The sequence below is a fragment of the Grus americana genome, chromosome 2, assembly GCF_028858705.1.
Source record: "Grus americana isolate bGruAme1 chromosome 2, bGruAme1.mat, whole genome shotgun sequence".
In the NCBI taxonomy this organism is placed as follows: Eukaryota; Metazoa; Chordata; class Aves; order Gruiformes; family Gruidae; genus Grus; species Grus americana.
This window is the reverse complement of record NC_072853.1, coordinates 116368300-116435033: the sequence shown is the minus strand read 5'-3', so window position 1 is coordinate 116435033 and position 66734 is coordinate 116368300. Positions and strand designations below refer to the sequence as shown.

Genomic DNA, 66734 nt, shown 5'->3' with positions numbered 1-66734 from the left:
ATCACCCTTTGCAATTTTTAGACCAAAAGCCAAGGCAAAATACCACTCCTAAGTTATTTTATTGTATCTTGCTATTGTAAATGAGACATTACTATAAATTCTCAGAACACAGTGTAAAGCTCCACGCATATGAGCAACAAGCATTTGAGACTTTAAACTGACTCCAGACTCTCCTATGATAGTCAAGAACCTGTAAAAACTTTTGTTATTAAGAGTGTGATATTTAATGGCCAGAGATAAATATCATGCTATTATAAAATCTTATAGCTATAAGAATAGCAGTTCAGGCTAAGGTTGTATTTTCCAGACTACAGATGTCAGGATGACACCTAAAAGACAAACAAGTATAAAGAAGTATTTGGAAACAAAATATTTGGAAGCAAAACCTAAGCCAGTGTGTTTCCAGTCAAAAATAAATGAGAGTGTCATCACAACAGACATGAGACAACAGCTCAGACAGAACAAATTATAAATATACAAAATACATGGATTTCCAGAACAATTGGATCTTGTTTCTGTAAATACTTACACACATGAGTTGAATGCATTGAGTTTCCTGGGATTGTTCATGTGTAAAGCTATTAGTTAGAGTCTGTAAGTCTCCAGTCATGTGCAGTGACATTTGCAAACCTGTAGGTCTGGAACTTCAAAAACGATAAATTCTTCTGAAGAGCGATAGTTTCTTTTCTACGAACTGACTAACACTTAGCAAGCATTTGGTCATTTCTGTTATAAATAAAAATAAGCCTTATATGTAAAGCTATAAAGCAGAGGCTGAGAAAAGATTAGACATTTCATAATCATTAGATTGGCTGTTCTTAAAGTTTTTCCTCTTATCCGTCACAAAGGCACGCTCTTGGCCTTGCATGCTCTCCCAACAACTGGTGAATTATTTCTGTGGCTATTTTCAACCTGTGTAACATTGACACACAGGGCATACGGTGGTGGGGGAAGAGAGAAATGCTGAGGGCAGCACTGGGTGGGGGGGTATTGCCAGGAGGCAATGGCTACACCAGAGTTGCAAGCAGGTGCTAATTCCAAGCATTTTCATCACTGCGCTCCCCCTACCCTATTCCCACCTGGACACTTCTGCCATAACCCCACTCCTAACTCCATCCCTTGTGCCTCAGATGCTACTGGAAGAAGGCAGTGGTGCTGGGCCATGCCGTGCCCAGAGAGTGGTGAAGAAGGCTTGGAAGTGCTGCTCTGCTCTGCTCTTGCCATTTCCCCACACCATGTCCCAGGAGCTGGGGAGGCACTTGGAGACAAGGAGCACTCTAGTGGTTAGTGGAAGAGCTATCCTTCCCGTAATAAAAAGCTGGGTATTCACTTACATTTCTTAATTCTTTCCACGCGTGTCCTTTCTTGCCCTCACCCCCTAAATTTTGTTCAGAGAAACAGGAATTTGGCCTCATGTCTGTGATTTCTGGATAGCTAGCAACCTGACTGGATGTGCAATTGTGCAGATCAAATGGTGGCTGTCCCGATAACTGGCCAGTGGACATACACAGATTAACAGCACTTCAAGCGAATATAAATCTGAGGTATCTGGACCATGTCATGCTTACTGCACAGGTGCGAGTTATCTGACTATGTGCCAGGAGATGCCTGTATCCGCATTTCTGCCTGCGTTGTCCTGAGCTGAAATCAGAGATGCTGGCACAAACTTTATGCAAGATAAGATAAAACACTTTAAAAATATCTGACAGAGCCCTTGTAATGTAAATCAGCAACCTATCAGGTTTCAGAAAAACTTTTCCTTTGAGCATGACAAATTCTGGCTACCATCAAGTTGCTTGTCTTCTTTCCTATGTTTTTAATCCTGAACACAGTCAGAGAAAAAAATAGACCATAGGAAGGAGACATTTTTCCAATGACAGTGAATTTTACATTGTTATTGATCCAGATGAGTCCATCACTGCTTCCTGGAGGTGGAAGGGATGATACCCTTATAGGCAATGCCAGAACTTAGCTTGTATATTACAGAGAATGAAACACTCATCTTTTCAGACAGCGCTTGGGTAGTTCTTAGATGGGAGAGAAGTTATTCCATTCCGCATGTAAGCTGTGCCCTTCCCTAACCAAATCCTTCCTGACACTGCTCCCAACACTGGGGCTTGGCAGTATCTTGGGATAGTAAGTTCCATGGACTAATTACACGCTATTGTTTTATCTTTGTTTCCCCTTAGTTTAATGAAATATCCCTTTGTTCTCAAATTATGAGAGATCCTTTAAGACTTATTATTGCTACAGTCATGGGACCCAGAACTCTGGGGCAGCATGGACTGTGCCAGGACGTAATGCACAAATAAGCCCCAATTCTGCAGACAGTTATGTACCTACCTCATTTCATACATGTCTGTAAAGCACAGCAGGCTAGTTGCTCAGTCTACAGCTAGGCACTGTGGAGAATGGTCTGTGCCCCAAAGGGCTTAAAACCTCAGAAGAAAGTCAAGCAAGTAACAGAAAACAAGGGAACATTTAGAATGAGCAATAATTTTTCAGGTCTCAGTGTCACTTTATCATATATTACCCTATCAGTGCCTGCGTAGGAATTGACTGCAATTTCTTTCATGTGGGCAGACTGCTAGGTCCCTTAATGTTAATGGGGCGTCACATAAATAAAGAATGCTGTGGATGAAAGCAGAAGCTGGATCACAGCATTGATCTCCTCAGTAGCCTCTTGTGGGCAATAAGGTCAAAGGCTTTTTTAAAGTTAAAAATCAATTGCATTAGTAGATTTCCTTTTATTCGCCGCTCTGCAAAAAAATCTTCCTTTGTAGCAATGCTGATTCGTCTCCAATTTTTCCTGGTAGAGACTTAGAATTATATGAAATTTAAAAAGACAAAGAATTTGCTAAACAGAATTAGTATTTTTTACAAAGACAAATGCTCATCTAAAAAAATCATGATGGTACCTGGTTCTGCTAGATTTCCCATGGCCATTTTAGCAATTTAACTTAAATATTTGAAACTGTGTTTCTTTAGCATTCCACAACCAAACAATTAATAGACATGCATTGGGTTTGTGTGGCAAGGTTTTGGTAGCGGAGGGGGCTACAGGGGTGGCTTCTGCGAGAAGCTGCTAGAAGCTTCCCGTGTCTGATAGAGCCAATGCCAGCCGGCTCCAAGACGGACCTGCCGCTGGCCAAGACTGAGGCCCTCAGTGACAGTGGTAGCACCTCTGTGATAACATATTTAAGAAGGGAAAAACAACTTACAGGGAGCTTTTGCAGCCAGAGGAGTGAGAAGATGTGAGAAACTTTGCAGACACCAGGGTCAGTGAAGAACGAGGGGGAGGAGGCGCTCGAGGTGCTGGAGCAGAGATCCCCCTGCAGCCCGTGGTGAAGACCATGGTGGGGCAGGCTGTCCCCCTGCAGCCCATGGAGGAAGGATGAGGGGGTGTAGAGATTCCACCTGTAGCCTGTGGAGGACCCCACGCTGGAGCACATGGAGACACCTGAAGGAGGCTGTGGCCCCGTGGGAAGCCCGTGCTGGAGCAAGCTCCTGGCAGGACCTGTGGAGAGAGAAGCCCACGCCAGAGCAGGTTTGCTGGCAGGACTTGTGACCCCGTGGGGGACCCACACTGGAGCAGTTTGCTCCTGAAGGTCTGCACCCTGTGGGAAAGACCCACGCTGGAGTAGTTCGTGAAGAACTGTAGCCCATGGGCTGGACTCACGTTGGAGAAGTTGGTGGAGGACTGTCTCCCGTGGGAGGGACCCTACGCTGGAGCAGAGGAAGAATGAGAGGAGTCCTCCCCCCGAGGAGGAAGGAGCGGCAGAGACAACGTGTGATGAACTGACCACAACCCCTATTCCCTGTCCCCCTGCGCCGCTGTGGGGGTGTAGGTAGAAATTGGGAGTGAAGTTGAGCCCAGGAAGAAGGGAGGGGTGGGGGGAGGTGTTTTAAGATTTGATTTTATTTCTCATTGCTCTACTCTGTTCTGCTTGATAATAAATTAGATTAATTTTTCTCTAAGTTCAGTCTGTTTTGTCTGTGACAGTAACTGGCGAGTGATCTCTCCCTGTCCTTATCTCGACCCACAAGCCTTTCGTTATACCTCTTCTCCCCTGTCTAGTGAAGGAGGGGAGTGATAGAGCGGCTCTGGTGGGCACCTGGCCTCTAGCCAAGGTCAACCCACCACAAGACATTTTAACAATGGTTTTGATAATTCTTATAATGCTTAAAATGGATGAGAAATTATTGAAAAAATAGGTCTAATGTGAACCCATGCTTAGGAAGAATTAATAGCACACAAAGAAAATCCAAGTAAAACTCCATGCTAAATCTGTGAGCAAAAAGCCATTCTATACAACCACAGTCTACTTCTGAGATCAAATCAGAGATCTGATCTGAGACCATATAACACAGCTGTCTAGCTCTTTCATACTGCAGTTTTAAAGGATAAAAAAAGGTCCATTTAAGTTCTGTCCCAGAATGCTACTGCTCACCTAAAACTTTTCTATCCCTGCAGCTGTTTAACCAGCATATTTTCTGTTTGATTCTCCTTGAAGCAATAAGATACCGTGACATTCTCTTACCTGTAAGTCTCTTTTGAAGCATCTCACATGTAAGAGGAAAATTTATGGATAACTGCTATTCCTCTTCAGTCTTGAAGCTATCATCAGGGAAAAATTATTTGTGGATGAATCACATTTTCACTTAACCATTTCATGAAGTTATTCCTTACACATTTGTTGCCAACTGGACTACCACTGCTAGTTACATTGCACCCAGGAATACATGTTTTCAGGATTAGTCAATAAAACCATCTTCACGCCCCTGTTAGAAACCAGATTATTTGGCCTTGCAGGATTTTATTCCAGAAGTTAAATGTTGAAACTGCATAGCCCAGCTGAAGTCGTTGGAAGTCCAATTCCATGTTGCAGTCCATCTGCCAGCCACCTACTGCAGACTAGCGGGGCCTTAAAGTGTCACATTTTTTACAGGCCATTTGCAAGTGAAAGCACATAGTTCTGAATTTCCCTCTCAGCCTGCTCCATTTGAATTCTCTGGTGGCCAGAAAGGAAAAAGCATATTAGCTTTCTTATCAGTAGATATGCTTGTAAGGTCTCTCTTAATAGCCCCTTAGTTCTTGAAACCATCAGTATTGTAATACCTGAGACTGCAACCCCTTGTGAAGCTTGATGGAAACTCGCCACTAAGCTCAAAGGTTAGGGGAGGTTCAACTCGTACATATAGAAAACAACAGTGTGTAAGTCCTGAGAAACAACTGAGAAGCCCATTATTATATTTAAATATATATGCATTTCAGCTTGTTTGCTTACAGAAGTATCAGGACTGACAAATTGTATACCTCTTGTTGAAAGACATGTAGTCAAACCTGTCTGTCAGTGTTGCTAGTATGGCAATGAAAAGACTTCCAGAGCCGTTTTTGCTCATGGAAATCCATTATGGAAATTCCTATTAGTACTGCTGGGAATTAGCAAGATTTCTAGTACAGAAGAGATGATATACACTTCCAGAGTGAGAAAACCCAAGTGAACATGACCTTTCCCTTAGTTTTCCTCAGGAATAAACCTCTTTGGCTTCATGTATACAACTGACAGGAGCACAAACCCACTCTTTCCTCCTTGTACATCAAGTTTTCCAGATCATTAAATGAAATGTAAATTCTGTGATTTAGAACAGAAAATCCTGGCAGGGGCTGAAATACCGATTTTCTCAAAGCCATTTGTTCTGAAGAAGGAATGTGGGAATCCTTGTCATCTTTTCATGGTAAGGCAGAGTTTTTAAAAAGTCTTGGTAAAAACTGATGTTTCTGAGCATACAGATTCTCAAGTTGTTTCTGGTGCCGTCCCACATACCCGAGGTTAGTAATTTCCCATGACCCCAACTATTAGTATAAATAGCAGAAGAGGCTGAATTCGTTAGTTACAACCCAGCTTGTAACTGCTATGACTTTACTTAGAGCGCCTAAGCTGAGCCGTGCTGGTTTGTGCAGAGGAATGAAAGAAAAAGGTGATCCAAAATTTTTAGACCACACACAGACTATCCTATCAGAAAACAAACAAACAAACACCAAGAAAGAGAAGATATTTTACCAGCAATAACTTGAGATTTTGATCTAGTCCAACTTGATAAATAGACATCAGCATAGATCAATCATACAATATGTCTTCTGTGCCTAACTTAGTTAAGAACCTAGAGATACAGGATCTTATATGCTCTGAATTTTCCCTTGGATAGTCTAATGGCTGTATAAGAAACCTAAACTCTCAAATCAGGTACCTGTTTTAGCTACCTCAAGAGTCAGAAGATGATGCCTCAGTCTTTCCTAACTGTCGTGGTTTTACCCCAGCCGGCAGCTAAGCACCACGCAGCCGCTCACTCGCTCCCCCCCCCATCGGGATGGGGGAGAGAATTGGAAAAGTTAAAGTGAGAAAACTCGTGGGTTGAGATAAAGACATTTTAATAGGTAAAGCAAAAGCCGCGCGCACAAGCAAAGCAAAGCAAGGAATTCATTCACCACTTCCCATGGGCAGGCAGGTGTTCAGCCGTCTCCAGGGAAGCAGGGCCCTGTCACGCGTAACGGTTACTTGGGAAGACAAACGCCATCACTCCGAACGCCGCCGCCCCCCCCTTCTCTTCCCCCCAAGCTCCTTATAAACTGAGCATGACGTCATATGGTATGGAATATCCCTTTGGTCAGTTTGGGTCACCTGTCCTGTCTGTCTCCTCCCAACTTCTTGTGCACTCCCAGCCATCCCGCTGGCAGGGCAGTGCAAGAAGCAGAAAAGGCCTTGGCCCTGTGTAAACACTGCTCAACAATAAGTCCATAGAACAAAAACATCTCTATATTATCAACACTGTCTCCAGCACAAATCCAAAACATATCCTCACACTAGCTACTATGAAGAAAATCAACCCTCTCAGCTAAAACCAGGACACTAACATTTTAATGCATGAATTCCTTTATTTAGAAAAATTAATAAAGTTTTGGAATTCTTAAAGATGATTTGCTGTATTTTTTACTCTGAACTACAGTGCAAGTATGCAAAAAGATTACTGTGGCTTTGTCAAGATATGCCAAGTCAGACAAGTATTAAGAATAATGACATCATTTCTTGCATGTTAAACTACCAAATGGCCTCTTGGTGTGATACTTTAAATAAATACTTCACAATGTATATTCATAAAATGTTTTCTGGAATGTAAATTAATGTCAAACTATTTTTACCAGGTTTTTAGTCCTGAAATGAGATCACCCCAAGTGTAATTCTGATCCCTGAGGGCCTGTGCACAGTACAGGGATCTGTTCATAGAGCTGGCACAACACGCAGCTCCTCAAATGACATGACAGAGGAGACCTTATTGTTCTCAGGTTGTGACTCCGCAGACTTCTTGGTCATCCCAAGTCTGGAGTTTTTTAAAGTAGCTAATGGGTGTGTTATAGAAATATTATGTGTATGTAAATGGTCAAATTGTCAAACAATAAAATTGCAACCATCCTAAATGCAAAGTTTAAAACTTACCATTTGCCTTGTGTTTTGTTTATTAATCCTTGCAAGTTCTCGTCTAGCTGATCCATTTTGGTGCATCACTCTATGTACAAATATTTGACTAGTGCTTGGAAATTCTCTTCTATTCTTGGAAATTCTTGGGAAATCCAAGTTACATGCCCTGGTAAAGGCAGCATATTCAGAATTTCAAGTGCAAATAATTGTTCTTATATAACAAGGGAGCGAGCTGGGAAACCAATACCAGTATGTCAAATACTACATTTGAAGGTGTTGTCAAGTACCAGTTGTCCACATTTATGATTTGATAAGCCATCTCAAGCTCAACAGGTGCTACAGAAACACAGAGGTCCCATGCTTCATCTCGAACACAAGGTATGCGAAAGAATGGTTGTAGAGGAAAATAATTAGAAGTCAATAAACATAAAAATTATTTTCTCTGCTTTTGCAAAGTCTCACGTTAGCTGTTGTCTGTATCCAGGTGGAAGAATTAGGTCCTGGTTGCTAATGATATTCCTCTAGGCTCTTCTTCCTATCTTTCCCTTCAGACTCTGGAGTTCCCTAGGGTCCTCTCTTTATTAGCAAACTTTTCTGTGCCTCATTCCTTGTTCATACTGCAGAGCTTAATGAAAGGTATGATTCTTTGGTATTGAAGGACACTGTCTACTTGAAAAATCAAACCTGTTTGAAACTCTCGTGCCACCTGAAGTTACATACGGCATTTGAAGACTGAAGGAAATAGAAGGAAAGCATTGTTTCTTGGCTCTTTTCAAGAGGCAATTTAAAGTATTTTTTATAAGCAGTTTATTATTGAGTTAATGAGGCCAACGTTTACTGCAGAGATCTTTAGCAGAAGCATCATGAACTTTTCCCTTATTCATTGTCATTTTATCCATCAAACTGGAAGGTTATCCTTTAAAGGATTTTCTTTTCAGCAACTGAAAATTGTGTAAGATTATCAGAAGTTTACAATGCTGACCTGGGACTTCAGAAACTTGTTTTATGATTTTAGACAAGTGTCTTCTGTGAAATACAGCAAATCTCTTCTTATGCCTCCATTCTGGTTACGAAATAGTACTTCCTGACCTCACAAGGATATTGGGGATAAATACACCAAAGTGTTCCCACACAAGGGTGATGAGCAAGACACACAACAAGTAATTTTTCAGTCTTGAGACCATCTTGTGAACCAACATGTTGACACAAGAAGTTGGCAGACACCCCACATCCTGCACCACAGGCCTCCGTCTACAGCCACAAACCCGGAGCCTGGCGAGTATGAAGCCAGCCCGTTTCTCGCTTTTCCCCACACACCCCGGTGCAAAGTATCATTTCAAAACGCTCCAGTTCAGCACAGCCCTGCCCTTCCCTGCCCTGCCAACACAGTTTTTTCCCGTCCCGTTCTTTACCACGCCCTCAGCGAAACGCCGGAAGAGCGCTGCGCCTCCCTGAGGGAGAGCCGCCTCGCCAAGCCGCTCGCCTCACACACCGAACGCCACCATTACGTCACGCTCCCCCCCACCCTCCCCGCCCGCCCGGAGGCGGAGCGCAGCGCTCATGCGCCGTGACCGCCCCGCCTGCCCGGCCCGTGGGCGCCCCCCAGCGGCACGTGCGGGGAGCCGCGGAGGGAGGAGGGACGCCGCCGCGCTTCCGGTCTCCATTTTACGCAAACGACAGCGGGTCTGGAGGTTGAGGTGGTGCCGCGGGCGGAGGGGCCCAGCCCGGGCGGGCGCGTTTTGGGTACCGGCCTGTTCTGTCTCCTTTCCGTCTCCGTGGGTGCGGGCTCAGCGGGAGGGTGGCCGGCCGGCGGGGCGGGAGGGGTGTGTGTGTGTATAGCCGTTGGCTCCGCGCGAGCCCCCGTCGCTGTGGTTACCGGGGGTGGGGGGAGGGGGTGCCTGTGTGTGTGAGCCTCTGTGTGTGGCGTGCTAAGCCGCCCCTCTCTCTGCTTGCTCCTCCCCCGCTTGGCGGGCAGACCTCGGCCGGTGCCGCCGCCGCCCTGCCCGCGGTGTGAGCGCCAGCACGGGGATGGGCTCCCTCAGCTTCCTCAGGAAGTTCGCCCCCGGCCGCTGAGCGCCCAGAGGTTCGAACGGCTTCGTCTCCCCGGGGAGAGAGAAGGGCAGGGCCGGCCGCCCTTGCGAGCAGCATGGACCAGAGCGTCGTGAATCACCCCGTGACCCTCATCATCAAGGCCCCCAACCAGAAGTACACCGACCAGACCATTAACTGCTTTCTGGACTGGACCGTGGGCAAGCTAAAATCTCACCTCTCTAAAGTCTACCCCAGTAAGCCGGTGAGTTGTTGGCCAGCCCTTTTTCTTCATCTTGTGGGTAAGACTGGCATTGCAGTAACTTCTGGGCAGTCGATCAAGACTTTGCTTAGGTAGTCTTCAAAATAAACAAGGAAGAGCCCTACTGCAAAGAGCTATCTGTAGAAAGGCAACGGCTAGGTCTCTGCTTCAGGGAAGTTGGCAGTATGCATAGCTGCTCTTTTGTATGGTTCAAGAAGATCACACTTACTAATGCTCCATTTAACTTTTCTTAGGAACTGGAATTTAGGTATCTCAACTCGATTTAAGACTAATTTCTATAAATCTGAGAGTTCTGTCTAATTACAGTACTTAAGCTAAAGTTACTATGACCTAGTGAATACACTGGGGTGTGAAGCAGATAGATGTTTATGATTTGAAACATGCAGTTGAACAACCTCCAGAATTATTTCCTTTTTTCCCTCTTTGAAAAGCCATTTTTTCGAGGTTGTGCTTAAAACTCTGCTCTCAGATGTTATGCAAACTTGTATGACAGTTGTGACTGTACTTCGAAGCAATATAAAAGCTTATCTTTTTTTCACTGAGGAAGTTATGATTTATTTCTAAATTATTTTAAGTTCTAAATTTGGCAATTAAATAGAGACTATGAAAAAACATACAGATAATAATAGATAATACTGTACCTGATTAGAATGGCAGTCATACAGAACAGTATATATGAAAAGTTGTTCCAGAAAACTGTATAAAAGAAGTGACTGCTTCCACATTCCAGCAGCATGTGGGGCCTAGACCTTGGTGTAGAAAACATCAGACAAAGGTTGTGTTTATGTTGTAAATGATTAGTACTCTCCTAGTCCAATAGAAGAATTATTGGCATTGTTGATTTCTTTTTTGGGGGGCAAAAAAAGGCAAAATAGTGGCTTTGTGTCTCGAAGGGGGGTTCTGCCTTTTGGAGAAAGCAAAAGAAAAGCAGCTAACAACTTGGGCAGTGTCACTGGTACATTGATATCTGTTAAGCAGTATTTGAGAGTTTGTGGATTTAGTTACTGCTGTGAGTACCTCTTTGCTGAGAGAGCCTATCTGCTGTGAAAGGAACAAATACATGACTTCAGCTGATTGCTGCTTTTTCCTCCTCACTAGAATCTCCTTCTGTGACGTATTTGTGTTTAAACACTAGTTTTCTGACTCATCTTATGGTCTTGCTAAGTTGGGCTTCTTGGAAGAGTCCTTAATGAACAAGAGATTTTTATGTTGTGCTGTAGGTTTTAACCAGTAGTATAATATTAAATTTCAGTTTCCTGGAACATCTTTCTACTGTGGAAAACTGATTCCTCAATGTGGCTCTCATTATTAAATGACTACTTCAGAATCCCCAAAATTGGTCTGAGTTAAAGAATGGGAAGTTTCTTTAGTGAAAATTATCTCAGTAATTCCAATTTAATTTGGATTTATTGTACTTGCAATTAAACTAGTAACTGAACATAATATTTTTATTTCACAGAACCTTTCAAATTAAAGCAATAATGTGGAAGGCGAGAAAGGTATCTCCTATGTATAGTTGTATAGTAAAATCAAAAAGTGTATTTTGGCTTGATACATTTTTGACGTCACGTGTTACTGCTTTTTTCAAATTTGTTTTAAATCTTTGTTCTTTTAGGAGCTTCTTTCCCCTTTTTTTTTTCTCTTTTTAAATCAGATCAGCATCAAAAGCTTGTCAATCAAATTTCTACATTCCTTGAACATGATAGGTCCTGGAAATAACTTCTATTACAATGCTATCTTAAGAGTGCAAGAGTACATAAGAACACAGATGTTTTATACAGATACTGAAATGTTCTTGAAATGAAGGGTGTAAAATCAGTTGCTATCATTGCTATACAAGTTTTTGCAAGTGACTTGTATCTCATTCTCTTATATGTATCTGTAAATGAGTTGGTAGACTGATGAGTAACTGTAAATGTCCTTAAATTTACAATTTGTTAAGAGTCAATCTTCAAAAAATGAGATGGTTAAAATAGGCAAATGAGAAGTTAGGCCTTGAGGCAATGGTGTTTGTGATTTTATTTTTTTTTTCCAGATTAATTTGTGGAAATGACTTAGCTAAAAATGTACAAATTCCAAGTATAGGCAGTTTTAAATTGGTTTAGTCGTTATTAAAGTTGGTGTACTTACTTTAGTAAGTCACTGAATAAGCTAAATGGGTTTAAATCAGCGTTAAATTAGTTTGTGGGTCTATAGTGAGGTTCACATTCATCAATATTTTTTTTTTTCCCCCCTGACTGGAACAGTTTTTCATAGCTCAAGTACTGCAGCTATAGTGTCCCTAAATGAAATCTTTATTTAAGAAAACTTGGAAAATCAACCTGTATGTCTCAGTCTGGCAGATCCTACATTCAGTGCACTAACTGCTGCATTGATTACACCCATAAACATTAATCTAAAACTGCTGTTTCTCATTTCCTTTAGTGCCAGTCATCTAGCATATACTTTGCCCGCAGTTCTAATCAGATGTGGTGGTTTGGATTTTTATTTCCTACGGAAGAATGGGAGAGAGGCTGAGTTACCAAAATAAAGAATGTCCTGTAGCTGAAACAGGATAGCTCAGAGATTGTGTTTCTAAAGAAAGTTGCTGCTTTAGCTTAGGTTTGGTGGTTTTGGTAATGTGCTGGGCATAGTGAACTTGGACTAAGCATTGCAGAAGGAGTCTTGCTTGAAAAATGGGAAAAAAAACCCAAACAAAAACCAAAACCAACAAATCACTAGCTGATAAATTCTTGGTTTTAAATACATACCTTTTGGATTATGATCTGAGAACTGTCTTCCACTTCACTTCTACACTTTAGGTTCTCAAATCATTTTATCTGATGCTATGTGTTTGCTTCTGAAAATGGGGCCACTCTGATGCAAAAAAGACTTCAAAATAAAATAAAATTACAGTTCAGTGTTTGGGCTAGCAGTGAGTATGCTGTTCCTTGAAGCAGGAGGTGTGGTAACGAACCTCCTCTGGCAGAGGATGAGTTGAATGACTTTTCCATTTACTTTGGCATGTATGTGAATTAATGTGTTTTAACATTTATCCCCTCTTCTTCCATCTGCATTTAAAAACCCCTCACATTTCAGAATTCCAGGATGGCTTTCACCTTGAGAATCACAAGTGGTAATCCTTATGTACAGTTAGGTATTTTCAGATACATAGGAAGGAGTTTAAGACCTCATCTTCCCCCATTAACGTCTCTAGCTTAATAGGACTACCAGTACTTCAGCATATGTATAACACTTTCTTTTGTGGTTTTGTAGGGAGCTGAAACACGTTATTGAAGGCTATGTAGTAGTCAGCTTTGAGGGGTCATTTTAATCTAACAGTTGTTTCTCTCTAAAGTATTCATATTAAAAAATAATTTGTATTACTTGTATTGTGTTTGAGAAGGTGCTTAATTAGATGGGGCTGAGAGGAGGTTCGTATAAGGTACTGAAAAGTCTGAATTTTACCATGTAGAAAGCTGTATTATGAGGAGGAGTGGCAAAACAGCACTCCATTGCCATGTTGGATGATGGTACAAAGATTTGGAGTTGGGGTGTTTTTTGTTCTTGTTGTGTTTTGCTTGTTTTGTTTTAACTGCTGATCTGTTCTAATAGATTGTCCGGAGATTAATCTCAGGATGCAGAAACAAGGTTTCTGAGACTTTTCTTCTGGATCCACTGGTTGTTTCAAAGCAACAAGTTTCTAATTTACAGGAAATCAAAATCTTCTGTAATCTCAACGCATGCTGCAAATTCTAGTTTTTCTAAGGCAGCCTTTCCTAAATACAGAATGCAAGTAAGCTTATATTCTGTTAGCAGACTGTTCCTGCTTGAAAGCAGCAGCCAAAATGGAGCAGCTCAAAAGAAATTCATCTGAGAGGGTCAGGCGTTTTTTGTTGTTGTTGTTTTAAACATAAATAGAAGTAGTACAGCATGATGTTGAATTTGTTGCAGCATTTTATCCATCGGAGCTGCAAATAAATAGTTCCCTGTGTTGTGAGACTAAGTGACATAATACACTATTTTTTAAAATACAGAAAAATGCAGAAGAATATAGAGATGATTCTTCAGTAGAAATTATGAACAGTTCTTTACTATATGTAGCAGATTATACACTTTTTAAAGCCATGTATTTAATGATGAACAGCTAGTATGAATTTTGGGGGAAAAAAGTTAAAGCAAAAGCTTCTCAGACTTAATGTGTGCTTTTTATAATTATTTGCTTAGACTGTATATAATGTTTTTTTCTAGTGATAGAACCAGACTTTTTCAGGGATAAAACATAGAAGAGTTCAAGAACTTGTTTTTTCTGAGTTATAGGGAATCTGTAAAAGGCAATTTCAAGAAGAAAAAGAAAAGTCAAAACTTTTGTGAAAGATTTTTCTAATTGCAGAGATTTGGATCTCAGGTATTTGTGTCTTAGTGTTAGCATGAATAAGACTGCAGAGTGGGAAACAAGGCTGGGAGACAAAGAGGAGAGATGTTGTAAGACTAGCTGTTTGCGTGATAGGGAAATTCTTCAAATATTTCATGCTGATAGTGCATGTCTGTTCCACTGATGTTAGCCTTGATTTCTTCATTTACCATTTGCTTATGTTAGTGTTCTCTTTCAAGTGATGAATGCTATTGTATTAATTCAGGATGCAAACAGTAGTTGAATGTATCAGTTGGATTCTCTTAAATATTCATCCATATTAAAAGAATTTTAAGGAACTTTTTAAAAAAAAAGCTGTTTATTCACATAGTTACAGCATGTTAGTGACCCGCTAGTATTAAGACTATTTAAAACCCTTTCTGACAGCATAAACTGAATTGAATGGGGTTGGGGTTTTTGCGTGTTTTCTTTAACCAAGTAAACTGCCTATTGCTTTACTGTATTGGACATCTTACTGTAGATACGTACCCCAGATAGTTTCCTTTTAAAAAGAATTTCGTTGTTATCTCTCCCGTGTAGAATAGTTAAAAGTTATTACCTTATGAATAGTGTATCATTTGTTTAAAAAAAAGTCTTTGTTTGCGTTACTAAGGTGTATTAAACTGTGGAAGTATAAGAACAGGCAAAAAAGCTTACCAAAGTTTGAAGGCTACCTTAAAAAAAATCATTTTGCTACTGCCTGCTTTTTAATGCTTTTCTCCTTGTTTCCTCTTGTGATTTTATTTTTTTGGGGGGGGGGGGCAGGGGCATGATGGGGGCAGGAACTAATAACAGAAATTTACTGTCAAAAAATATTGAAATTTGTGCCCTGTATCTGCATAGTTCAGTTATTCCATTGTTCTTCTATTTTTGTTTTGTTTTTTTTTTCTTTGCCCCAGCCACTTTTCCATCTACTTTTTCAGCTAATGCCTGGGAATGGGAGCAGGGTAAAGAGCAAATGTTTAAAAGAAAGGCATTTTTGAATGTACTTGATAGTTTTCTTGAGCAGCATTTGCCAGTGAAGTGTTCTTAATTGTTATGGCACTCTTGCTGAGTGCGTAATAGCAGAATTCTTTCAGAATTAATTTGCAAGTTGGACTTGTGAAGCCTCTAAAATGGTTTTTAAGGCTATCTGTTGGTGGTTTGAATTATAAGGGATTTTCTCATCTGCAAATGTTATTTCCAGCTGTATATCTGTACAGCAGGAAAAAGCTAAATTCCTTTCTTTGTCCCATCTCCTAGTCTACAAAGGATCAGAGACTGGTGTATTCTGGCAGACTGCTTCCTGATCATCTGCAGCTGAAAGATGTTCTCAGAAAAGTAAGCTTTATGTCAACGCCATATGATATTTGATCAAATTCCCTTTTTGGGAAATAGGAATTTAGATTTGTGTTGTTTAGCTTCAAATTTTCATTGTTGTATTGCGAGATGTAACTATATAATGTTGGTATGTTCAGGAAAATGTATTTTCAAGTATCCATTGTGTGTAGGATTGTGATACTTGTGGATTGAGGCATGTTTCCAATTGGTGGGAGAGCAAGTAGGCTAAGTCCCAAGCAAGTGATACATAGTCTAGAGTGACTTCTTTGGACAGTTCCCACTGTGACCTAAATGGAATCATTTAACAGATTTGTGTTGGTTTGGGACATCTGTTCATTTTTTGCACGTACTTAAATCAAAACTTATATTAAAAATGGCACTTATGTAAGCAAATTAAGGTAATATATTTATATGCAAAACCAAAATTCTAAATCCCTGAATGGTTTTGCTGGGAAAGCTCTTTGTTGTCCTGGTTATATTCATTAGCTATTAACCATTCCTGGTGATGTTTGAAAGTTTGTTGGTTCTTGTGTGGGTTTTTTTTTTTAATTCTGCTAGTTTTTCTTGGAAAAAATAATTTTACTAATCTTAATCTTGGGTTCTTAAGTCAACATTAAAATTAAATCAAACTCCTGAATACACAGGACATCATACAAGGACTTAGTTAAGTTATTAAAGGTCTTTAAAATGTGTAGAGTAAGGTGATATTTAGAGCAGATTATAAAGAACTTTGCAATTTCAATGGTAACAGAAAACATACAGCATTATATCGAGTAGTCTTAAAACTCTTCATAAACAGTTCAGGATGCATCAATAGCTATATTTGGAAAATACTTTAGGTCATTAAACAATTTACCTATTTCATCAGATTGAAAAATGTATAACTCTGTAATACAGTACCTTGCTTTTGGTAATGATAGTTTTTTGTAATCTATTAAGGTAAAAATCAATGTACAGACTGCAAGAGCATGTTACACTTTTTAGTATGGAGGAAAGTCTCCAAAGGAGAATAAAGCTTTAGTGAAAGTGGACAATTGAACTTCCATATCAAGTAGGGAGAAACCAATGCAGAGGAATCTTAAGTACTGCTTGAGCAGACTAACACTGTTGTTACTTTATAATCTTCATTCTGAAAGAGATTTTATTAAATTGGATTTAACTGCTTACCAAAAAATGATTGAAATTTACTATGTATACGTTTACTAGGAAACTGGAGCTGGATTGTTGACAACCAGTACATGTCCTGTACCACTTTACAGTTCATGAAAATGGTTACATAACTTACCTCAAAGCTTAGTTTTGCTTGTTAAGGACAAAATGAAGTCTGAATTCACTGAAATTCACTTGGCTTGCTTTCAGCAGAGTAGTTTTAGAAAACACAATTTCAAACCTCGCTTATGTGCTAGAAGAGAAACTTTGTCTAACTAATAACTTCATTATACAGGGGCTGTATTTGACTTTAAAGGCATTTTGGTAGCTATAGGCCTTGGGTTTAGTTAAAGAAATTTAGTGAATTTAGAAACATGCTCATCAGTCTTGAGCACAAAGTAAAAAAACTATGTTGGAAGAGGAGGAATTTTTTGTGCCCAAGCTTTGAAGAGCTTTTGGAAAAAAGGTATGATTACTGTTAAGTTCAGTCTCCTTCTCTGCCATATTCTTCCTGCTTCATTAGCTCTAAATTCCTAATATTATCTGGGGATTTACTAAATCTCTCAATTTAGCTTTGTGATACTTGCTCTTTGAGACTGAGCAGTGTCATTTCACTGATATGAAATACCTTGAGGCTGGAAGTCATGGCACTCTTCAAGCATAGTGGTGTCCAACATGTTAAGTATAAATAGAAATATATTACAGTAAACTGTCACATTGAATAAAGGTGTACACTGTAAACTTACAATAATATGTCTAGCATCCTTTACCTTTCTGAGTGGCATAAGTTCTTATCTAGAAATAAGGTATCTAGTTAGGTTAAAGGCTTTTGATGTGGTCAGAATGCTGATCATCTGCATTCAATGCTGTCTGATCATTGCTTACTATCACCAACTAGTAAGAAATAGTGAGGCTGTGCTTGGGGCTAGAAACTGATATGTGCAGAGGACTTTAAGTGGCTGTGGATAGGCTATTCTGGCAGTAATGCACAATGGTGTATAAAAGCAGTTATCCAGGTTTTTTTATTCCTGAAGATGAAAACTTAAAAATGAGTAAACATGTGTTTTAACATGTTTTTTTTAGTTTAAAAAAACCCAACCTCCAAACCTGGTATTTCTAAATGTCATCTCATTAAAAACTGCAACTAGACTGTACCATGCTGGTTTCAGAAGAGGATAGAAGGGGGTTTTGTTGCTTTTCTTGTTTAAAATTTGGTTACTGAGGAAGCTGTAGTGTGCAACTACATACAGTCATAGCTGTTCCTGTTGCTATAGCCATATAAGCTTCAGGCATGCTGATATAATGCGGTGTTTTCATTTAGTACAGTGAAACAGCTTCAGATTGCAGTTGTTACGGCATCCATGTTGGGGGGGAGCACACTAATGAAGAATTGGTGTGGGCTGATTACTTGCATGCTGACATGGCTTCAAGTGGTGCCACTCGTTTGCTTCCTCACTTTCAAATATGTAGGAATATTCAAGTCCCATATAACGCTTCAGGTAGCATTCCCTGAGTGTGAAATATCTGCAGGGGCTCTTCAGTTGGGCATCTGCAGGTTAGGCTTGAGCCAAGCTCAGACTGCGGTGAGGGGGAGGTAATGGCTGGTGTGTTTTTCTTATCTTGGTCTGCTTGTGGAATTCTAGTGCCTACATTTTTCTTTTACCCTGACGTCTTTATTGAATAACAATCTTCATTAGATCTCAATGCAAATGTAAGCATTCTTAACTTTAGGGAAACTGAGCCCTGTAAAGGGTTTGGGATTTTTCCAAAATAAAAGTTAAAGCTTATGATATTCTTCCTTATGTTTCTCTGTGTCATCTTCCATTGATACTGCTATAGTGCAGTTTTAGGGAAAACTGGGGGTAAGTGAATGTTCAATGTGTTATTGTGGACAGCTGCTGAGAAAACATTAGTTGAGAAGTCTACTGTTTCAGTCGTGCTAGGCTCAAGTTTTACTTTATGGTCTCTCCATTTTGTATAATGTTTCCTTATTGATTGCAAATGCAACTTCAAAAGTGGTTTGTTTTTTTTTAAAGACATGTTTTGCTTGTAAATATCTCAAATATTGTTGCTTTAGCTCTTCAATTTCTTTAACTTTTAGCAAGATGAATATCATATGGTTCATCTGGTATGTACTTCCCGGACACCCCCAAGTTCTCCAAAACCCAGCACCAGTAGAGAAGGTCATGGAGCTTCAACCTCCAGCAGTAGCTCAGTGAGTTGTTTTCGTATACAGGACATGAATTTCTTCTACACTAAGGGAAGCTTTCCAGGAATTTTTCTTTTAATTTTTAAAATTTGACTGTAAAATAATGTGGTGAAAGCAGTGTATGCCGCATGAGTTTGTACAGTTAAACATGATTATTTAAGTATGTCACTTTATTTAAACAAAGATGACCATTTTCAAATTGTAACACAATTATGTTTATTAGATGATAAAGCACTACTTTTTCTAAGCTATTCTTTAACACTTTTTCTTTATCAAAAAGTACATTTTCCTTTCTCTCTATATCCCCATATCTTTGGCAGAAATTGAGCAGTGCATTCAGATTTTTTTGGGGAAAAAACCCAAAACCAAATAAACCCCAAAACAAAACAACCTAAGTTCTGATTTATTTTGTGAAAATTTGTACCACTAAAGAGAGACCAGTCAAATTAGTGCCCTTGTGAGAAAGACGGAGCTTGGACAGTGTTCAGTGTGCTTGACAGGAATTGGCCAGTACTTGCGTAGTAACTTCAAGGTAGTCATAGTGTCTGTAAAACAGAAGTAGTAAGTGTTCTTAATGTTTTATTAGTTAAGCTGTTCATAGAACACTTGTTTAGGGTGTTTTGAGTCTTCCCCTCTTCACACCCTCCAAAACCGATGTTCTTTGTACTCTGTTTTAACAGAAGGGCAGTTAATGTTTCTGTTGATGACTTAGTCGTCATCGCTATAATTCTCTTGGCTTTTTCCAGAGCTGGCAATATCACTAAGCGACCCTTGAAGGTTACTCAGAAAGGAATGTGTGCAATACTGTTGTAGGTACTTCTCATCTGTGGTGTGTTGACTGTCAGCATATGGGAAATACCCTTCCAGTAACAAGCGGTCTGTCTTCATTCTTCTGTCGATAGGGTAGTGTTTCTGACTGCTGTGTGACAGTCAGAAATACGAGCAGTTTAAGCAATAGTAGAGAGTGGACAGTGGTTATGTCATCTTGTCAAAGGCTGTATTTGTATCTCTGTCTGCAAGCAGGATGCAGGGGGTCTCCTTTGTGATTGTTTTATTGCTATGTAGATCAGTTGTAAATGTTGTATTTAAATGACTGTATTAATGACTGCTTAAAGCAGTCAGTATGCAGTGTTAAGTTCATAATACTTTGAAGGAAACAACCTAAACCCAAAGCTTGAATGGCCTTTGTTCTTCCATTTTGCTTTTTTATTTTTGTTGTCCCCTCACTATCTAGTAGTAAATGTTTCTTGTTTTCCTTTGTAGGGCAAATGTGATATGGATGTCTTAAGTAATTGCAGCTCCTCACTTCCTGAGTTGTCAAAGTTGAAGAGGATTTTCTACTGAGTAAACATTACAGTAATGCTTAGCAACAGGATTTGGGGATTTATTAAAACTAAAATAATGCATCTCAATGGCCAAATTGCAGTCATGTAATGGTGACAAATAATCTAGGAGAGCCAGCTGTTGTCTTAAGGGTTAAGCATTGATCTTGGAAAGCATTTAAGGTCTAACATGTGAGTTTTAGGTGTGTTTCTGGGAGCTGAAGTAGTTCCTAGTTACTTCCCTGTTCCCACTCCCTGCCCCCTCCCAGCAGTGAGCACAGCAGTTTGTATTGGGCAGCTGGCGCAGTGAAGGTGATGAGTAGAAGGGGAAACTGAAGACACGAATAGGGGAATGGTATTTTAAGCCACTGCAGGCACTGTTGTTTCTGAATATAAAGTCATATCCAGAGGTTGTAGTTAGTTTTGTTTATGGTAGCCACTAGAATTCTTGTTGCTGCTAAATAGTCTTTGGATTAAGTTTTAGTTTGGTTCAGCTTTTTGAAACTTTGATTCCCAGTGACTTGTGGTTTTCTCTGGGATCTATCAAGTGTTGAGTCTTCCTGAAAACTTCACTTTTCTTATATGTGCACCTGAGTGCAATATTGAATTTCTGTTTTTACTAAAGGCTTGCCAGGACCAATAGAACCCCAGAAGACTTGTCTGGTGCTTACATTCTCAATAAAACTTGTGACAAAACATTAAAGCAAATAGGGTTTTTTTAAGACACAGTAGTAAGTCTTGTAACTGTGGCAAAAAGATCCCCAACCTCAATCTTATTTATTTTTAAGAATTTGGACCGTTCTGGATCAACTGCTGCCTCACCCACAAACCAAGAAGCTTCATCTACGTCGTTGAATACTAGTGCAGATGGAGTGAGGCATCGTAATCTTCCACAAACACAAAGCAATCCTATACCAAGCCACCAGTTCCCTTATTTAATGCAAGGGTAAGTGAAGTTGAAGCAATCCTCATCTCTTTGATACTCTTTAAAGTACTTTAAGCGTTCAGTTATAGTTATGTTTCCTTCGCAGTCTGCAAAATTATTTGGCTAGTTCATCTTGAAGCATGAGTCACATTTAGAAACATTTTTAATATGAACATTAATGTTTTTAGCTGGGAGTCGATCAAAGAGTAAGTGCTCTTCGTGCTCCCCTTCAGGCTGTGGGGTTTTAAAATTTTTTTTCTTCATGCTTTCTGCCCTCAACTTTCTGTTGATAAGTGCAGCTATAATATTTATCCAGTGGATGTAGTTAGTAATGTAACTAATAAAATTACTGCTTCTGGTTGCTTTTTCTAGTCCTTTATTGTAATCATCAACACTAAATACTTAGAATAAGTTCTTAGTTTTTGACACATAAGAGATGTAACTCTTCTCCATATTGGATTCAACTATCGAAATGATATGCAGGTGTTTTCAGTACATGTAAGTGCTTGTGTATCTACAACAGAATTTTTAAGTATTTTCTTACATACCAATGAAATGTAACCAGCGTACATTAATAGATCAGGTTAGTTATTAACATCACTTTTATGATTCTGTCAATTTTTTTGCACTTAAAAAGCAGCTTTAGGAATTTTTAACCCATGTGACCTTTGCAGCTTTTTAAACTCTTTATTTTATTTTTTATTTTCTTCCAAGAGGAAAATGGGAGGATAGTGCATTCTGAGATGATAGCTGTCACTCCCTCAGGGAACACTTTAAAGATTTCTTTCTGACAAGGCATTCTCCCAGTACTGTATAGATTCTAGAGATTTTCTTTGGAGAATGTTGAAACAAAAAAAACCAACTATGAACCTGCTAACAGTAACAATTGTTTCTGTCGCTGGAAGGAAAACAGATGTCAAGAACTATTGAAAATCTATTTAGTTTCAGTTCAATTTACTTGCTGTCTTGTTAGAGTTAACCTAGACTTTACTAGTCTTGCTAGTTTTCATCCTGAATTCCTTCAAGTCCTTTTTATTATTTATCTGAAATGTACTGTCTACTGGGAAGAAGTTGCCTTTGCAATGGGTGGAGCAGTTAAATTATTCTGATCACGTGCATCTCCACAGAAGTGGTTATACTTGCCTTTATGACAAAGCTAGGTGATGCTAGGTTGACTGTCAAGACTGCTGTTTGGTGTAATGTAAATTAATTCTGGAAGCAATTTATTTTTTGTTGTGCAAATTACTAATCTGTAAGAAGTTTTAATGTTTGTCTAATTAGCTTTTCACATAAGCATACCCTGAGAGTGAGTTTTTCGTCAGCATGCATGGTGAACTGAATAGCCTATGGACTTCAGAAAGGCAACAGAACCATTGTTCAGTCTTTTTAGCTGAAATAATTCAATTGAAATACAGTGGGAAGCATCAGTTTGGAAGACATTAGTGTGTTTGAAAAAAAAAGAATATCTTAAAATACTAAGTCTGTGTATTGACAAGTAATGTGGATTGAGAGGAGTGGATCTGTAGACTGAAAGAGGTGCTGAGAACCTGACATCAACACTGCACGTGTTTCAAGGTTTTCTGTCTTACTTGGACTATCTCTAGTTTGGTCACCTGGAACAGGTGCCTATTTGTGGCTAAAGAGCCTTAGCAGTGCACCTAAATAATGTCTTGCAATTTAGTGTAATCCAAAAGGAATCTGGATGGTGATCCAAGAGCATTCTGTGGTGCAAACAAAACTATAGTCAGAGGAAGTGACTGGAGACTTGCTTCAAGAGTGCAGTCCTAACCTGAAAAGAAAGGCCAAGAAATGAACCCCAAATAACCTTAAGCCTTTTTTGTTAAAAGTAATTTAATGGAACACTATCAAAACTTAAGGTAGATCTTTGCTGCAGACTGCTGGGAACTGGCTGTGCTCCACTCCAAATAGTCTGTGCCAGTGCCTGCTGTAGTTTGCTGTTGTCCTAAAAAAACATTTTTAATCTTCTCATATGCATCTGTTTTTGCTTCAGGGCATTGCTACTTGTATTCCAGCAATAAGAAATGCCTTCTGTTTTTTAGCTGCTCTCTTAAACATCATTTGGGGCAATGAAATCTAACTTTAATGTAATTTATGCACAGACTGAGACTTAGTAGGAACAATAAAGATTCGTAGCTGAAATTTGCATTGTCTCGTGGATTTTTCTCACTGTTTCATGACCAAACACTTTATTCTAGCTGCATGATGAACTATAGGCTCTACTGATGGGGAAAGGTCTCCAGATGTTTGAAAATGTATCTGAGGGTCAGTTTTCTTGAGCATTTTGCAACACTTTCATTAGTAATTTATACAAATAAATAACATGAATGTTAGGTGATGAAATGATGGTTTTGGTGTTTTTTCAGTTCCTGGCACAAAGCCTCAATGTGCAAGTTGAATACCCTTTGGGAAAACAGCTAACTCAGATCTGTTAAAATATTACAGAGGAAGCAGTTGAAAACTCTCTGTTTCTTTTGAGCTTTTGTAAATGCTGTTTTCTAAAAATCTAGACTTGAGGTGGGACTGGGAAAGTATTTTATGTATGTACCGAGTCAGTCTTTTGCTGTGAAAAGCAAGCACAGCGTTGTCTGCTCCTGTGGACTTCGTCGTGGATCAGGACCCCACTGTGCTATGCAGGTAGAAACAGAACAGATGGGCTCAGTTGTGAAATGGCTGTGAAATTTCAGATTGGAGAGTACTTGGAAGCAGTAAACAGACAAGAAACATCAAGGCAGTGAGATTATTTGTCAAGTGTGGGCAGCCCATCTAATGAAATGTTTTTGTATTGTGTACATAGTAATGTTTGAAAGCGAACAACAAACTGACATACTGACAGCATACAGTATGTTCTAACGCATAGATACCTTGCTTCATCAGTAGCCTTTGCTCACTGTATTTTTTTTAAGTAGTAAATAACGTAGCGGAGGATATTGAAATACAGCTTCAAGTTGCTATCCCAGGCTCATGAGACCAACACTAAATGAGGTATCTTTGTGGGTCAAGGTCGTTAATCAAATGTAGTTATTGGCAGTCATGCAGATGACAGAGATTGAGCTTTTAACTCTGCGTTTAAAAAAAAAAAATCTTATTTTTCCATTAGTGGTGAGCAGTATCTTCATGATGACACTAGCTAACTAGTGTGATGTTACTCTCAAATTGAATCCCAGTTAGCTCATTTTAGGTGTCTTCCATACACAGAAAGAAGTAATTCTGAGCTTTCTAGCCATTTAAGGAGTAGCATGCCTCTTTCTTTTCAGAATATTCTGAATTTACCTCTGCTCTTTGAACCTTAAAAACTGCTTTCTGACTTGTCTAACTGTTCTACTGTCTGCTCTGCTTTGCTCTCCAATCTTGGGAGTGCCTGTGCTTATCCAATTTGCTTCTCTGCTCTTGTGCTGTTGCTGCCATTCTTTTGAAATATTCTGCTTCCTGCCTCTCTTTCCTCCTTCTGGAGAAAGATGAGGAGAAAGCACATGCTACTTTTTTCGTCTAACAGCAAGCTGGCTTGCTTTGCTGAGAAGAGCTGCTTCCTTTGGAGAGGTTCTTCTCACTGAAATACATTACACTGTTTAGAGTTGTTCCTGAGTTTCAAAAGCTAACTCAGTACCCTGGCAGCTGTAATAGCTATATAATTGACAGCATCTGCCTCACTCTGATTTTTGATGTGCAAATAAAATACTGCTGAGCTAGCCGGCATTCGAAGGCAGGAGCCAGTTCTTGAATATTGGTGTCTACCTTTTCTCATTTGTGAAGTCAGATCTTGAAAAGTTAGTCTTGCTTCTCAGAAAGTCCCATCTCCTAGAAAAGCTGTTGGGGGGGCGGGGGGGGCAGGCACCAAAACACCACCACAAAACAACCCACAAAAATATTTGAATGGGAAAGGAAAGAACATCACATAACTGAAATCTTCTGTGGTTTGTGTTGGTTGACTGGTTTCTTAATCTATTGTTAAGCTTTAAGACCTCAAGAAAGCAACTTTGGCAAGAGTTTGGAAGAAAGTAATCCTGTAATATTTCTAAAAGTCTTACCTGTGAGGGAGAGCAATTAGCCTGAAGCCTCTCAACTTTTGTTGAGCTCAACTTAGCAGTTTTAAAGAACTACCACTCTAAAAATCTGTAACTGATGAGCAAAAGAATTGGCAAATTCCTGCAGAACTCACTCAGGCAAGTTGGGTAGCACGGCTTTTTGGTGACTGAGCTGGAGAAATAGCTGTGGTTGAACAGTGAGTGGTCCTGCTCGTTTACATCCCCACGTGATATTCTACCTGCTTGAAATTAAGACATTGCTTGGTGATTTGTCACAACATAGTACTTAATTCAAATATTTGACACAGGTGTCATTATCTTTACATCTTGAGGGTCAAATGTTTTATGAAGGTCAGTGTTTTATGAATTTTGGAGGAGTCTTGTTTCTCAAAGTGTTTGCCAGTTCAGGGGGTAGAAAAACACATTCTTAAAGCTTGCACCCATAAAGATAAAAGCATGATTGAGGCTTTTCAATAGCAGCTTGACAGCTTTGCTGTTCCAGCATGTTAATTATGCATAAATAAGTAGCATCAGCAGGGCTGCCAGTGCACCCTTGCAATTTTTGAAAGAAACCTAGAGTGTTGCCTATGATTATCTCAGTTTGTGTGTGGTATCAGGAAAGTAGCTTTTGCTTGCTTTATTTTTCCCCCAAAACTATTGTCAAAACAGGTTATGACTAAGTACAAACAGTTTTAGCAGAGATCATGGAGTTGCATGGCAGGCTTTTGTCCAGAATTACAGTGAAATACTTATTTATGCGTAAGATGGAAAAAAGATTTTAATGTCTTCCTCCCATCATTCTTTCTGGGCATGTCTTGTGTATCTGAATGCCTGGTAGACTAATGAAATCTCTTGGTGATATCTTTGCAGGGAGTGCCTTACTTAGGGAACAGGTGTAGTCTGCAGTACAATTACAGCAGTCTCAGCTTTTGCTACCTGCAGTCTGAATAAACTTTTCTTCATGCTTTATACTCTCATGCTGTCCTGAAAGATGTCCTGGTTTACTACAGTTCACAACATCAAAATCTTTGGGGAAAGAGTTGGAAATCTTGCCAAAACATGCTATATGCTCTAGGAGGTAAGAGAGGCTAAGAAGTATAAAAGCAGACAAAACCAAACCTAAAACTTATGTATAGGAGCTTTGTATCTCTTGCATGTGAACCAGAGTTAAAAACCCATAGGAACAAGAATCGCTTATGCTCAAAATATTGAGGGGGGGGAGGTAAATAATTTACAGTGTTCTTAGTTGTGTTCTTCAGAAGCTGTATCTGCAGGATTATTTGTTGTCTTTACTCATGTTCATTTCTTCATGTCTTTGATCACGGTAGTATTTCAAGTATTGCTTCTAAAAGAAAGTTACAGAAGGCTAGTAAGTTTTCCCTTTACAACTACTGCAGCCCTTTTAAGAGTGACCGTTGAACTTAAAAGGAATTGTATGGAAGAATTTCTGCAGTTACACTGAAAATTTTTCAAAATTCTGTATATGGTTTTATCCCAGAGATGTAGCTAGTGACAGATGTCCAAGTACAAAAACATAAATTCCCTTTCTATAGAAATAACTTTGCTCATTAATTTCTTATATGAAAATATAGTGCTTTTTTTGGAATGGGTGGGATGATCTCACTACATGTTGTTTCAGTGTTGCTTCAGTGCATTATTGTAGGGGGGACAAATCAGAGGAAGAATGCTACTTTTTTTTTAATATTAGTGTATTTTATAAATGTGGTAATTTAGAACTGATTATTTTTCTTTAAATCCTTTCATAGCAATATAGGCAACCAATTTCCAGGCCAAGGTGTTTCTGCTGGATTTTCGATGTATCCTGCATTCAGTCCCTTACAGATGATCTGGTGGCAACAAATGTATGCACGTCAGTACTACATGCAATAGTAAGTCTGCATTATCTTAGGTAGTACTGAGTTACACTAATGAAGGGTATTAAAAACTTAAATGTTATTTGTGAGATCAAAATGTCTGCGTTTATTTTGTCTGGCAGTGCTGTTTTATACTTTGTCTAGCAAATTGTAAAATCCCGTTTTGGACTGGAATTTAATTAATAAGTAAAGATTTAAGGGCAAATGCATTTTTTTGACATGTATTACATCTGAAACTTTGTTTTTATTAGTGTGCAAGAGACAAAAAGAATAGGCTTAAAAACTTTGGTGCATGTTTTTTGATAAACTAGTTTTATGTTTACATTTTTAGCCAAGCTGCTGTTTCGGCCCAAGTGACTTCCAGCACTGAGCCTGTGAGATCTGCAGTTGCCCAGGCTGTAAATTCAGAACATGCTCCTGCAAATGAGCCCGCAGCAGCGCCAAATGTAGCCGTCCAGGACAATAGGCCTGTAAACCCGAACGTTCAGATGAATGCACAGGGTGGCCCGGTAGTCAATGAGGAGGACTTCAACCGGGACTGGCTGGACTGGATGTACACATTCTCTAGAGCAGCAATTCTTCTGAGCATTGTATACTTCTATTCTTCCTTCAGTCGATTTGTCATGGTAATGGGAGCCATGCTGCTGGTTTATTTGTGAGTACAACAGTTGAGTACAGCTGCAGATCTGATATGTGGAGTATGGTGCTACTGTACAATCCATTTAAACTGTGAAAAATTATCCAAGTACAAAAGTTGAGGCAAAGGCCCTTTATAGTATGGGGTGGGTATGTGTTTAAAAACAAACAAAAAACCACCAAAAAATCTGAGAACACTTGTACAGTAAGTTGGATACCACTTATACATGAAAGACAGTGCTTTTAAATGTTGGTGATATTAACAGATCAATATTGTAGAAACATAATTTTGGGATGGAAATTTAGAAGGTGAGGGGAACGAAGTTTATATAGGTCAACCTTATGCTTGCATAAACTTAAAACACTGCTTGGATATGGAAGGAAAATTGCAGCTCAGCTTACTTATATTTCAAAAATAACATATGGGATTTGTGCAGTAAATTGTGTTAGGCAGACTTAAGGTAGTGCTACTGTAACGGTGGATACTAGATCTGGTAGAATTGCAGGGACTTAAAGATTTTTTTTTTTTTTATTACAATGCATCAGAAAGACCTAACCTTTCTATCTTTCTTATTAAGAAATGTCAGTACTGTTGTCGTCACTTCTATTTACATCACTAAGGTATTTTCATATATCAAAGGAAGTGGAAAACAGCAGTAATGCTTGATATTTTGGACTGATGTCATTCATTGAGAGTTTCCTTAGACCATAGTCTCCATTCTCACAAGGACTGTTCTGTTTCTCATGCAGATATGATAGTTGAAATCTGAATATAGATGCTTGAAGACGTAGGAGAGGCTTACTTAGTTTACAACAGTAGCGTGGTTCAAGCCTTAGCTGAAGTTTAAATTCTTTTTTCCACAGAAAATCAACTTTAAACTATGAAAACTAAGGTTGCCTTTAAAAATTAATATAACTTAAGTACTTAAAAATAGGGAGGAGACCCAAAAAAATGTTTTCACCTATTTATGGTAAATTACTCATCTTCTGGAACAGAGGGCTGGGAACAGCACTTCTGAAACTTAACAGCTCTTAGCAAGACCCTTCTTAACCCAGACATCATAGAATAGCCATTCAATCTGGAAGTAAGACTTGCAGAAAAATAAATGTAGCTTTATTCTTTTGAAAGTACTTGAAAAATTTACTGCAGTAGTCAGCTGTAGCAGAATATTTTTTTTATTCTTTTCAAAAGAGAGGTTTTCAGCTGTTCCATTTTCTTACATAGACACCAAGCTGGATGGTTCCCCTTCAGGCAAGAGGGAGGCCAACAACAGGCAGCCAATAATGTGGAAGTGAACCGTGATGGGCAACATGCAAATAATCCTGATCTTGAAGAGATGGTGAGTTAAGAGCAAACAGGTCTCTCGAGACTCCTATGTATTATATTGTCAAATATACTGTAATGTCTCGACAGAAAGTCAACTTTTAGGAAATGTAGTCGGTTTAACCAGAAAGCCTTCAGCATTGTCCTCAGTGTTGTGCCTGCTGCTTAAGTTCTGTATTTTTCCAGTCTGACAATTACTGATTGTCTCTACTTCAGTCACAGACTTTCTTCATGCTAGTTATTCTTCAGGAGGTTGTTCTGAGAGAAGTTGCTTAATGTAGGAAGATACTGCTGGTTACCGTATGTCAGAGCTTTAAAAAGAAGCAGTTGAATTGCTTCAATTTCTGTTTTTAAAGGAACGACTTATGGATGATGGGATTGATGAAGACAGTGGAGAAGACACAGGTGAAGATGCCAATACAGAGCAGCAGCCTGGATTCATGGCTTCTGCTTGGTCCTTTATCACAACCTTCTTCACATCACTCATCCCTGAAGGGCCTCCACAGGTTGGCAATTAAAGTGGAAAAGGAACTGTGTCAGGCAGCCTCAGTAGCCATATGTAGAAGTGGAGCAGATTCTAGAGAGTGTTTTAAATACAGTGCAATTTCTGAAAATTTATAACGTTATCTTTTTGATCATGGTGTACAAAAATGTGTATTTTTTTCTTTGGCTTTCTCATGCATTGAATATTTTAAGCACAAGTGGACTACTAAATGCTTTCTTTAAGATTCTTCTTTTTCTGAAGAATAAACTATAAAGATATTGGTCTTCCATGTTTTATTTTAATTTCAAATGTGTATTATACTGAGGCAAAAAGCTTGTACTTAATCTGCACTGTTACTTCTTTAAAGAGCTGTTAAAAATATGAATGCTGACAGACCTTTCCAAATGCTATCTATTCATCTGAATAACGTTAATGTATCTTGTGTTAGTTTTATGCAGGGTATGAATTATCACTTGGGATTTGGAGTTTATATCATTCCTGAAAGAATGCTGTAAACATAAGGATTACTGGTTAATGGCATGTTGTCTTCATGCCACAAAATACTAAGCCTCTTGTACGTTTAGAAAGCTAAAAGCTTTTTCCTGAGGCTATACTGAAGTCCATTAAAGTTGGAGATGTTTGACAGCTCTTCAAAGACAGTTGGCAGTGATGGGATAAACCTTAAATGTTTGATACATACAGTACTTTTTAAGAAAAATATAGCTGTACTGGGGAAGAACATGTACATTAGGGTTTTTTTAATAAAAACTGTTATGGTAACTCTTTTGGATGTTTATATGCATATTTGAATGCAAACAACTAAATAGTGCATCATTAAAGAGAAGAATATGATAGATTTGAGTGGAATAAAGTTATCATGGTGGCATTACTGATACGACTAAAGTGGTGTGTTTGTAACTGCATACAATGTTACAGGTATGATCTTAACAGCAGGATATCTATTCTTAGAAAAGGAAAATTGTGTATGAGGTAGTAGCACAGTGCTACTGTCAGTTTGGTTTTGGTTGCTTTCTTTAGATTTTAATCACAGTCAAGTTTCATTTAGTTTTGTTCCTAATTCTGAAGTTACCATGTGTTATCTAACTTAAAAATGGCTGCAAAGATTCTGTTACACTACAACCAAAAGAAAGCTTATTCAGTTTTCTAATTTCCAGGTACGTGGCAAAGCTTTTAAATAGGTCCGAATGAGTGAGAAATAAGGGTTTATTTTTTGCTTCAATGAATTTGAATGGTTTGGGTTGGAAGGGACCTCAAAGTTCATCTAGTTCCAATCCCCCTGTCACGGGCAGAGACACCCTCCACTAGACCAGGTCACCCAAAGCCCCATCCCATGAATGCTTCCAAGGAGGGGGGCCTCCACAACTTTGCTGGGCAACCTGTTCCAGTGCCTCACCACCCTCATAGTGAAGAATTTTCCTTATATCTAATCTAAATCTACCCTCTTTCAGCTTAAACCCATTCCCCCTTGTCCTATCACTACATGCCCTTGTAAACAGTCCCCCTCCAGCTTTCCTGTAGGTGCCTTTAGGTACTGGAAGGCTGCTATAAGGTCTCCCTAGAGCCTTCTCAAGGGTGAGCAAGCCCAACTCTCTCAGCCTGTCTTCATAGGAGACATGCTCCGCCCCTCTGATCATCATTGCTTGCTCATGTCTAGCTGCTGAAGCTATGCAGTGAAGTTTTAAAGCTTAAAAAAAAAATATACTGAAACATTTGTCAGGGTTTCTAGGCCTTATTGAGTTGACTCTCAGTTGGAAAAAATAAATTTGAATAATCATTTTAAACAGCTCAAATAGAATGTTTGGGTTACAAAATAACTCATTTACAAGTCTGTCAAGAGGAGAAATAGAAATGTCTTACAAGCATCAATTATTTGCTGTATAAGCAGCAATGATGAATAAATCATGTTTAATTATGATATTTTACTCCCATGTTACTATGGAGAGCTGTTCTTAATTTAGCTTCTCTACTATGTAAACATAAAATGTGTAGAATTGTCCAAGACATTTTACCCTTTTAATTTGGTAGATGGATCTAATGACTAAATGTTTAAGAACTACTACAAAAACTTAACATTTTTAAAGGAATGGCACAGAGTGGCAGTCTTGGTTGTCATAAAACTTACTTCTGGGATGTCATAAGATTGCACTGAAGAGGTTTCATCTATCTGCCCTGTGTGTTCTCCCTCCTACTTTTTCCAAAAGTTCATTTTTCTTTCTGTCCTGGGGTTAGTGTATCTGTAATCTGTGAAGTTACAACCTACTGGTATCCAGTTAATAATGGCTGTTAGTTGCTTCCTGCTGTCATTGTTTAGGTTTCCGTTGTTCTCCATGCTATAGGAAGCAATTGATGGTAGCTCTCTGCTATTAGCAGACTATATTAAAAAAAAGTTGCTTTTATGCTGTTAGCCCTGATTTGGTTAAAAGATGTAGAATTGTCACTGCTTGTTTGTATTTGGATTTGTTTATAGGTTACACAAGGTCGAGACAGTGAAATGGGTGATCCTGGCAGTTATTCAGATGTTGAGGGAGATGTTCTGAGTTTTAACCAGATCATAGAGCTGGAGCAATGAGTTGAAGAAGCCAGACTTCCACGAGAACATTTTAAGGTCATTTAACCTCTCAGCTTCCAGAACCTTACCAAGATCCCAGGAAGGAAAAGCAGAAAGATTGTTACTGAGGAAAATGAGTGAGAAATAACAATGAGATATGAAGCGTTACTAAAAAGTGGTGAAAGTTGGAGGCAGAGGAAAGCCAGTGGGAGGGGCAGAGATAAGAAGTTGTGATCGTGAATAAATATGAAGAAAGCATTGAAGAGCAGATTGAGGTAAGAAGTGCATTTTTTTTTTTCTTTTCAGAAAAGGAAAGCTTCATGAAAAATGCATCAGGTCTTTGTTTTACAGGTTTCTGAGCAATTCAGATACAGAATTGAACAGTATGAAATACGTAACAGGTGATGATGGAATAAAAATGAAAACCCTAGGAAAACAGTTGCTTGTTCTTAATGTATCCTTCTTGTAGGAACTGTTCTACAGCATAAAACAAAACACAATTAGTAGTACATGGCCATAGGCAAAACTAGATGCTGAATTGTAGCGAATCTGTAACATGAGGTGGAAGAAAAGGCGAGAGGATTAGTGAGGGTTATGGCAGCATAGGATGTGCCCCAGTATTAATGGTTCTGTAAAGTAGCAGTGTGTCACCCACTTTGAATACAGAAAAAGTGATTGAAATTCATTCTTTCCCTTCACCTTACAGGAAGACGTGAAATGATAGCTACCCTCCATTTAGAGGAAGTTTGTGTATCTAATAGGAAGTCCATGCCAGCACGTGCAGCAGCTTCACAGTGTGTTAAGGCAGAGACAGTCACACCAGAAACAGACACAAGATCGAAGCATATTCCATCCATAACGCTACTTGCTGTAAGGAGACAGATGAAATTAGCAGTGCTGATGGAGCAGGTGTATGAAGTAACATGTAGCTGCTCTTCTGCATGATTTCTCAATATAGTGCATACTGTAAAGAGTACTTTCAACTGATGTATGTCCATACATACACCTGCCTTGATATTGACCACAATTTACATTGTGTTTAACGATGGGACTGTTTGTTAAACAGGTGTAACAAACTCAAAACTAGAATTCTTGAGTGCAAAATAGTGGTCAAAGGGATCCTTTTTCTCCTGTTAACTTGTGACCTCACAAGCTCTTCCTTGTGCTACTGTTAGGTTTGGAGACCATGATAGGCAGCATTGGCTTTCCAATTGCTCCCTGTTGCCCTTAAATTCAGGTAACTCATAGAGAAATTACCACGCGGTGCTTCAGGAAAAGGCTGCTTCCGTCTCAGACACGCTCCGCTACCTTCTTATGGTTGCTGTAGCAGAAGGAAAAAATGCCATTGCGTGTGAAGTTTGTAATGGTAACGTGTGCTGTACAATCACTTAACTTCCATCACGTAGCGTGAATAATTATGTTTCTGCCAGTGTGGCTTTGCATGTGAGTGATGTACTCTTCCTTCAGATGACAGTATTGGTAAGGTGGGATATGATGCAAACTGGGAATGAGTTACTTTATCACTCACAGCCCTTGTTTGCTTCAAAGCTGCTGCTCATCTGAGTAATAATACAAGGTAATAAATACATTTCATCATGATTCCCATCCCAAAAAAGCTGATTCAGCCATTCTAGAGTGGGTCTAGAGTGCCTGTTCAGCTACTGCCATGCAGGAGGCAGCTTTTGGTCTCAGCTGGATTTCACATGCAGCTGTCTCTGCAAGGTCTTGCTTTTGAAAGAAGCTGGGGTGACTACTGTGAATGCTTAGCAGTTCAGACTGACTTGCAAGACAATCTACCTGGTAGCACTGGTTGGAGAGGAGGGAAGCCCATACTGGGCCTGAAAGAACTATCCATAAAAAGGATAGGGTTGGTAACTTACTCTCTTGTCTTAGAATTTAGAGGGGCAAGCACAGTGCACAGTGGGAGAATGCCCAAGCTACATAAAAAGTTCTACTTCTTTACCAAGACATTAATTTGTGCTTGTTTTAAAGCTTTATACTTTGTTTAAACAACATGAGGAAATGTTGCTGTATAACAATAAATACTCATCTTTTTTTTTTTTTTCTTCCCTCCCTTTAATGTTTATCTGTGATACTGATATGGTTTCACTGCTTGAATTATTGTCAGGGTCTGGGATGGTGAAGCTGAAGACATGCTGTCATTCTATTGATCCCTTTCTTTAAACTTTAATTTAATGCTCTTCTCTGCTCTGTATGACAGCGTAGTTATGTGCCACTATGTAATAAAGCTGGTCCTAAAATTTTTCAAGGCTGTGGGAGGAGGAGAAGGGAAACAAGGATTATATTCCTAGAATTCAGATTTCTTATGAAATGCTAGGTGATGTTAACTGGTTTTCCTCTTCCCCACATAGTTTTCACTGTCCTAGGAATAAAGTGCACAATTACTGATCATTTTTGGAGTAGGGAGCTTACACCAGGGCAACTGCAAATGTAGTTTAAATCTCACAGTGGTGAGGCATGTATGTATAGGTAGAACAAAACTTACAGAAAGACTTGACTTTTTGTCCCCCCCCAGCTTTGTAGGAATCTTGGGAGGGAGAATTTAGGTGTGAGGAGTTTATGGGACAGTAGTAAATTAAGTTGTTAATTTTTAAAATCTGGGGCGTTTTGTGTGCGGACATGTTTTCTTTACTCCTTTAGAAAAAACTGCTGACCTTAACTGCTGGTTAGAAAGGGAAGCCAAAACCTGGTCTTTGTGTAAAAGCGTGTTTGGGTGACTTTCTTCAAGCGTTTTGTTTAGTAACCTGCTGCAACGTTAAACCATAGTAATGAAACAACGGCAGCAATGTGAAAATACACCACTGTAAAAACAAATGAGCAATTTGTCAAGCCAGCGAGCACTCGATAATTTGTTAAGCAGAGCTAACTAAGGAAGTGCGTAATAGACAAAATAAGAAAACACGTCATGTGTGACGAGATCAGGCGGGAGGAGCCGGCCTTCCCCTCCCCGCGTGCCGTTCCGCCAGGACCCCAGCCCCGCCGGGGCGGAGCAGGCGGCGGCGGCGGCGCTGCTCCATGGCCCCGCTAGATGGCGCCGCCACCCAGCCCCGCTGGCGCGGCGCGGCGGCCGCCCGGGCTGTCGGCGGGTACCGGAGGCACCGGCGGGCGGGCGGCGTGGGACGTGCGCCCTTGAGCCCGCGGTTCCACAGCGCCGCTGGCGGCGGCGGGAGGGTACGGGTAGTGCGGGGCTGGCCGCGGGCGGCAGTCCCGGGTTCGCTTTTCGGGTAGGGAATGCCTGGCGTGTGCTCGTCAGCGGGGCACTGACGTACTGAGCGGGCGTTTTGTGTTTAAAAATACGTTTCTTTTCACTCTTACCGAGTGTCTTTGCTAGCAGCAGGCGTGGCGTTCACCTTCATGAAATAACTGATGCTTTCAGGGAAGGCTGGGTAGCTTTCTCTTAAAAAAGCATCACTAACCCAAACCCTTCTGCGGTACCCTCAGCAGAAGTTAGTGCAATTGGCGTGAAGTCTCGCTACTCCTCCGCTGCTAAAAGATGCGATTCCTGCTTGAGAAAAGTGGATGAAGTATTGCGAGGGAGCTGTGAAATTGCTCCCATTGTTGTATCTCTTTTCTAGCTCGAGGGCTTTATATTCAAGGCTCTCTCCAAACAGTCGTGTCTGGAGCTTGCCTGTTCCCGAGCAGTTACATTCTCACATTCAGATGCATGTGGTAACGCTGCTGCTTGGTGAAGCGCTGCTGTAACAAGTTAGGCACCCTGCTGTCTTCATCTGGCTGAAAAAAAACAGCCTCCAGATTATGTGACACAGAGCTGTCTCTGGGAAATGTGGAATCATCAGTTTATTGAGTTGTATGCTAGTTTTCCAACACTATTGATTTTTTAAAATTTTTACCCTGTAGCCACGAGGATAGGGTGTAACACGTAAGTTACAGCACGAACATCGTTAATTAAGATGATTATGCCTGACTTGGTCTTGATGTCTTAAATTAATCATCCTAACTAATAATTATAGTGCAAAAGACAGCATGACTCTTCCTAGCAAATAGCTATGATGTATGATTCTTCAGAGCAAGTATTTTTTTTTAATTGCCGAACCAAACATTTGTCTTAAGTCATCTGAATAAGTTTTCCCAGCCACTGCTGGAAGAGGACGACTGATACATTCTTAATTCTGTTGTGCCAATTGCATTTCTCTGGTGAGGGCTGGAATTCCTATGGTCTCTGATAGAGGGTTTTTGAGGTCCTTTACGAAGTGAGGTGATGGTATCTGCAGAGATCCAGTACCGTAATATGCAATACTAGTGACATTATCCAGTGTTACAGCATGGCACCAGGCAGGGGCTGAATCACATAGAGGTTGTCATTTTTATGGGGTTTGCAAAGGCTGTATCAGTTCTCTGGTGTGATTCCCAGCATGGGCACATGCACAGATCACCCGGTGCAATGGAGAGGGCAGCATGGCATGAGATCACTACTCAGCAGCAGCAGTATCTTAAGAGGATGCTGCTGTCAAAGACTCTGTCTCATGAGACCATAGCTATTGTTCCAAAGTCCTGTTCAGGAACTAGGAATGTACCTTTTTAAGGCACTTAACTGGTCTGGACAGCATCTTGGGTTTGAATTTCAAGGGAAACACATATGAGCAAAACGTAGGCAGAACCCTGAAACTGTTGGCCCTCCTTTTCATTTGGTGTATGTGCATTGTATGAAGCCAGTTAATAAGCTCGGTGGATTTGGGCCTGCTTGCACTATACAAAGATCTGGCCCCAAGGTTATCTAAGCTATTACAGACACACATAGTTTTACATGTATGTGAAATATACAATATTGTATATCCTTCAGTTTCTCTCTACCTTGGATTATTTGTGTATCTAGAGTGGGTCTTTTTTCTGTCCTCTTACAGGTGACTGTAAGCACTCAAGAGGCTTCTGATGGGAAATAGATCCCAATTTCCTTCCCTTCTTCTCCGTACTGGCTTCATTCCCCTTTTTGTGACTGCAGTTTAAGGACCTTCCATGTTTAAAATGTGAGGCACCGATGATAGTGATAACTCTACAGTTAAAATTTGTTTTTCTTGTTCTGGCATTGCTTTGTTGCTGCGAGACTGGTGTAGCATGAAGATGGGCAGCGGTGAAAAACAGATGGTGAAGCTCAGGGAATATGTTGTGCGGAGGAACCAGTTGTTGGGAAGGTCTCTTCCTCTGCTGTGTGTTTGTAAACACCTTGAGATGTCTGATATCTGTTAAAGATGCAGGTAGAATTTTAGTATTTTTGAGAGGAAATAATATCAAGATTTTTTTGTTAACCAATTTGAAGAACTTATGCAAGAAATTGTAGGTTATTATACAATTTTTTTAAAATAAATAATTAACGGCTATCTTTTATTTCCATTCCATTGTACGTACCCAGGTCACTTCTCTTTGGCTAGTGCAGTGATACTGCTTTTGGAGCTTCTCTGTTAATGTGGACAACGATCCTGGCCTCTTTTGTGCATTCAGAGCTGCTGCTGAAAAGCTCTGTTTGGGAGCTGACTTTTGTGATGTACGAAAGCACTGAATGATTGCTTGGAAAAGACTTTGCTTCTCCCTCTGCTCTCCTCTCCTGCAGTTCCATGTCAGCTCAAAAACTGGGCTTCCTAATGATTTTAAATTTTGTCTGGGCTATTGTGAAGAATTTGGCAATACGAAATGCCACTATTGAGATGGAGGTTGTGAAAGGACTTCCCATAAGATATCAGGTTAAACTCTGTTTCTGCGTTTCTTGGGGAGGGTCTTTCACTTCACGCTGTATAATTGCCCATCGCTGAGGGTCTGCAGTGTCCCAACAGTACAAAGAATAAGATGATCACAAATACAAATAAGTTTTTTAATCAGATATTTGAGAGTGCAAGCAGCAGCACTGAAACAGGTTTCAGAGAGCTTTGTTGACTCCACAGAAGTACCATGAGATTTTACTTTGTCCTTAAACTGAGAGCCTGTTGCCTTGGTATCCACATCACAGATGATACCACTTAATATCCTCTGGCCCATGTGATGCTAAAAGACAAAGAAATTAGGTCAAGGAACATTAAGGGTGAATTATCTCAGTTTCCTAAGTTTAACAGAAAACTCTAGAGTTTATTGCACTGCCCTTCTGTCTGTGTAGAATTTTCCATTTTTAAGAGGAAAAATCGTAATTGCAAGCGTGGATAATGATAATCTCAAAAATCAATTTGATTTTGATTTTAATGGCTACGCTAATGTTTTTGCCCATTGTAATTTAATAGCTATAGTGACCTTCCTTGTAAGGATAACAGACTGACTCACTCTGTATAGTCACATAGACACGCATGCACTCACATTCAATTACAGGTATATCTAATGAGCTACTGTTTAGTTCGGTACGCCTACTCGCATACACTGGCAGAATCTGCTGCAAAATGTTGGGATTTTTATGTGTAGAAGAGGAATTGTGGGTCCTAGAGAGAGATTTTCTGCCTTAAACTGCAGTAAATGAACCATCAGTTGCTGGATTTCAGTGAAGATACGGAGCTGAGGATACAGAGAGTACAGCAGTAGATAAAGGAATACTGGGGCTTGACAGACCTAAGTCTCTAAGTACTAATTTTTGTGAGAGCAGAGTCAGGGAAGTGACCCAGATTATTAAAAAAAAAAAGTGTCTAAGTTAAGGAGCAGAGCATATGTATATCGCAGAGTATAATTATACAAACATTTCATTTTTTTAAAAATACAATTGTAGCGTCAAGGCCAGCAGGGTATTAACACAAACATGTAATTAACATTGCAAGAGAGTCATATGAATTACTGGTGAATGATGTCAGTGGGATTGCAAATACATTTTGGGAACAGAAATCATAAAAGAAAATCAGGTGTTCAAAGAGGTGCACTATTCAGGAAAGATTAATAAAGCTAAAGGTATTGATAATTCTGTGTTCATGGTGACAGATGACAAAGAAGCAAAAAGGGGTAACAATGGTCAAATAGATCCACTTTGGATTAAATGTTTATGGGAAGGATGGTTAAAAAAAAAAAAATCTACTGGTCTACTGTTGGGAGTCTTGTTTGCAGATACCCAGGCTTAGATTTAGTGATGGGTGGGTTTCTTAAATTAAATTTGATCTGGAAGATCTAGTAAGAGAAAGAGTAGCTAGGATTAGTAGGATCCAGGTAGTCTTGTGTCCGGTAACTGGCAGATTTCTTCATCAGTCATTGGTCTAATAGTACTGCAGACTCACTTGTGATCAGCGCCAAGGATGTTACCAAAGAATTGATCATCAAAACCAAACCAAACTGCTTGGATTGACTGAATGCCAGTAGAGTTCCTTTAAATTGAAAGGCAGTTAAAGAAAACTAAGATGCTTTATTTCAGGAAAGCAAACTTTGAGAGTAGTAACGAGCTAAGCAAGGGGGACTAATGAACTCAAGGACTTTGCTTCAGAGGAGTCTTGGAGCTGCTGGCATCAAAATTGCAGAACCTCTCTCGACTTTGAATGAAGACAAAAGCTTTATAGGGAAGTGCTGCAGAGACAACTGGAACATCAAACGTCGTGTCTGGCAGAGCAGATTTTATGGTTCTTTGAGAGAATTTATTAGTTTAGATGGATAAGATAGGGATGAATACAAAAGCTAGATAAAGAGATAACAGGAAGCTTTGCTGACAGGGGGATTACAGGGCTGGAGACATGTTTTTAAACATAGGCTTGAGGGGAAAAAATCATATTGAGTAGTTCAATTAATGATCTTGCATAAAACTTAGCAGTGTTTTTAAGGACGGATTAACATGGGCAGTGAGATGATAATGGGGTAACATCCCTTTCCCTTGGGCCTTTCCAGTGGAAGGTTACGTGTTGTGGTTACAGTCCTCCTAGCCAGAGCATGTCTGTGGCCAGGCTCTGAAGTGCCAACGAAATTTTGATACTGACGTGAAGTTATGAGGCATCAGCAACACGAAGAGGATGGTGATGTGCTTCACTGAGGACTGGGCTAGTGAAAATGGGATGAAATGTAGCAATGCAAAGAGCTAAGTGAAGAAATTAATGACTAATGACAAGAATTACTCTTACAAACCAAGAGCATAGCACTTGGAAACAGCAAAGGAAGTATGCTGGGCATGCTGGATGATCAGAGGTTCACAAGGAGTCATAGAATGGTTTGGGTTGGAAGGGACCTTAAAGATCATCTAGTTCCAACCCCCCTGCTGCGGGCAGGGACACCCTCCACCAGACCACGCTGCCCAAAGCCCCATCCAACCTGGTCTTAAACAGTTCCAGGGATGGGGCATCCACAACCTCTCTGGGCAACCTGTTCCAGTATCCCACCACTCCAACAGTAAAGAATTTCTTTCTAACGTCCAATCCAAATTGACCCTCCTTCAGCTTAAACCCACCACCCCTTGTCCTGTCACCACACTCCCTGATAAACAGTCCCTCACCATCTTTCCTGTAGGCCCCTTCAGGTACTGGTAAGCCGCAATTAGATCTCCTTGGAGCCACCTTTTCTCCAGGCTGAACAATCCCAACTCTCTCATAGGTGCAAAGTAACCTGGAAAAAAGTATCTACGATCCTGATGTCTTAAAATACCTCAAATGAGGTCTTAGCAGAAGGGAAGGAATTATTAACTCCACTGTTCAAGGTGCCAATGTGTAATGCTGTGTGCAGTTCGTCTCCCATTTTCACCATAGATATTCTCCGAAGTGGAGTGGCATGGAGGGAAGGGAAACTTGGATGATCAAGAGGATTTAAATCATCTGAGAAGGTGAAAGCTGAGAAATGACAAATGTTGCCTGTGAATACATCAAGGGAATAAACTCTGGCAGGAAGAATAGCTCTTTAGTGTAAAGGACAAAACTGGCCTAAAGAGGGATGGATATAAGCTCGGAGAAGTAAATTTGGGCCAGAAGATGATTCCTAACCATGGAAGTGGTATCTTCCCAGGAAGAGTGATGGGGATGAAGATCACAGGTAGGTGTAAGATGGTGCTTGAGGAACCCCATGACAGGGCAGAGGTCCCTGATCCAGCACCCTGTTACCAGCAGGGTTTGCAGTTTGTGGGGAAGCATCCAAAGTGGGACGGCAATGCCATATCCCACTGAAGTCACAGGGCACGTGTGAGAGGTGAAGTCTAATTATCAGACTTGGAATCTGTCCTCAGCACCAAAAGTAATGCTTGCCTCTGCGAAAAATCAAATTAGATTCCTGAAGACACTCGGTGATCTGGATTTTATTGTTATGCATTTTCCAAAGGACTAATAATAGTTGCTTTGGGGACTTCAGGGAGCTCTTCTTCCTTATGCTATTTTTGCTGTCAAAAGAAGAAAATCCACTGGATAGGCCTGGACTGTCAGAGGCTCATGAAAAAAATGTATTAGATGCCAGCAGTTTAAACTGGGTTGTGTCTGGACAGAAGTTTTATTTCTTGTGGCAAAGCCTATTATTGAGGATACTGTGAATGACTTCTGTTGTACTTTAAAATAGTTTCTTTGGTCTCTGGAAAAATGCAGCTTTGAGTGTCTTGGAAGTTTTGCCTACCTAAATGGTGGTAGCCAAATCAATTTTTATGTGCAATGGATTTGACCCTCTATCCTTAACTCACCTGTTATCCTTATTAATCTGAACACAAAGCTGGGTAAAAAAAAAAAAAGCTTGGTTATTAATATCAGTATGGTAGTACTCTTTAACCTCCTATAACTTAAAACACTGAGGATGTCTTTAACAAAGATTTCGCACAAAACTTGAACCATGCTCCCTAAACTGTTCATGGTTAGAGCTTTTAGCAGAGGGTAAACCTTTCAAAACGAGTTCTTGGACTCTGGAAACAGGAGTGTCCAGTGAACCGCCCACCCCACTGGGCTGCCCATAAGCTACAGACAGGACTCTCGCACTCCTGCCACCGTGTGCTTGGTTGTACAGGAGATCTCCTCCCCGGGCATTGGCATGTCATTTGGGAGGCTACCGAGGTGATGGAGTCCTGGGTCGCAGACACAAATAAGAAAAGACATAGATAAGGAAAGACAAAGAAATGTAAGAGACAAGAAGGATGTAAAAATGCCATAATGAACTCGTGTGTCTTGAGAAAACCTCTAATCTAATGAGAATGGATTTTGTTTGAGAGATTGTACTGGTACAATTAATTATTCATGGCAGCGACATCGTTAGAATTTCATTTTATTTAAAGGCCTCTAAGTGACTTGGAAAATTGGGTTAAGCTGAAGAAGAGTTTCAGGAGAGAGACAGAGGAAAGCTTTTCCTTTTATTGGCTTTGTCTAATATTTTCTAGATAGCTATTAGAAGTACAAACACAAATTACACTCAAGCTCTAACATTCCTGCATTAAATGTGAGCATAAATTTGAACCACATAAATACCAGATCTGGGCCAAATGGGAATCTAGATGGCTTTTTGTGGGACAAGTTAGATACCATTTAAGTGACCTACTGTCACTCGTTGGGGACTTGCCATGTTTCAGCGCTGTACATTAACACCAGGCTGTGATCGGTGGTTCTTCATGCATGTTTCCAAACTTGGGCTCCTAAACGTAGCAGAGTGAGGGGCTATATGGCCTTTCTGCTTGTCCTGCGGCAGCCTAAGTGTGAGTGCAGAGAATCTTGGGGCTATTGCCCTAAAACCAGAAAGGTTTTGGCTGAGGTACATCCAAAACCAAAGTTTAGTAAGTCTTTCCCTTGCTGCAGTAGAAAGCAAAGGCAGAAATGGTCCTAAAAACCAGTAGCGGCCAGACCTCTCCTTCATGTACAGTAGCAAAAGCTCTTTGCACTTGACCACACCACCAAGTATATTGCCCGTATTGACAGACAAAAGCACTTTCCTGGATGGCTTCCCCCTTCCCTGGAGACGACAACGTGTACACCAGCCCGCTTGAGGTGGGTTGTGTGCCCACAGACAGCCCTGTGGTACAGCCTGGGACCGTGCACCCTGCAAGGCACAGCTCATGGCAACAAGGCAGGGATTACCCTTCTCTGCCCGCCCCGGTAAATCTGTATCTGATTCACAGATAGGTAATGCAGCCTCAGAGCTGCTAACACTTGTGTGCTGCTGAGAAGATTTTTTTTTTTTCTTTAACACATGGATGCTTAGCCTGGGAACTATCCAGGCATCTGAGTGTTTAAAAAGTCTGGTTTTCTTTTTCTTTTTGTAATGTTTATTTGTTCCTTCCCTTGTAATTCTCCCTGTTCGCTCATGGACATCATTCAGGGACAGATTTAAATCGAAGCAGACAGACTCCAGTTCTGCTCTGTCCCTCAAACAGTGGAGATTTGTTTAAAAGCACTGTTGGGAGCACACTTGGTATGACTGGAATGCTCAGGGCTTTATTTTTCATTTTGCATCACGTGCAAAGTAACCCGGCTATAGCTCGAGATGTTCACGTGGCTGTGGTGGTACCGTCTCTGCCTCGGTTGGCTGAGGGTTGTGTAAATTATTGACAACAGCTTTACTGGGGATGCTCACAAACAATGGACTGGCCATCGGGAGGAACGTGGGGGATGAAGCTCATATGGACCGAGGCTTGGGGCCTTGGGAAATCACATTGGGCAATGGCTCTTAAAAATGACAAAGCATGTCTCCAAGTACTGGTCTGGATCCAGTTTCAGGCTCAGCCTGAAACACAGAAACAATCACTCCCTTGCTTTGATGTCTGGAAGGGTTTGTTTCACAACATTTGTATCTAGCTGACACTGGGAAGGAAAAATCCTATTGAAATTTGCTAATTAAGAAGAATTTTCAATAAGACAATTGTCATTTCTCCTACAATCCCTAGGCATTGTCTTACATGGAAATCCACAACAGCTCCAAGCTCTAGCTCACCTGAAAACTAAGCTGGGCCACAGCAAAGTTTTGGTTGGCATGAGTGATTTCACCTGGGTCAGTCCTGAATCAGAAGAAAAAGCAACAGCTGTTGCTGTTTTGCTAAAGCTGTGGCTTGCCAGCGGCATCTCCAGGTGATGTCTTGGGCATCTTGTTAGAGCTGCAGCCTAGTCAGGCTGGGAAGTCACATCCCTGCAGCCCCCCCGGCTCTTCTGCACCTCACTCTTGGTGGTCGCTGCACCTCGGAAGCTGGGTGTGCAATTGCTTCCTAGGAGGTCAAGACACATTGCAGGTCAATCTTTCTGAAGCGTGGAGGAGTGCCGCTAATTGCCAGATAGGGAGAGCACTCAACACCTCACAGATCGAGGCTTTATAGAATAAGGTGGCCTCCTAAAGCATGTGTAGGCAAACACGTTATACTGGCGGTGAGTTGATTTCCAGTGAAGAGCTTGACATGTCTCAGCTCTAGGACGTCAGGTGGTGTTTGACCTTGTTATCCTGTGTTTTACGGTGTATATCGCGTAAGAGTGGACATCTTTGCTCCTTCTGGTAGTGTACTTAAGACTGCTTGTTTTCCTCTGGCTGCAGACAGGGAGGATTGGAAATGCCTTCCCGCGGCATCTCATCTTAATCTGTCTGAATAGGTGATTGTTTCGGGCTGCAAAGCCTCTCCCTCAATTCCCTGGGACCCTGCTCTTGCTGCTCACTAAGAAGAAAACTTTAGCACTTTAAACGCTGGGGCTTGCAACCTCCCCAAACTTCCAACAGACAAAATTGTGGCTGCAGCCCAGTTGTTTATTTAGACTTCAAGAAGGAAGAACCACAGAAGGAAAAAAATCTATCCAAATAATAAGACCTTTTCTCCTGATGACTTTTTGATGACATTATTTTGGTGGCTAGACACTTGACTTTACAGTGTATAAATATTCATTTGTTTTCCCATATGAGGAGAAAATTCAAGTCAAATAAATTCAAGTCAATTTGGTAGTCTCATTTCTCTCCTTTTAAAAAGTTCCCTATTATTTTTGCAATTAAGTAATATGTGTTTGACTAACCATTCATTTTTCCCATGAGTGACCTTGGATAAACACAATAATTTTAAAAATAGAAGTGTACTTCTCAGTACAGTGATCCTAGCACAGAATAGTTCTTTTATCATTCATTGTCTGCCACGGCAAATATAAAACTTAATCCAGTATGTGAAAGTTGACTGGTCAATCCTTAACTCATGAAGATGGTTTTTTCTTTGGTGCTGGTTCACACAAACTTGAATTACTCTTCTTGGGACTGTAGCGGCACTATTCAAACTGTTGAAGCGCAGCGATGCTTTTCTAATCATCCGTTATTACATCTCAGTCATCCAGATCCTTGCTAAACAACACTTCTGACTATGTCCTTTAGATCTGGCCCAATTTTTATCCAAGTGAATTTCAAAACTCCTCTTCAATTTATTAGAGCAGTGTGTTAGCAGCTGGCAAACAGCACTGTTGAATCAGGGCAGTACATGTTGCTTTACAAACACAGATCCAAACTCTATGACCAGGTATGCAAAGGTTTGTGTTTCTGGGCTCAGCTGGCCTGTTAGGCTACTTCAGAGAAACCTGCCCACTTTGATCCTGTTGACTTCAGTGAGAATGAGTACCTCCTTTGATGTAGATTTAACCGTTTTCCTCATTTGAGATGGATTTTGGTATGTCCTCACCTTTGAGTATTTGTTTAAGAAGTCAACCCCTTTTGGAAAGATGAGAGACTTTGGGGTCTTTCCTCTCTGTGCTTTGTAAGGAGAAAGAGTAGTTCCTTCCACAGGGCAGTAAGGAGGAACATCACATAGTGCTAGGGCAGGAATTGCTGCTTGCTTTGGTTCATTTAAGGGTCCTTTTTCTCTGTAGCAAACCAGGAAAAAGCGCTTAGATGGATGACACCATGTGTGTTTTCTCAGAAGAAGAAACATATTAGTCGGAAAAACTAATAGCATCTACTAAGCTCTGTTATCTCAGGATGAGATGACTTGAAACAGCATCAGCTGGGAGAAAGCTGGTTCCAAGCTACAACTGTTACGAATTAGCACAGTCCCAGCAGGAGCCTATAGAAAGGCTGGGAGCCTTGCACAGCTGGTAGGAGAGGGTTTAATGTTGCTAAATCTGCAAGGGCTTGTTGGGTCAGCTTGGTCTGAGTTAGTGTTGTGAGTGGCTAAGAAGATCCTTGTTGACAAATACAAATTTTGAGAGTGTTGAAGCTCCCTGAACCAGCAGTAAAATGCTGTAGGAGGGCTGTGTAGGGGAAGGATAGGTGGAGAGAACTAGGTGCCATCTTTTCATGGATACTGTTCCTTTGATTTGGGCAGACTGGTATGACTACAAGGCAAGTCACCTGGGGCTAAAAGGTAAGTGGAAAACCGATGGGCCTTCATGGAGACTGACAGGAGAGAGGGGAGTAAAAGTTTCAGTGAAGAGGGTAAAAATAACGTGCAACCAAACAACTTTGAAGCTGAGCAAGGAAATGCAAAGCTAAAAGAAAAGAAATGTCAGCAATCCTAAGCCTGAAGGCACTTGCTAGGACTTCCTGGAGGCACCTGGATGTCTAGCTCCCATTCCATCTTAATGCCTTGAGTAGCTAGAAAATACTTTGGATGTTCAAACTTTGTGTGGAGCCAATGTGGAAAGGGGCAGCTGACAAAGCTGTGCTGGAGGCAATTCAGTTTGGTTCAGCAGAGCTGGCTGCTAAAAAAAATGCCTTTAGTGAGCTCTGTTTTGGCTGCCTCCTTTCCTGGGAGTTGTGTTGCCTGTCCTGGACTGGTGGTGTGGTTCCCTCCCTCCTTCCCCCTGGTTTTTGCAAGCTTGGATCTTCCCCCAGAGCTGGCTGGTGTTAGTTTGACATCACACCCCGGCAGTGATAAGCATGTGTCTGCTTTTTTTTGAACTGGAGGTTGTTTAAATACATCAGTGAAACCCTGTGTACTGGGAAACAGGAATAATAAACTTCTGAAAACTCTAGGCTCCTGGCTGGTGCCAGGAGAATGAGCAATAAAGACTTTTGCCTGCAAATCCCAGCACTAACAGGGCCCCTTTATTTGGTCCAGTGAGCCTCTGTATGTGGGTGCTGGGTACAGTGGCATAATTTTTCAGATGTGAAATAATTTGTCCTGTTTCTCCCATTGCATGTCACAGGATACTGGGAGCAGTAAATCTTGGCAATTTGAAGGGGATGGGGGGAAGTGGTTAGATTTAATCAAAGTACAAGTGCCATTATTTTTCCTCCAGCCCTTAATTATTTTTTCTGCTTGCTTAACTCAATGCATGGGAAGGGCTATGCAGTTTGGTGCCTGATTCTCAAGAAGTTTGAATGTAGAACTCCTCAGTGTATATTCCTCCTAAGTGTTTTAATGCTTTACTATACAGATAGGCACCTATGTTACTTCCCAATGTTGGATGTTGTTCTCCTAGTTTAGCACACAGAGCTGGCTATATTACTGTACATTTTGTACTCTTAGCAGCTAAACATTTAGTCCTCAGAAATAATCCTCCTCCTCAGAACCAGTTCTCTTCCCAGTTGGGTCTCAAAGCTGGACTTCAAATCTCCATAGAAATTGGAAGTTTAGACCCATCTATATTCTTCTTAGACTGTAAGAGCTGCTGTATTTGAAGTACACTATAGCTGTACTTGAATTGTAAGTTGCCTGCCCAGGAACCAGCAGAATTTAGGTCGGAGTTCAGCAAAGACTAAATGCTGAAATCCTGTTACTCGCTGAATTTTGTATTAGAGTACCTCCGCACCGAACTGCGCTTATGGTAGTGACTGCAATGTAGGCATAACACAGTCACACATTCTTGAATATCCCATTAGGCACCTAATACTCTCCGAGTTTTGGGTTTACATCTGGGTGCTTTTTGTGTTATAGCCATGGTGCTTTGAAGTCCCCAGTAAGCCTTGTAAGGTTGATCTATATCTTCAAACTCATTGTGGGTTTTGCTTCTAAAGTGAAAAGGTTGTGTGAAGGAGAGTTGGGTATTTTGGGGTGGGTTTTTTTGCATTTCTATTATTTCCCCCCCTCCCCAGTAATCGGGGTGAGTGCAAAAGTACTCTGTGTGCTGCTCTGGCTTTGTGTGAGTGATTGTACTGTGAGCAAGAGGATCTGGCTGTCCCTGGCTGCATGGATGAATGTGTCTCTGCATAGCAACGCCATGAAGGTACCGTGTGTTCCACCATCTTATCTGGGCCCTGAAGAATGGGGTCCTAGCTTTGGTTTTGAGGCAAGGGCATTAAACCAGACCTCTTTGAATATGGCTCGTATCTAACCAAAATCTGGTGACTGTGTGTGAATTTGTGTGTGTGTGTGCCTGCACTGCTGCTGCTTGTTCCACAGCAGCACTGCTACCCAGAAGGATAGCTGCCTAGGTGGATTTGAATTATGTACCAAGACAAAGGTAAATAAACGCATAGAGACTTCATCAGATCTGAATTGCTCTGTTAAAATATGGGCTGCCTGTCTTTGAAACACCATCAAATTGATGGTGTCCTTTTAACTTTGTTAACAAAACCGATTACAATATACTGAGAAAAGTTGTATGTTATTCCCCTAGTCGAATACATACTTCTGGCTAAATTCCTTTACATGGTTTATACCCTAAACAGCTTAATGTTTTGTCCTTAAAAATAATCCTCCCTCTTGGAGTCAAATGCTTTCCTTTCAACACCGTTTCCTTCATACCAGGGCAAGGGTGGGATTCCCAGCCTCGGGCTGATCTGCAGCTCTAGACTGAAACTAAATACAATGCCCTGGGACCAAGTCCCATCATCTGCAGAAGCTGGGCAAGAGGAAATGTTTCTTGTGTTAGCTCAGCTTGTGGCCACACTGGGAGAATTTGTTTTCACACCAAACAGTTGGCTGACTTCTCTGTTGGGGGCAAAGGAGAATCAAGGACTGATCTCTGAGAGAAAAGGTTTTACCTCAGCAATAGTCCTTTCCAGAGACATGCTGTTATTTTTCACTTGTTGTATGTATACAGTGTTTGCCTCTCTGAAACACAAGTGTGAACACTTTGCTAGTAGTGCGCTTCTGTGTACAACGTTAGGGTTCAGGAGACTTACTTATGTTTGCTGCTTCTTGTCTTTAAGCCGTTGGACAAGTGGAGCAGGACTTGCGCTGCTCTTATTCCCAAAACTTTAATTTTGATGGTCCTGGTGACAGGGTTTGGGTAAGTTATGAAGCCTGGGGCTGTAAGCAGAGTGTTGTTCAGCATGTACTTTTGTTTCAGGTTGACTTCCAAGTTCAAAGAATAAAAGAACAACATATTTAAAATGCTGGTTTGAAAACACCGTGCATCCTCTTGATTATTTTTTTAACCTATTTCCCTTGTGCAGTTCAATGGTATCTTGCCAGCAACAGTCTCTGTTTGGTTTGGGTTTTGACCTCCCATTGTGCAGGGAACTGAGAGCCCTCTTGGGGTCCTGGAGCTCAGCCTGGCACAAGTCTAAGCACGGAGCCTGTCTCTGTGTGTGGTAATGAGACCGTCACTCTGTGCTTGTAAATCACCACCTATCAGGAGCAGAAGGTGAACGCTGTTCTTGTTGTTGTGGCAAATATTGAGTGAAGTTTTCACATCTCCCTTTTGAGTGGTGAGAGAGATTGGAGATGCTTGGTTTAATTCTGTGTGTATGTGGATTATGCATGCCTGCAGATTTGCTAAGCGTGTTCTTTAGCCTTTATTTCCTAAACTCTATTGCATCTATGCCAGCTGGAAAGCCATAAATTGTGCATCTTTATACCCTTCACTTGGAGCAGCAACAATTACTTGTGTTCCAGGCAAAGCCTTTGGGGGGTGGAAGTGTATCTTCTTCAGATGAACAGGATACTTGCTGGCTCTGTGTGAATAAAAGTAATAGGATGATTGGAAACATGGCAAAATATTTTCATTACAACGCATAACACCTTCCTGAAACTCCCGCATGTTTTTCACTGGTTTTGGAATAAACATTACTATTGCATCTAGTCCATTGCGTTAGAAGACAAAGCTGTACAGTGAGTAGAGATTTTTAATTTTTCAGACTATGTCAGAATAATCCCTGCCTTGTTAGAATGGAGATCACAGAGAAGTTTCTGGGTCTAATCAAGGCAAATTAGCTACTTGAAGTTATTTCCACTTTTTAGTAACGATTTTAGACTCTCTTGTTGACTGATGGACAGCATAACTACTTTCAAACTCTAGATGGTACCCTTGAAGAAGAAAATAATCTTGCATTGCCTTATAAAAGCTACTCTGACTTCAACATGGTTCTTGAGGTCTGGAATACTGAACCACAGCTCAACGCCAAAGTCCCAGCATTCGACATAATGACTTAAAAGAAAAATGTACGTGATCAACAGTAACCAGGAGACGCACGTAAGGAAGTTGGCAAATGACTACTTCCATTCTGCTTCTTTCTGGCAGTGAGTGAAAGTGCCTGTGAATGGGAAAGCATTGAATACAGGTTGAATATAGGTTCTGCAGTCACGTGCAACTCTGTTTTTCCCATTTAGGAGTGTATTATTTTTTGCTAGCTGGTATTTGTTCAATTTCTTCTATTTCTGTTCTAAAGTCTGTTCAAGAAGACCACAAATTACTGTTGAAAGAAAAGGAAGGCTCAGTTGTTATCATTAATTGCCTGCTGTTTGAGATCCTTGAGTTTATTGCCTAATGGCATGTACCTGGATTTTGGAGGACAAAACAGATTGTGAAGGTTGAGAGGAATAAAATGGAGGCCTCCCTGGAAATAAGATTTAGCTTTATGTTCTGGCTGAGGAGAGGAAAAAAATGATCATTGAAAAACTTTTGCTCTTTAATCACTGTCTTAGCCTATCTTGTCCACCAGATTCTTTCCTTGCAATGACATCACCTGAAGCATGCATTTTCTGAGTAAATCCATCTAATGCCAATGGTAGACAGAATATAGCAGAGCCCAGTATGATACTGGCATGTGGCTGGTTCTTTGGCCACATATGTGGCTGAGGACCTCCAGTCAGTTTGTCTGTGCCCCATCAAGTTGAGTTGACTGCAAGATGCTTCCCATCACCACCTGTGGGTTTGCTCTCATTAGGGCTTCTAGAAAGTTTGTTGATCTAACCACAAGGCTTGTTTAGGATTTCAGAACACTGACCCTTCTTGGAGCCAAATCCTTCTGGGGTGACTAGATGCACGAGTGCAGCTACAGCCAAGATGGCTGCAAATGGAAAGAGAATAGCACTTCCTTGCAAGTTTGTCTGGGGAAAGCACTGCACTAAAAAGCAAAGTATCACTCTAGTAAATCTGTGACAGGTGACTTTACTATACTTTTACCAGCAGTGGATTTTGTTAGGACTTTGCCACAGCAAGCAGTAATGCTCTCGTGGAAGTTTGGGTTAATCTGAAGTTAAGCTTTTAGAGAGATCAGTGAAATGGAGTCAAATTTTTGCATCTCGACATGGCTTCTGAAAATAAGTTGAATATTTGGTGTGGCCAAGCACCAGGAACACCAACTGTTAAATACAACTCCTGGTAACTTGTTGCAGTTAATTCAGTTAAGCCTGACTCTTCCTACCCCTTTCCTCTTCCCTTGGCTACAGGGAGAGGCTGTACTAGTAGTTAGTAGAGAAATAGGCCATGTGTGCTAGCCATTAAAGACTTCAGCTGTTTAGGCTGAAACTTCTAGATTTGAAGTATCAGAAATCTAGATTTGGGCTGTCTGATTCTTGTGGAGTTCCTCTACAGGAATTAATACACTCCCTTCACAAGTATAGTGTGGGCGTGTTTTAGGCTTGAACCTTGCGGGGGCATGCCATAGCAGTTCCCTGAGAGGGTGTCTGCTTTTGTAAAAACACAATCCCTTTAGGGATGTGTAGGAAGAGTCTATGTTTAAGCTAGCATTTAACACTGGAGTAGCCCTGCCTTGGGTTTTCAGGGTGTTTAGGTACCTACAGCTTCCTGCAGGCTCAATAGCTTTCAAATCTGGCCTAGAGTATTTTGAACTCTGCCCTAGGTAAGAAAGCCAATGATAGCACTGAAATGTTAATTTTCTGTGTGTTTCTAAACTTAACCGAATAAACTTCAACCTAGATAAATCGTTGATTCAGTGGCTTACAGCAAAATGTAATAAAATTAATAACTGTAGGCTTTAATATAATCTCACACAATTGTATTACTGCCCAATTACTTTTTTGACCTCTTTGGAGCCATGCTTCCCTTGAAATACATGTGGTCTGCAGTTCTGACTGTCCTCTTGGTATCTTCCGTGTCAAGCTAATCAATAACTTGGGTATCGCATCATGCCTCTGGCTCCTGTTTGTAAGAGGACAGCAATGCGAAAGGTGTTATCTGTCTTAGACAAAGAGTTCATCTAATCAATGGCTACAGATGCTTGCTCAGTTTCTCAGATCCTAGAGGACTCAAGGCAGCTGTTTATTTTCCTGAAATCATTAAGCAAATATGACAATTATCTTCTGTCAGTGGCTGAGCTTCTTGAAGTCAATAGGCTGTTCTTTCTGATAAATTAAGGCTACTGATCTAATCCTGTCACCTTCAATAGCATATCCAGTCAACAGTGCTAACAGGTACCTTCACGGACTTTAAACAAGTACAATGGGATATTCTCTGGCTCTGATTTAGGAAAAATTACTTCAACATCTTCCTAGTTGTTTTCATTTATGAAAATATTTGGCTAAATTGATGTTTGGAAGAGAAGGACACTGAGGCAGCAACAGGTGCTGGAGAGTCTAGAAAGGGCATCGGACAGGAAAACTTTGTCTTCAACTGTTTTGAAATGTAAGATTTTTGTTAGCCCACAGAGGGTGCAGGACTGTTGATCATGTCCTTGTATGATACTGATTGGAATATGGTCTTGTATTTTGTGCAGTTGAGCAAGGGGCCATAAAGAGGAAATGTAGGTAGTCTATATGGTCTAAATAATCCTGGGTATCTTGCTTTAATATCCTGAGGGTTAAAGGCTCAAACAGGAGCTTAAAGGTCTGTGGGATCAGACTTAAGTGCTGAATACCCACAAATCATGTTGAGTTTATTGTACTATGGAGGCAGAAGGAAAAAGAACAGCTCAGCAGCTCACTTGATCAGACTTGAAAAAACCCACACCTGTATCAAGGGGTAGAAGCCACATACTGAAGTCTGGAAAACTGAGAATTGCCATGCAGTCTGAGAGCAGTCATATCTCACAAGTGGTGTTTTGAATGAAAATTTGTTTCCAAATGCCAAGTGCCATAATGTTCTAGACATTTCTAAAACAGTAACAAAGGGAGAACTCTTTTAATTAAGGAAGGAGTATTTATTTTGTGCAAGACATCATTGGAATAGGTAATACATTTTATATTGGTGTGTAATATTCTTTTTCAACTTCCAGAAGAGAATTTGAGTGCTTTGAAGACCTGCATTAAACCTCATTACTGTCTCTGAAGCTATCCAGCTAAGAGTCAATACCCATAATCGGAAAGGACAAGTCTTTAACATGTTGATATGTGGAGATACCCGCTCTGATGCGGAATGTATTATTTGACATGCAAACTGCCTGGCAGGAGGCTTCAGGTTCATGGTTTAATGGGTGTCTCAATCCAATCCAGTCTCCAGTGTTACTTTTTGAAATATGGCCCTGGGTGATGTCCGTCAGACAGCTCCTAATGGAAAGAGCCCTCCCTGGAAGGGGCAAGACCACTGGTACTGAGCGTCTCTATATCTGCTGGTGTGGCTTCCTGTAATGTGGCCACAGAGCAGAAAGTGTGCGGTTAATAAGAAGCAACGGTGTCTTACTGAACAAATGCTTTCTAGTTCATTTAACTGCTTAAGTAAAATGTCTTGGGACCCTCTAGTTCATAAAGTTACTATTACCTTTGCAGTGGTGGGTTTTGGTTTTGTTGTTTGGTTGATTTCCCCCCCCCCCCCCCCCCCCCCCCCCCCCCCCCCCCCCCCCCAAGTAATCTTTCATTTACAGATAGAAGGGATCAACTGGTGTGCCAGCATTCAGTGGGTTTCTCCCCCTGGATATGAAAGGAGAGACTAAACAGGAGAAGTAGTGATGGACATGGACTTCCAGTTTAGTGTTGTTGTAATTGAGATTCTGAAGGCAAGAGCAAGGCATGAGGGCTGCGAATATCCGTTCCAGCTTTAGCACTTTCCCTAATTAATAATAGAAAGGGCAAGATTTGGGGTGTACTGATGCTTCAGGTCTCTTAAGACAGCATGTCCCAAAACTTGCTCACTCTTCCCCAGCTGTGACAGTTGGTCTCTTACAATACAGTGAAGAAAGAAAAAAACATTTAAAAAGAAAACAGCAGGGATGATTGCAGTGAAAGAGAAATATTAAATGTAATTTAGAGCTGGGGGGAACCTTTGTTTTGCAGATTATTTTCTGGCTTTCAGCCTGATCCAGGAAACCACTTCTATCAAGAGAATGAAAGATTAAAGCCAGAAATTTAATTGCTTAAGAAAAAAGATTTACTACCCACGAGGTTCATCGGCATCCAAAATAAGGTCTGTTCTGTAGCGTACGCTGTATCTCAACCATGCTGAAAACTATTGCAGAGAAAAAGAAATCCTTGCATCTCCGAGAGCAGGCTTCTAGTTCCACCACAAGAAAGTGATTTCTCAATACCACTGGAATGTGGCTTCTAGTACAGAATTTCTGCTTACAATATTCTCCTGTCATCTGGTGAATTTAAAGAATGAAATTCAAGGAGGAAATATTTTGTTATTATAGATCAAATAAATAAATGCCTAGTTAGATGAATAGCTTGTTGAGTTATCCATAAGACCCTTTATTTTTCTTCATGTCTCATTCATATAAAGTAGTATAAATGTTGCTCTTCTGGCTATTAGCATGTGATGCAACACATACTGTGTTTTTGTAGGACTGTGCTGAGAAGATAGCTCTGCTAGAGCAAAATGGGACAGCTGAGAGGCTTTAGAAATGCCAGTTCAGGTTTTTTTTGAGCTGTGCTCTTATTACTGTTATTGTTATGAAAAAGAAAAAAAAATAGTGATTAAAAAAAGTGTGATTTTTAGCCTTTGGGGAAAAAAACCCCCACCCAAACCAAAAGCCAAACAACCCATGCAGTAACTACATGTGTTAGGACTGTATTCTGAGTGAACACGTCACCTTGCTGTGGATTACCTGCCTAGCAGGATAAGGGCTTCCCTTTCCCAAAAGGCAGCAACAGAGGTAATGGAATAAAACTCCTGAACCTTTTCTGTGGCTTACTAATTTTTTGTTTACATTACCAGAGCATCTAGAGCCTCTAGCAAAAACTGTGATCTCTCTTTAGCGTTTTAGAGGAGTAGATGGCACAGAAGGCGGGAAGGAAAACTGTGGGATAGAGCAGCAGTGTGGGCATCTGTGGTGCTCAGTAGCTGTAAGGTCAATTTAGCACTAGAAAAGGGAGGTTCTGGACTCCCAGTCCAAATCCGTACGTAGCCATACTGTGTCTATCTTCCCCCGTGCACCGGGCTCTGGAGGGGAGCTGGCTCCATCATGCCTCCATTGGGAATGACTGTGCTGGAGCGGAGCCTCTGAAAGGTGAAGGGGGAAGAGTCTGTGCTCAGAGGTATTCCTGCTCCTGTGCCTGTGGGTCAATCCTGACAGAGAAATCAATCAAAAGCAGCGCTGAGGTGAACTGCTACACGGCTTTAATCAGTGGAGAATATTGTCCTAAGGGAGTTTCTGTGTTTCAGAGTGTAGTCTGCTTCTCCTGTGCTTGTCACAGTAAGATCACCAACATCCTTTTGGTCACAACCTTTCTTAGAAATGGGTAATTTGGGGAAAAACTTGAAGTTGGTGCCAAGCCAAGCCATCTGGTTTACTTCCACATGTCCAAACACCAGTAATACTTTTAAAGCTATCTGCAGACCTGTAAAATACAAAAATATACCAAATGATATACATGGGAAAGTGGTTGCCAAGAAGTAATGACAGTAATTATTTTCCCTGGCTTGCTCTTTTTTTCTGGCCTGTCCACATCTGTGAGCCCGGAAACAAGTAAGACCCAGGCAATGTGTTGGAATTTGAATTTCAGATTAACCACCTTCTTGGCAGCCACTCTGGCAATGTGCTTGCCCCAATAGCTGATGTATTTTTGTGGTTCTGATGTGGACCACAGAAGTCACCTTAGCGAAATTAACTTTGGAACAAGATCTTCCCTGGAGGACTGAGATCCAACTTAAAAGTCAAGCATAAACAAAAAAATATCGACAAGTAAAACTACCTGCTGAATCTTGCATTTCGGTATTCATTAGCACAAGTGGTTGCTCCCCACTTTTCCCAGCTCAGCCAGACAAGCCTATCTGCTTTGTAATTAACAGACTGGTGTCTGGTGGCTGAAAAACTCTACTCATCTCACTGGTTTAGTGTTTCAGGCTTAAATTTGAAAAAAAGTATAAACATCTGTGTTGCATTCCTTAAGTATCCTCACATATCCTGAGTTGAGAAGAGCAGAGTAGTGTGTTGGATAAGCTGGCGTCTGAAGGTTTAAAGACTTCTGATTAGTGCTTTTGTAAGATATAACTTGGCATTTTGTGGTAATTTTCACAGAACATATTTACTTCTGTGCTGTGTTTTCCTCCCTTCCTTTGAAGTTTGTTTTAATTTTTTTGATATTTTTGTGATTTAACTAGAGAACTGGTCTTATTTTTGAATGTACTAAGTTACTCTCCTTTGACTTTATGCCTACAAGTAGATACCGGGCATTTAAGTTAAAGGATCAAGCACTGCTGAGGTGATGTTTTCCTCGTCACCTGCTAGCCTGTTACCACTGAATTCTTGATGAAAGAGCTGTCTGAAGCAGCTTTCTTCCTTCTAAAGCTGTAAAGAGGACCAGTACATTTGCAAGGCTTTATCCCCTGTACCTTTTAAATAGCTTTGCTTTTTACATGGCGGAGTTGTAGCAGAGGTCCCTTGCTGTGTGTGGCACGTGCGGAGACACTGATTTCGGCAGGATCTACAGTAAAACGTCAAGTGCTTGTGAGGGTGACGTGACATTGTAAAAACAATAGCAAAGAGCGTGTCAAAATGCCTCTACGTGCAAGGCACATGGAAAGCTCTCTCGCTTTCTGGGGAGTGCAAAGCGTGTGCTCAGCGTGGTGCAGGAGTTGGTGTAATGTGGTTTCCTCGTTGGAGTGCACCAACCCTTGCTGCTTTGCAGCCTGCCTGCGCCGGGAGATGCGTGACTTCATGGCATGTGCAAGAAAAGTGTCTTATTCCCCAGTATTTAGGCAAGGGTAACCTTGGTCTTTGTGGTGTTTGAAGCGAAAGTGTTCCTGTGTGAGTTCTTGGCTCTTGAAAGCAGTTGGCATCCTCTAGCAAAGCCTCATTGGGTTTGTAGATGCTGTGAGGTTAGTACTCTGAGCATGTAATAATACACCTTTCCTGGCATAAAGAGTAAGATAATTGAATTAACAGGAGGAAAATGTTAGCATAGAGCAGGTCATGAGGCAGGATGAAGGTTGAGCCAAGTCTACTTATGTTTACTCTTGTGACGTAGTCACTGTGACTGATGACAAAGTTGCAAGGATAGACATCGGAGATCAACGACAGGCTGAGGATGAAGCTCCTCTGTTGTATGCTGCTCTGCAATGGGGTTCTTTTAAATTGCCTGTCTCTGTCAAACAAAAGATGAAATAAGTGCATAGAGTTTGCTCTGGAAAGACTCCCCCTATCTCCCCAGTACTTGCTCAGCATATTTTTATTAAGAGAAAAAATACTTTCCAGTTAGTCAGCTAAAGGATCCTTATTTGTTTATTCCATTTGACTAAACCATGGAGGTCTAGGGGGAAAGTTCAATGCTGTGTTTGGGAAATAGGACACATGGTCTGTGCTTCTACGAACAGGAGGCTGGTACTCGATCTCTCTGTCCTGCCACTGGTATCAAAAATAAGATCAAAAAGTGGCCCTCAAATATGTCATTAAATGGCCTGCTGAAAAGTCTTCTCATTTCCCCAGAATTAAAATAACGTGGCTTACAGCTTCACTTAAGCCTCAGTGCACTGGGCGATTGGGCATTGGCTAAATTCCCCCTGCCCTGACATATCTTTAACAGTCACCAAGGTTTCCCACCATCTAATCTGCTACTGAAAAGAAAGTTGTGACCTCCTTGCTAGTGTCAGTGGGATGTAAGCCTGGCCAAAAGCAGCCCTGAGAGCTGGTAGCTGTGCTGCAGATGCAGCTCTGTGGGACAAATTCCTGCTGTTGAGGCACAAAGAGAGAAATGCAGAGACACCTTCGGAGTCCTCTGACACCTCGATGAGGACTGAACCAGAAATGCAGCCTCTGCCTCCTGAAGAAGAAAGCTTGTTCTCCTGGGTGAGCAGCTTTAAGATCCTCTTTTCTGTTACTTTAGGACATGATGAGCCCTTGGGCACTGATCCTGTTTGCGGTGGAGCAGAGACATCCTGTAGCAGAACTTACCTTCTGTGGCCCTGATTCAGCAGGAAGTGGATGGACATCTCTGTGCTCTGCTCTTGAAACCTCTCTGGGAGGTCAGAAAACCACAGGCCCCTCATCCTTTGAGCAGGACTATATGCCATATGAAAACTGTTACAGACACTCTAGATCAGATAAACTGCTCTTCAAGACCTCTGTTCCCACTAAAGGATGGAGAGGCTTGCTCGTGGGGTGCCTGCTCTGGGGCAGGGACTACTATGAATCCCCTCTGACTTAGGGGGGTTGTGTGCGGGCAGCTGGGGGAGTCACAAGATTTCCCGAGGGGTCTAGGAGCTCCAGGAGTCGTGGCGGAATGCTCCAGTGTGGGGAAATCAAATTGAAATGTTCATTAGATGAAAAATAAGTAGTCTCTTCCTTTGACCTGGTAGGTCAAAGTGGTTAGTTTTCACACCAGAGGAAGAAAACACTCTCAATGTCAGGGCTTGCAAGGAACAGAAATGCTGAGTGATCTGTGGCTTCTCTTTTTTTAGGGCATTGATGCCACAAAGGCCTTAAAAGATGCATCAGCCAGCTACGTGCTTGCACTTCCCTTTGGAAACACCATTGGTTTCTTAAACTTTCTCAGACTGAAGCTTTTAAGGCTTTCTTAAGGACTGCAGACCTCCCTGTGCTTGGACTCTTACCAAAGAGCTTCCTTGGGGCTGGAGGATGCAAAGAGGGCTATCGTATTTCTTGGTCATCTTGAAAAGGACTTGCAGCTTCATTGGCAGTCCCCTCTGGAAAAGTTTAGGAGCAGTGCTGACCGTGGCTGTGAAAAATGCCTGTGATGGCTGTCCAGCTGTCGTTATGCAGCACCTGCAAGATGCGTGGATAGGAGAGACTAGGGAGGGGTCTGGAGAATTTGAGGCATGAAGAAAAGATATCCCAAGAGCAGATAAAACTGAGAGGTTTGACTTTCCAGCCCCATATGTTTTCATTTATACCTATGCAGTCTGCATGTGTAAAATATGTAAAAACTTGCAAAGATTGAATTGATTAAACAATGGTCAAGGCAAGAAGGAAACAGGCCCTGCACATGAACTAGAGCAAGGCAAGGGAAACTGCTTTTAGGTGCATCATTTATGATATCTAACCATAGCGCTGTGGGGTTGAATATAATGGATATCTTATTCACTAGCAGTGCTCACTTGGTACCTGTGATGTTGCTTCTGGCTTGAGTGCAGCCCATTGGATGCATTTGCTCTTTTAGTGAGGGACAAGAGTTAGAGGATAGCTAAACCGAGTATCCTTCCCACTCTTTGAGTATGTGTTACCTGGTGTCCAGTGACCACCCCAAAATGGATGTAACTTCCAGCATTGTTGGCGGGCAGCTGGGAAGTTCTCAGCAATCTGAAAGTGACAGTGGAGACTGGAGCAACGTCTGCTTTGCAGAAGGAGTGTTTTTGATCACAAACATCATCACTGGCTTAAAAGTGAACTAGGAGAAGCTGCCCTCTGGGCTGTGATGTGTTAAACACTTGCAGTCCGAGGCTCCCTGGTAGTCTCTAGCTGATGTTACCAGCAAAAGCCCTATTGAGCTCAAGTGGTGCAGGGCAGCACCCAAAAGACAGATGGATGACAAGAGGCCTTTCCTATGCAAAGCTCTGGATGTCAATGCCTTGCAGATGCTGTGAAAGAATAAAGCACAGGGCTGTAAATGGAAAAGCAAGAATATAATGATGTAAATATTACTGGAGCGGAAAGCCTTATCTATAAAGAAATAAGAAATGCAGCGTCAGTGTTGCCAACCTAAATTAGACAGCTCTTGGCGCACAGGAGAGCTGTGAAATGGACACCTGGACAGAAGACAAGGCCTCAGACATGAGAGCCATTGGCCAAGCTCCAGCACGGGAATGAAGACTATAAATCTGGAAACTTTCTCACTGATATCAGTGCCTGCGTAGGGTCTCAGCAGTGTGCATCTCCCTGGATCGTGCAGGCGTTGCTGATCCCAGGGTAGGTGGTCTGAGGCTCTCATTGTTCCTCTGACTCCGGTTGCCTTCTTCCTCCTGACAAGCCAGTCGGGGATTTATAGTGGGGGGAGCGGCCCAAGAAACGCTGCTAAACCAGCAGGGAAGCTTTCCTTGAGGCATGATCTTGATCAGAGCAGCACAACAGAGACTGGGAGGCGAGAAGCCCTGGCTGCAGCTTGGGAAGCGGCTGTTCCCGTTTCCCAGCCCATGCCCACCACACGCTGGGTCCCTGCTCGTCCTGCCTGGTCTCTGTGACAGCATGTGGCAGAGCTGATCCCTTGTGGAGCAGCACTTAAAAAAAAAAAAAAAATAGAAAAGATTTCACCTATGCTGGTTGTAGGATGAATAGGTTTATACAAGACTGACCGCCTTTTCATTTTGGTCACTTGGACACAGCAGCAGTGTCCTTGTGCTTCAGAGCCAGTAACTGAAACAGAGGAGGAACAAAGTGCAAATCATTAGCTCTAATCCACTGCTCAAAGACAATCGAATGTATACAGCGGAACTGCTAAGCAAGTTTGTCCATTCTACTGAATCTTAGGAAACTTTTACTGGATTCAGTAAGACCAGGACCAAATTCTTTTTCATGGTGGAAACTCTCTACCTCTAAAACTTCATTTAAACTTTGTTTAAAATGTTATAATTCCCTAGGCTTACCACCTTCGTTTCCTGTTTCCAAACAAATATTTTGAAATGTATGCATGGTCATTCTAAGACTTGCTGTCTGTCTAGAAAGAAAGATATGTTATGCAATTTTGCAACCTTAGTTTTCAGTCACTTTGATTACTAACATCAGTAGTTAAAATGGTTGCATTGAAATATCAAGTTTTCAAGCATGCCAAAAGCCACTTGAGGATTTATCCTTCCTTCTTCTATGTAAAAAATGAGTATAAAGTTTATAATGGTAACTTCTGTTCTGGGAAAATGTTTGATATAATTTTCTTTACCAGCACAGTTCCCACTCATAGGCAAATAAAAAAAAAAAAAAAGAAGCCTCGGTGATTAATCTGCAAACAGGATGCAAGCAATCTGCATTGTTTCCATGAGTTTAGTCAGCTAAAATACTCCTAGTAAATCCTATCCCTTTATCACCCTAATCCTCCGAGTCTGGAAGGAAAATGCAACCAAATGGAAAAGCACCCTCAGCCCCTCTCCTTGTTAACAACTTGCTTTTCAACCTCACATCATCTCGGGGCATTATTTGACTTAACATTGAGCTCCCATTAGTATATGCAGAACAGACAATTCAATTTACCATCTCTAGGGTCTTGGCTGACAATTATTCCCTTGACACAAAACAAATGGTTTGGTTTTGTGCGTGTGCGCAAGATGCTTCCTACCACTCTACTTTCTTCCAGAGAATTGCTCGATTGCTTTTTGTTCTGGAAATAACTGACTTTTGAATCTGGAAAATAAACAACCCAGGCAATGTGTTGTCTTGGGTAAGTCATGGGCTGAAACACACTGCCCTTCTGCTAGAGATATTAGCAGTGTAAGAGGTGTTGCTTGTTTTATTAGTTGTATGTATCCACTGTTCTTGCTAAAGAAGGCACAAGAATCAAAATCATGCATGTTGTTTGCCAGCAAACGAATTATTATGGTTTTATCCTAGGACACGAAACTCTTCCGTGTCTTCATCTGGCAAAATCCAGTGCTGCAGCCCAGTGCTTGGTCTATCATCAAACCCTGTCACACAGGCGTGGGGAAGCCCCTGACAGGAGCAAGCACGGGGGTAGAGGCTCCTTCAAGCAAAACTTCAGCCTGGGATCCCTGAGGAGGATAAGCAAAGGGAAGCAAGAGTTGGTGGTGCACTGGGCGGGGGTTACGCGGAGAGTTATCAGTCAACAGCTGTAAGCCCAGACTCCTTGCAGCTGATAACAGATCTGCTCATTCAGCCTGGCCACTCATGTGTGGAAAATCAAAGAAAATTGAAATATATTTGGGGTAGTGTGGGTGGGGAAGAAACCTCCAACCTTCAGTAGACTCCAGACTACCAGAAAACTGTCCTCAAGACACCATGTGTAGCATGGGAAGAATCATGTAGCAGTCCTGCTTTTAAAGGTGCCTCTGCTGGTTGTTGATCTGTGACACAGAAAGTCCAGTCACCTCTTGCAGCAGGAATTGAGAAATACGTATATTTGGGTTTCATGATTTCAGTTCTAGATCAGTAGCAGTTGAGAGAAATATTGATGTTTCTTGAACTATAGTAATTCATGAGCCCATGTTGCCTTCAAGCAAACTGGGGAAGGATGCAGTTCCAACCTACCTTTTATTTGGTTAACAATGCTGTCAGTCTCTGAATCTATAGGACTACATGCAACATTAAATCTGACCACAGAAGGCTTTATAGTTGGGGGGTTTTAAAAAATAATTTTTGTATTTATATCTAAACTGTTATAAAGTGCATGATTCACTCTGGCTGCCTTTAGGCTACCCTGTTTATCTGTGCTTGGAGGTACATAGTGGCTGTAGCCAGACTCTGTGTCAGAGTAAGAATTCCTGCTCACCTTTGTTTGTTTGTTTGCCTTTAAATGGTAAGGAAACATGGGCATCCTGGGCATATCACACAAGTCAGAGTTGCTGCATGGTCTGAGAAATGCTCGATCCGGATGATAAGGAGGCCAGCAGCCTGAAGGGATACTGTGGCACAGCCCAGTGGCAGTGCAGACCTCAAGCCCATGGTTGCCCTGGAGCAGGGGCAAAACAGATATCTCCATGGTCCCTACAATGAACATGCTGGTGGGAACAATGTACAAGAACAGCTTCTGTATGAGAAAATACCTGTTCTCCCCAAATGGGCCAGCATCAAAGAGGTACTAGCAAGCCTGTACATCTAGGAAACAGGCTTAGACCCAGGGTGGGAACGAGCCTGGCTATGGTGAGGGTGTTTCACAGGAGTCAAAAGGATTACTGCTTTTTGGGAGGAAGATTCACTGCTATGTCCCAAAGACAAGCCTTACAGAACCTACCCAATTAACTCACTAGAGAGGTCCTCAAAAGCTGGTGGTGCTTAGTATCTTCTGCAAGAACTTGGCACCTCCTGGGCTAGCAGTGTATAAAGTCCAGAGAGCACTCTCCGGCTGAAAAGCACTAACTATGCAAATGCAATGTGAGTCATTATCGTTATGGTCCTTTCATGTTCTTACTCAAATCACTGATGCACCTTCTGTGTCCAGCTGACCAAGCAGTATTTCTTGCATTATAGGATTCTGATTCCACTTCCATTGTTAATGTTCATTACTTTCTTGGAGAGCTACAATTTCATTATTAATACATCAGTGTAACAGAGCACAGATTACATAAATGCATTTCTGAGCATTAGTTAAATATTAGTTTTAAGAACAAAATAAGCTTCCTCTGCCAACAATATGTTCCTTCTCATACAAATCCTTTATGGCTACAACTGCAAAAGTATATGGAAAAGGCTTTTATTGTCTTCAAAAAATATAGCAAAGTAAGTATTTGCTTACCCTCTCCTATTTCTAAGGAAAATCAGCATTGGGAGTTTGATAGGTGGTTACCATGAATGGCTTGAATCTGTCCAATGATAATGCCACTAAACTTAAAAACTCCTTGTTATCTTTCTATGAGAATCAAAGGGTGAGTTCCTAGTTTCTGATACAACCTGTATCAGCGATACAACCTGTGGCTGCCATGTGGTTATCTCTAACTTTGGTGGTCTGACTAGCCCTGTCTCAAGAACTGATATTGTTTGAGCTGAAGAGAGCCCGCTAACTGCCCTGTAACTGAGGTCCACAGCTGAGTGGTGGGATGAGAGCACGGTGATGACTGTACTTCATGGCAGATCTAGTGGCATCAATTTCTAGTGGCAGATCTAGATGACCATGCTTCACTGCAGATCTAGTGGCGTCAAGTTGGGCCAAAAGCCGACCGAGCTGCAAACAGATACCTGGTGTGTGGATGTGATGTAGCCAAAGGATTTCCTTGGCTGCTGCTGCCTGCAGGACCAGGAAGGCTCAGAGCTGATTTTGTTTGATCCTATTATAATAGCAGTTAAGTGCCTGGAGTATCTTGGTGTGTTGACCCTCTTGGGAGGCAGGGAAGTTTCACTATGCCATCTTCACAGCTGTAAAACCCAAGCAGAGATAGATGGGGCCAAACTGTACAAAACCTCCCTTGTGTTCCCGGGCAGAAGCAGGTGTCTCACCACATGCCTGGGGGGGCTGCCTCCCTCCCCACTGTCCCAGAGGTCTGCACAGGACAGACATGCTCTGTGGGGCAAACAGACATCGTGACCACAGACGGCTGCACCAGGGCTCCGCTGTTCTGCATGGATTTCTGGTGTTGTTTTGCTCTGTTATTATGAGTGAGGCAGTCTCTGCTCCGGGTCTCATCTCTTGAAACGCAGCAGAAGGACTGGGCTGCTTTAGAGAAAATCTCCTGTGCTTTAATGCTTCCCCCTCACCCTGTGCTTTCATGTTTTCACCTTAAAACCAAACTTGGGGGTTATTTGGAAATTCTCTGAGCCAAGGAAGCCTTGATGCTCGCCCTGCTCCACTCATCGGTTTTAGCACATCGTTTGGGGACCTCTTAAAAATGCAAGCTAGTTATGTTATCTCCTTCATAGATATTCGTGGGACTGATACTCTAGTGGATTAAATTATTTTACACACTGTAAACATTAGGCTGATGGAGCTGAAGTGCTGAGGTCCTTTTTTAATCAGAGGCACCAGATTAACTCGCTTTTAGTCTTTCAGAAATTCACTTACTCTTAATGAGTTTACCATGATATAGGTCCACAAATTTCCTGTCTAGCTTCTTTTGGCACTCTCAGATAAAAATGCCATCTGGGAAGGAGATTTATTGGTTTTGAGATGATGTCCCTTCCTTATCACCTTGTTTTGCTGGCCCTGAGCTCATCCCAAGATAGTAGTACTTACCTAGACAGCATCAGTTTGTCAGACACAAATTGTGGAAAAATTAATTTAAAATACCTTGACCTTTCTACCCCAGTAAGACAGGAATTTTTTTTCCATAGAAAACCTCTTGCTAATGTAAAATGCTTACATATATACCTATATAAATATGTATGCGTACAAATAGATAAAACCTCTAGCCACTTTCTTGTTATGTTCTGCTCTGTTTCCACTGTAAATTCTGCCTCAGTTTTGTCATGGAAGGATTTATATTTTATATCCACATTTATTTTGCAGATATGAATTTGGAGCTTTGAACAGCATCTGTTGTTGTGCGCTAGGATGCCGATGCCAGCCTGGGGGGAGGGGGTTCTGTAGCATAATTTTACTTACAGACCCTTCAGCTTGATAGGCTTTTTGCTATTTAACTCAATGCGTATGGCTGCCACAGATGGAGGGATGGGTGCAGGCGCTGGGTGAAGCTCACTTGAAGCACCACGGGTACTTCCAGGATATCAGGGTGATGGAGACTTCCCCGCTCACCACTTCTGCAGCTTGGTGGGGTTGCAGGCGACCGTAAAACGTCGTTGTGTCAAGGTGGCACCAGAGAAATGAGCACAAGTGCTCGCTGCTGCCAGGGGCCAGGACTCTTCCTTGTACCCAAGGACTCGGGTTGGACTTGATAAAGTAAGGGTCAGGTCTTTTCCAACCTTAATGATTCTATGAAGCAAAGGAGAAAAACTTGGGAGGAAAAAAAATAATTGATGGCTATAGAAGCTGCTAGGGCTTGTGATGTGTGTACATTCACGTGTGTTAAGGTAATGTGGAGGACAGAGCTCATGGTTAACCCTGTGCGCTTGAGATCTAGCAATAAGACTTGAAATTTGTTCAAAACTTTTAAAACAGAACAATCCTGTATCTTTTTGCAAACTTTCTCTAGAAAATACTTTACCCAGCAGTTACACAGAAAAGACAAAATAGAAATACATTTCTTGTTCTGTCTGTATGAGCTGTAGGAAGGTTATTCCTTTGTACTCAAACTTTGATATCAAGGGATGAGCGTATCCTGGTTTTAGTTGCCTGAATTGCATTCCTGCACAGATCATGGCTGTAACTGCAGAGGTGCCCCATTTCTTCAGCGAGTAAAGAAAACTTGTAGGAAAAAATGAGCTTGTGTTTCTGAAATACATGGAGAAAGGATTGTGCATGAATCAGGGGAGGGTGTAGCTATTTGCAGTGATGTTCATAACATCATTTATTAATTATAATAGTAGCAAACTGTAATAAAGCCTCTATAGTTTATCCAAATTTGCTCCATTGCCCACAGCTGACTAAGCTTGGAGGGATATTATGACTGCAAGTAAAAAACAAGCTCTGCTGGAATTACTAAAAAACATTTAAAGAGCGCGCGCTTTCAAATGGTGAAATTAATCTTGTGGCAATGCAACCATGCGTTGCATAGAAGCAGAAGGCTGTTTTGAGGAACGTATGTGAAATGTGAGGTGGGAAATGGTGTTTCTTTGAAATATCTCTTCAAATCATTGCCTTACTTTTCCTGCAATGGTGCTTTATTCCCATATGTTGATGTGACCTCACGTTCATCGCAGCGCAATGTTCCTCT

General features: G+C 41.1%; 1 protein-coding gene across 2 annotated transcripts; it reads left to right on the top strand.

The window, feature by feature from the left end:
- Positions 1–9107: 9107 nt before the first annotated feature.
- On the top strand, positions 9108–30361 carry HERPUD2 (HERPUD family member 2). 2 transcript variants are annotated; one of them, XM_054816141.1, is made up of 9 exons: positions 9108–9221; positions 9454–9771; positions 15425–15502; positions 18753–18866; positions 20971–21128; positions 26917–27039; positions 27356–27679; positions 28886–29000; positions 29341–30361. In XM_054816141.1, exons 2-9 carry the CDS (start codon positions 9625–9627, stop codon positions 29500–29502), a joined length of 1221 nt encoding a protein of 406 aa, XP_054672116.1. In that variant the 5' UTR covers positions 9108–9221; positions 9454–9624; the 3' UTR covers positions 29503–30361. The 2 variants fall into 2 exon arrangements, with proteins under 2 accessions (XP_054672116.1, XP_054672117.1); XM_054816142.1 differs by lacking the exons at positions 15425–15502; positions 18753–18866.
- The last annotated feature ends 36373 nt before the right edge of the window (positions 30362–66734 follow it).

Coding starts and splice junctions, on each gene's coding strand:
- HERPUD2 (XM_054816141.1), top strand. CDS start 9,625: ATGGACCAGAGCGTCGTGAATCACCCCGTGACCCTCATCATCAAGGCC. Junction 9,772..15,424: donor AAGTCTACCCCAGTAAGCCG/GTGAGTTGTTGG, acceptor CCCATCTCCTAG/TCTACAAAGGATCAGAGACT. Junction 29,001..29,340: donor ATCCTGATCTTGAAGAGATG/GTGAGTTAAGAG, acceptor CTGTTTTTAAAG/GAACGACTTATGGATGATGG.